Source organism: Mus caroli, unplaced genomic scaffold (genome assembly GCF_978045245.1).
Source record: "Mus caroli unplaced genomic scaffold, Mus_caroli_1 scaffold_2, whole genome shotgun sequence".
In the NCBI taxonomy this organism is placed as follows: Eukaryota; Metazoa; Chordata; class Mammalia; order Rodentia; family Muridae; genus Mus; species Mus caroli.
The window spans coordinates 154,356,821-154,422,578 of record NW_028227257.1 but is presented as its reverse complement, the minus strand read 5'-3'; the positions used below and the strand labels follow the sequence as shown (position 1 = coordinate 154,422,578).

At 52.3% G+C, this 65,758-nt stretch overlaps 2 protein-coding genes across 8 annotated transcripts; one reads left to right on the top strand and one right to left on the bottom strand.

Annotated features, from left to right (window-relative positions):
• The first annotated feature begins 39,373 nt into the window (after positions 1-39,373).
• Positions 39,374-51,027, top strand: Egfl7 (EGF like domain multiple 7). Of its 7 annotated transcripts, none has more exons than XM_021182887.3 (10): positions 39,374-39,577; positions 43,912-44,002; positions 47,379-47,503; positions 47,664-47,780; positions 48,724-48,839; positions 48,985-49,080; positions 49,227-49,391; positions 49,991-50,055; positions 50,476-50,638; positions 50,776-51,027. In XM_021182887.3, the coding sequence occupies exons 3-10, from the start codon at positions 47,412-47,414 to the stop codon at positions 50,796-50,798; spliced, it is 837 nt and encodes a 278-aa protein (XP_021038546.1). In that variant the 5' UTR covers positions 39,374-39,577; positions 43,912-44,002; positions 47,379-47,411; the 3' UTR covers positions 50,799-51,027. The 7 variants fall into 7 exon arrangements, with proteins under 7 accessions (XP_021038546.1, XP_029329074.1, XP_021038571.1 ...); XM_021182912.3 differs by lacking the exon at positions 39,374-39,577 and adding an exon at positions 42,215-42,408 and having other exon boundaries at positions 47,412-47,503; XM_021182878.3 differs by lacking the exon at positions 39,374-39,577 and adding an exon at positions 42,215-42,408.
• A 360-nt stretch (positions 51,028-51,387) lies between these two features.
• Positions 51,388-62,483, bottom strand: Agpat2 (1-acylglycerol-3-phosphate O-acyltransferase 2). The gene is made up of 6 exons (XM_021182867.2): positions 62,227-62,483; positions 55,547-55,680; positions 54,664-54,839; positions 54,453-54,548; positions 53,155-53,227; positions 51,388-52,071 (listed from the first exon to the last, which is right to left on the bottom strand). Exons 1-6 carry the CDS (start codon positions 62,406-62,408, stop codon positions 51,896-51,898), a joined length of 837 nt encoding a protein of 278 aa, XP_021038526.1. The 5' UTR covers positions 62,409-62,483; the 3' UTR covers positions 51,388-51,895.
• Between the last annotated feature and the right edge of the window lie 3,275 nt (positions 62,484-65,758).

Genomic DNA, 65,758 nt, shown 5'->3' with positions numbered 1-65,758 from the left:
TTTCAGTTTCCAGGTTCTCTAGCTCAACAGCCAAGTTGAGTCCTCGGCAGAGGGTGGGACTTGAGGGCAGGAGGGTCCTGTGTTCCTGGAGAAAGCCTAGAAAAAACAAGCCAGTGGGGACCGGCTGCAGACCTCCATCTCTAAGCCCACATCTCCACTGGAAGCTAGTACCAAATGATCCTGCCACTAAACGTGGCCACAGACCTGTCCTCGGGTAAATGTTCTGTGATGATATCGATCACATTGACAGAAAGCAAGGCATCGAATACCTGCAGTCCAAAAAGCATAGCTGTTTGTGGGGAGCTCGTCATCAGCTCCCTTGACAGCAGCCACTCACATACCCCTACGCCTGAGATGTGTGCAGTGTTCGTTGTCCACAGGCTCACGGCTAATAGCACGCTAGAGCACTCCCAGAAGCAGTCATCAATGATAGGCGTGGCTATCGTGGATGACAGATACACAGATGTGACTCAGCTCTCAGATGGATCAACCACAATAAGGAAAGATGGTCCAACAGCTGCTGGTCTAGAGGAACCTAGAAGGAACTCAGAGAGCCATGGAAGCCACATAGCAGGCCACAGTTTATGCCACTGTCTCAGAGACAAGTCCACGGGAGGGGACCCATCAAGCAATACCTCTTGAGGTGCTATGAATAGATGGATCTGTGTGGGTATGCTGGCCTGTAAATGTGCCGGGTGAATTATTTCACAATAAAGTTGAAAAAAACTAAAATGCATGCCCTGGGTCCACAACCTGAGTGGCAGGTTTATGTGGGTCTGGAGGAGGACTGTCCCTTCTCTCATGGCCTTTTCCAGTACTACAGCAAGGGTGAAGAGAGAGGGTTTCAGCTGGCTGCACTGTGTTCAGCAGGCCAGGCCCCAACTTTGACCTTGTTAGGCCTCCTTCCCTCCCACAATCTTCCCAGAAGGAAACAGAAGAGCAAGAGGCGTTTGGACGCTGGCCCAGGAAGCCTAGTGGAGACTGCCCTGCATCCCACCCCTGCTAACAAGTGGCCTGTGTCCAGCATCAAGGCAGAGACCCTCTGAGTGGTGAGATCCAAGAGTGCTACCCTCAAACTGCCCAGACCGTAGGAAGGCTGTGCCCACGGTGAGCTCCATACATAGGGCCTGTCACATACCCTGAGTATGAGGGCCTTGAAGAGACTCAAGAAGGAGACTCACTCAGTCCCCTCTCTGGGTGACATTCAGGCCTCTGACCCCTGTCCAAGAATGAAGGAATGCTGAGCCAGAGAGGTCTAGGACAGCTAGGCCACCCATTGCTTGGTGGCCCAGAGAAATGTCCTTTTTCTGGGCTCCTTCCCTTTCCCACTCAGTACTGGCCTTGGCCACAGTCACACTTCTTCCTGTAGCTGACCCCATACTGAGCCATGGGTCATCAGGATATGGGGGCAGGGGTTCCCAGAAATTGGCACCTTAGTCACCAGTAGCCAAGGTAGCTACCTACTATTCAGCCCCACTGGCCGACCGTGTGTCCTAAGGATCCCAGAGTGGGCTGCTGTTCATGCAGCCCCCTGAACTGACTGTGTGTCCCCCAGGACTGACTGTGCACCCTTAGGACTGCCCAATGAGGACTGACAACATGATCTTAGCAGTGAGTACATGTCTTCCAGGACTGACCACATAACCTCAGACATCATGTGCCTTTGAAACATCAGTATTGATCATTTACCTCACCCCTAGGACTGGCTGAATGCACCCCAAACTAACCACATGATCCTAAAACTAATCATACCCCCATTACTGCCCAAGCAGCTTATGTGACCCTGGGACTAACTTCCCACACCCAGGAATGAGCATGGACCTCCAATACTGAACACATGCTCTGGAACTGGCCTCACGCCTTCTGTCCCCAGCTTCAAATGGTGCTAGTCAGTAGCCATGACCCAAGGACTTCCACCTCTGTTTTCATTGTTCCTGCTGGGGTGTAGGACACTTAGATACCCCAAGTAAGAGTGTCTCGGGGTCAACTGAGGAGTCTCCCTGAGAGATTGTTGGACAGTGTAGGTATAGCTCCATGGGATTTGTGATGTTGGGCCTCCTACAGGGACTTCCTGTCTACTCTCAAACTTTCTGTGTCCCAGAAGCCAAGAGAAGGCTAGGAAAGGCAATTTCTGAATCCCTACAAGCCCAGTAGACTCCCAACAACTACAACTGGGGATGTGATTGTCAAAGAGACCACAGGGAAGGATGAAGCTACACAAGTTGAGGCTGACCCATGAGCCCAGACCTGGGCATTAGGGGGACATTAACCCATCCATGCCCATGTCCCTGGGGTGAGGACAAGGGACCCAGGTCAGATCTATTACTTTGCTTGGGCTATGGTAACAGAGTCACAGACTGGCAGCTTAAACAATGTGAACTTATGGTCTCAAGGTTCCTTATAGCCAGATATCTGAGGTGGAGGCTGTGATTTAGATTGCTCAAGGCCCTGGGCTCCATTGCTCATGCCACGTATATTGAAAGCAGTCTGAGATCAGAGGGTCACTGTTGTAGAAAATTTTAATCCCAATTTGGGGTTTCTATCCAGCCATTATTAGCATTAAAATACAAGCAGCATCAGGCCAACCTACAGGTCACAGGGATAGTCCTTCCAAAGATATCCTTCTAAGCTTGCAAATGCCATCTATTCCCTGGTTTCTTTTTGTTTTTGTTTTTGTTTTTGTTTTTGTTTTTTTTTTTTTTTTTTTTTTTTGGTTTTTCGAGACAGGGTTTCTCTGTGTAGCCCTTATTTTTAAAAATCCTTAGCAAGGACAAGCCATGTGGACCCATTGGAATAGGAATAAAATACAAGCCTGGTGCAGTCCCCCAAAGTGATCCTGCCAGAGTGTGTGCAGAATGCTTTCTTCCTTTCCTTCCCTAGGAAGTTTGTCTGAAAGAGAAAGTAAGCGCCTGTGAGGACATGTTGGGCTATTAGGTGAGTTGACTCAAAAGCTACTAAGATTCACATTAACAGTGTGGCACCCAGCACTCTTTGTAGACCAGGCTGGCCTTGAACTCAGAAATCTGCCTGCCTCTGCCTCCCGAGTGCTGGGATTAAAGGCGTGCGCCACCACGCCCGGCTTATTCCCTGGTTTCTTGTATGACCATCCTTCCGGGTGTGTCCTGGTCTCTTCCTATAAGGAAGACACCAGCCATTTTGGCTAGGAATTTCTCTCATGTCCCCAAAAGCCACATATTGAAGCCCTGGAGGTTGGGGCTTCAACACGAGAATTTTGGGAGAACACCACTCAACCCCTAAAACCACTGGGGATGAGGCTAATTCTGGAGGGCTTCCTCCTGAGCAGGAAGTGCTCCCTTGCAGGATCAGCCTCCTCCCAGGGTCTCAGGTCTCTCAGCTGGTGTACACAATCCAAGTCAGGAGAGAACTGGCCCTGGGTCCCTGATGGATCTCTCTCAGTCTTCATTGGCTAAGGAGACCCATGCTTCCCAAATGCCTCTTTTTCTCTGTGGTCAAGGTCCCAGCTGACCCAAACACTCATTTGGTCCCACCACAAAGCCTTTACCTGCTCCCCTTCAGGGGAGGCCACTCCCCTTGGCTAGCCATCCTGCATACCTCGCTGTGTTTGAGGTGGTATTGTTTCACTTTCCTTCTGGGATCAAAGGTGTGAACAGAGTATGGGAAGCAGCGCTGTGAAGTCAGTTACTGATCAGTATGGGGCTTGGGGTAAACTGCCTAACCTCCCTGAGCTACGAAGGCCTCATTAGGTGAATGGAACCTTCACCCCATAGGGCTGCTTTGAACATGCCCTGGGCTTGGCCAGACCTGGTAAACAAGCATCACTGTGCATCTAGGAGGTTCTCAGGAGCTGTCCCTCTGGGATATCAGAGCAGACGGACACAGAAGATCCCAGAGCAAGCACCTCGCTGGCCAAAGAGAAGGTCTGCTGGCAGCTACACCCTGTCCTCATAGTAAGGACATTTCTCTCCAACTGCCCCATGGGACTCCGTCTCCTCTTCTGACTTTGAGAGACCATCTAGATTGACCTACAGGCCTTTTAAAGCCTTTTCTGTCTCCTAAGAACCTCTCTTGAAGCCTGTCCCTGGCTCATCCCCCAGGAACTCACCATGATGGGCTTCACTGTATTTCAAGAAGGGGCTCAGCTCTATACTAGAAGAGCCCTCTGGCTGGCAGGAGTCTGGGGTACACACAGGGTGAAGGCTTCCCACGAGCTTAGCTCAGGGATAGATTCTACCTGGCCCCCCAGGACTCATCCACAAATCCCTACTCATGGTTGCTTTGGGGATGTACTTTGAGCTATGCCCTAATCACCATGGCAGGGCCAGACTGCTGCTGAGGTGCACAGCTGGCCACCAGAGGCCTGAGTGAGAGCGCCACCCTGGACGTCTAGGCGCGCTTCAGTAGCTCTTATTCGCATGCTTCCATATGCCTCACCTCTGTGCTCTCAGAAGGGGAACATGGTTTGCGGAATGCAGGGGGGCTTTGGTGCCTCTGTCCATAGGAAAACCTTTCTCACATCTTTCTGAAGCCTCTGGGAGCCACACATTCCAGAGCCATCTCCCAGAGCTTCCTCCCCCATCTTCTCAGCATCACTGTGAGGCACTTCCCTCCCTCTAAAGGCTTCCCACAGTGCTGTGCAGCTGTCCACACAGCCTGCAGAGCCACCTGGAGGCACTTTCTACTGATCTCACCCTTCCAACCTGCCTTCCCAGGCCCTGGGCTGTGGGATCCAGCTAGGGGCTGGACAGAACTTCCTGCATGGCCAGAATGCTGTCTTGTCTGGAGAACCCATAAACTCTCTGTGTCTGGGTTTTAAGAGGGGGACAGAGAGGGTAACTGAGAGCCCCTCAGGACTACAAAGGACATAGGGGAACCACGTGCCAGTGGGTTTGTGAGGAAGGACCAGTGGGGTTTGGGCTTCCTTAGGTTCTAGGTGTGAGGAACCCAGCTGGATGCCAGGTGTGGAGCTGGTGCCCAGGCTGTACTTGAGACACACATTAGTGGATGGGGTGGCAGCAGCCCAGCATTTTGGGAGATCCTGCCGTACGCCTGCTGCATGGATGTTCTGTGTCTTTGTTGCAAGGCCCATGTAGGGTCAGCACAGGCCTGGTGTGCTATAGGTTATGGGGCAGACTATGACAGAAGGCCTGGTGAAGGCAGCTATGTCTCAGTGTCCAGGGAATACTAGAGGAGGCTCAGACCACCCTGAGGGAACTTCTTACTCTCTGGGCTTCTTCTTACCTCTCTGGGGGTTTCTCAATTTTTGGCACAATTGGGAGGAGGCTGCAGGACAGAGCTGTTCTCAGATTCCTCCTAGGGACTCTGCACTCAGAGGCTGAGCCAGGGCACCTTCTGACAGGTGCAAGGAGTCAGGCCAGAGCTGTGTACAGAACCTGCGTTTCGGGGGCAATTAACTCCCCAACAGCCGAAACCTGGAGGAAGATGAAGCAGCCTCTGCCCAGGCCTGCTCAGACCCAGCCCAGCATCACCTAGGCAGCCCCACCCGCTTGCTAGAGCTCACAGGTGACTAGAAAGGGGGTGGCTTGCAGGGCTGGGTGACGCAGGGGGTTCATGAGGAAGAGGGTTGAGGCTGAGTGGGGATTCACTTTCTTGTGGAGAAGACAATCAAGAAACAAGTCCTGAAATAAAAAAACGGAGAAAAGCTGGCGGGCTCCCACCTGCAAGCAGGGCAGTTAGGTTCTGTGAGACATGTCTAGAAGGCCTGAGATTCAGGCCGCCAGGCAACAGGGATGTGCTGTCTTTATGTCTTCCCTCTGCATTTGCCAGCTTCCCCACATCAACAGCACCTGCTGCTTGTAAGCCTTTGGCTAAGCCAGCTCTGCATGCTGCAGGCAGTACCTGTCCACAGACTTGGCTTGAGTGACAAGTGTAGGTGTGCAGGCTGGCCCACACAGTGCCTTTGCCTCCTGCGCATCCTCTGAAGTATACAGGTGGCCCTGAGGCCAACTCCCTGAAAAGAACACTCAGCAGAATGGGGCCTTGTTGACAGGGCTATGGTTGACCCCTACTCAACAGAACCTGTCCCGATGGGTACCCAACCATGGACCAGTCTCCTCACTTCACCTCCTGTTTCTTCATCCTGGGAAGAAATTACCTAACAGAACAAAACAAAATAAAGTAAAACCCACAACACACACAGAGAGAGAGAGAGAGAGAGAGAGAGAGAGAGAGACAAACCAGGCTAGTACTCTGTTACATGGCCAGCATGAGGGAGACCCCACTCAAGTCCCTTTGGCATTGGGATCAGGTTCTGAGTGATGTTCCAGCCTCCATGGCAGGGCCAGGCTGCTTGCTACTGGGGTAGGCAGCTGGTCACATAGGCCCTGGACACAGGGGCCATAGCATTAGGCAAGAACAAAGGTTCTGGGCTCTGCCAGACTGTCCTAGCTCTTCTCAGCTCCGCTGTCTTAGAACAGACAGATCTGACTGTGTGGTAAAAGAGAAGCTTTCAATGCCATGACAGAAACAGCTGTCGAGGTAGAGAGCAGACACTTAGTTAAAGGAAGTGTTCATCAGACGAGGCACTCAATAAACACTTAGGGAGTGCCAAATGTATACAGCATGCAAGAAGTTAGGGGGGCAGACAGGTGTCTGTCACCTGAGGAGACAAGCACCTCTGTGGGGAGGGTTGCCATCCAGAAGGCCTTCCCGAAGGCAGAGGACTATTTCCGGGCTTTTCAGAGGCTAGGCAACCCTCTGTGTGATGGGGAACAGAGTCGGCCCTATCTGCCCTGGTGGTTTCTAATGTGGACGGGTGAACCTGTAGGCAAGGTTCCAGGCTCCTTCCTAGGCTGTGCTTCTGTCTATGTGTTTTGGGACAGGTATGAGAGACATCGTGCTTTGGTGTTCTCTGGGAAGGCAGGTGATCTGGGGGGCTGAACCCATCTCACAAAGCCTGAAGCTTCAATGATTTACTAAGCCCATGAGTTCCCTGGTAGGGCAGGATCACAGCCACTGGGCCTGTGCTCGCCCTTGGCTAAGGCCTCAGCGGAGCAAAGAGGAAGCCGGCGTGAGTTCTGGTGCAAGAGGAATGTTTGTGTAGATGACCCATGAGCTTGTGCAATGAGTGGGCCCGGAAAGCTGGCTGCCTGCGGCTGCACGCAAGGGGCAGCTGCAGGTCATCAGGAGGAACCCGATGGATGGCCAGTGTGTCTCCACCAAGCCACAGTCAGGGTTTCTATCCTGCAGGCTGAACTGGGCAGGGGATTCTATCCCACAAGCTTGCCACTCTCAACTCTGCACCTACCCTTGTTGTGGCTTCTGTGCCACCTGTGTGAGCCTGCGGAACAAGACCACACTCCTCACCACATATGTAGACTCTGTCTTCCCTGCCAAACAAGGCTGAGTCCTTGGTGTCTCTCAGAACAAAGCTGGAGGCTTGGCCCTTGGGTCAGAGCCAAACTCTGCTCTGAATGATGGTCTGTCTAAATCCTACTCTCAGAAGCCCCTGTGGGAACTGAAGCCGGGTAAACACTGGAGCACCCTGGGTAGAGCAGGCAGGAAAGGTGTCAGGCAAGCCCCTGAGCTAGGCTGTGAAGGAAGAGCCGTAGTAGCCTAGCGAGCCTGGAGCAAGAGCAATCACTGAGCTCAGCATCTTCCCTGACTAACAAGATAAGCCGGGAGGAGCTACCCCTGCCCCGTGCCTATGGGGGTGGGGGTGTCTGGATTGTGTTGACCATGGAGTAACAGCAATAATAAACAGAAGATGTTTTGTGGGATCCCTGCCCATCCTTCACAGAGAGGTTCCACAAGGGAGGTGGGTGCCCAAGTGCCCATTGCCTCCAGGAGTAACAGAGTCCTGAGGGACAACCATGAAAGTTCAGGGGAGGGAAGGGGAAGGGGCAGTTGATTATTATGGTGTCCCTGATTAAACACAGAACAGAGCCAGGGCTCCACCCTGGCCACCACTATCAGAGCCTGTGTGCATGACCTCAGCAAGCCAGGCTGGCATGGGGAGGAACGTGAGTTCCCCCTGTCCTCCGGGCAGCATTATCTGGGGCTGCCTTGCCCTGCCAGAGATAATTGTTTATAGCTGGAGCAGATGCTGGGAACTTGTCACAGGGCCAAGGAGGGAGATCTCACAGACATGGTCAGGGTCTGTGGCCCCAGGCCAGGGAATGTCAGAGGTCTATTGGGACTGATTCAGCCATAGTGGCTCTTTGAGGGAAATCGAGGCCAGGAAAAGGGAGGTGACACACCCTGGTGTTGTAGGTATATTTGTGTGGACTACACTGGGTCCTCCTCCTCTCTTCCTGTGGCCACTGCTAGTTGCTCTCTGTAAAGGGGGAAATGGGATGGAGGGACAGCCAGCCAGTTTCTAAGAGCTTGCCTGCAGTGTTTCCAGCCATGCTCCTCCACCAGGGTCCTGGCTTTGAAATCTCTTCACAGGTCAGACATGATTCATGACTGGAGACCAGGAGAGAGACACTTGCTTACCCCAACATCACCAAAGGGACACTGGCGAAGGCTTCCCAGGAGCCGACGAGGATTTGTCTCCCTATGTGGGGGGTGTCAGAGAAACTGGGGCTCTCTGGGATTCCACAGAGCCCCTCTTCCCACACCAGAGCCTTTCAGTCACCCCCACCCGCCTCGGTCCCACCCAGTGCCCGCAGCCAGCCTTCTTGCTTCTCTTGCAACATCATAAGAAGGCTGTGGCGGAAACCCTCGTCACTTTCAGGCCCCAACCTGCTGCCTGCCTCGGGCTCCCAGGCTCCTCTCCCACGGGGGAGGGGGTATCAGCCCAGAGACCCTGTGGAGACATGTCCCTGGGTTGCAGATCCCTGAGAGAGTGGTGGGCACTGCATGCCTCAGCTGCCTGGGAAAGAATGCTCTGTGCCCAGACCCCAAATAACCAGGGCCCTCACAATAACCACGGGGTCCTGCTGCCTCAGTCCTCTGCCCGAAGCCCCCATCAGATGCCTGGACATGGTACTTCTCAGCCTGAGTGTGAGCAGAAGAGCACACAGGGAGTCTCCCCTCTCCCAGGTCCCCATTTGCACCCTACACCTTTGGGTAGTAGAGTCCTATTTCTCAGCGACCCTGGGTGCCTAGGGGAGCTGTGAGTTTTGCCTAGGCATGTCTGGAAATCGAGAAGTCTCTTTGGAGTATTGACTGAGCTAGAGAGAAAGGCATTTTGGGGTAGACTCACAGGTGGGGGGCCTGGGGACTACATGTAGCCAAGACCTAAGAGCCCCTTGGTTGCTTGCTTCTCCTGGCTGCTGGCAGGTGGGTAGTGTCCTCATGGCCTAGGCTTCCTGTTCACAGCACAGGATGCTGCAGGGGGTTGTGTGTGGGGTGGGCAGTGACAGGGCTTTTCTTCCTCTGGGCAGATAAAGTAGAGGTACTAAGTTGGGGACAAACAAGGAAGGTAATCTCCCTGCAGGGGCACTGCTAGAGGTGAGAGAGAGGGTCCTTGGTGTAAGGAACTGACGTAGACAGAAGCTCCTGGAGGTAGCAATCTCCGCTCTGTGCCAAGGCAACTCTAGATGTACCTAGCAAGGCTCTCCAGTGCCATTATGCAAACTGTACACTGCTCACAGGACTTAGCACTACAGCAGCCAGGCTTACCCCAAGGCCTCTTTCAACAGTGTACACTGGAACTTAAGCCAGTGTAGTAGTAGCCTACCTACCTACAACTCTTCTGCAGCTCTTTGGTCTCCTCTCTCCTTGGTCTCTTTCTTGCCCCATCAGTGTTTGGTCATGGTGCAGACTCTGTCTGACCTCTCTGTTGCACTCACTGTTCTGGGCTTTGCCCTGGCTAGTAGGGGGCAGAATAAGGCCTCTTTGGGGCTTCTGCCTTCAGTGTCCAGGATACAGACCTACGGAAGCTTGGTGGCAGTGGGAAAAGGTTCAGAACAGAGACGGTGAACAAAGAGGGGTAACAAACAGCCTAGGGTGGGCCCTGGTCACGGCCAGGCACAGTCTTGGGTGTCAAGTGACAATCCACACCTACCTGCCCCTTCCTGCCTTTTAGGGCACCCAGCCTGGACCTTCATGGCTAAAGCTCCCTTCCTTACACTCCTCCCTAGCCTCTGCTTCTCAGGATGCGTCTTTTCAGCCACTCCAAATAGAGCCTGACTCTGTGGTCCAGGGTGTGGCTACCTCTTCCAAAAGCCTGACTCTGTGGTCCAGGGCTTGGCTACCTCTTCCAAGAGCCTTCCTAGGGCTCCCTGCTCTTGACTCAACTCCTTTATGTCCTGGGACCTGTACAGGCGCTGAACCCACATCAGGGTACAGAGGCTGGATGTCCTGGGCAAACTACTTGTTAATGGCATGGTCAGTGCCTGAAGAGCACTACTTAGCTCCTCCAGTGTTACTTACTGATGACACCTCTGCTGCACATGCCCGGGCAATACTCGCTGCAGCTAGATGGATCTCCAGAGGCCCCTAGAGCTTGCTCCCACCCCAGGGAGCCCTCTCACTGTCTCTCAGTGATCGAGTGGCTTCTAAAGGACCAGAGATCACACAATGACCCTAGAGACCAGGTATCAGTGTACCAAACCCTGAGTGTCCCCAGTGCAGTGGCTCTTCACCTCCATCCCTGAGCAGTCACAGTGGCCCCAGAGGACTCTAGACTCAGCTCTCCATCCTCACACTAGGGAATAGTAGCCTCAGGGGTACCTAGACTGCATAACTCTGATTTCTATAACCCTGGCCAGGCTCCTGTGGCCTTTACTGACCATGTGGTCAAAGTTCCCAGTTCTGTCTACCTCCTGGCAGAAGCAATTACTGAGCACCAGCTGTGTACTGTACAATGCCAATGTGGGCAGAGCTAGTGGGGTGGATACGGCTGCAGCCTGGTCAACTTGGGAATGTAGAGGAAGGGTCCCTCACCAGCTCCAGTGGTGCCCTAGACAACCATCCAGGGAGCAGCTGGGGCTGGACAACTTCTTTGTGGCTTCCTGAGGGACACTTGCTGGTGCTCACACCTGGCCACCTGCCACTCTTCCCTCCTCTGCTCAGCATGTTCTCACGCTCGAAGCTGGCACAGAGACCAGGCCACGCTGAGACTTGTTGTCCTGGTCTTGAGAAGGTAGGCGAGGCTCTCCTCTGAGCCTGGGGGCAGGAGCTGTGGCAAGTCTGGACACGGCAGGAATAGAGAAGTTGTAACACGGGCCAAACAGCTCTAGGAGGCCCCTGAGAAACACACCTTCCAGCCCCCAGGCCAGCTAGGGCATAAGCTACGGTCTGTCCTCCCCGAAGCTAGTTTAGAGGCCTGGATCAGGGTCCTGGCCCTCTCTGGATCTATTCCCACCTCTTGAAGCTGGGGTGATAAGTTGGTTGGGATATATATATATATCGAGCCTTGCTCAGTTACATACTTTATGTCTACCACAGACAGTGGCACCATCATTGCAGGCCCTAGTGAGACTCCTTAGAGAGAAACACAATCATGGAAATGGCCACCTGGACGCACAGATCTTGTCTCCATACCAGGTGGTCATCTCTTTAGGACAGAAAACCAGGAGTCTTTTTTTTTTTTTTTTGGTTTTTCGAGACAGGGTTTCTCTGTGTAGCCCTGGCTGTCCTGGCACTCACTTTGTAGACCAGGCTGGCCTCGAACTCAGAAATCCGCCTGCCTCTGCCTCCCGAGTGCTGGGATTAAAGGCGTGCGCCACCACGCCCAGCTAAACCAGGAGTCTTAAAGTCCTATCACTAGCAGACTGGGGAACGGTGGTCATGGTTTCTGTATCTCTAATCTTATCTAACATTGGACTCAGTCCCTAGATATGTCTAGCCACACTGGTGGATCTCCTTGACCCCATGGAACCAAGAACTGTCTTGCTGCCTGTCCATGGGTCTGTGCCTCCTATGTGTGTGTACCTGCCCTCTGAAAGCTAGCTGCATTCCTCTGGTAACAGACCTGAGGGGAGTGAAAATTCTGAGTCCAGGCCAGGCCAGGGCCTGTAGTTATTAGGATATCCTCCTCTCTGGGAGTCCCCAGGCTAACAGAAGTCCCTCCAGGAACAAATAACACCCCTGCACATCCCTGATCTGTCAGAGCTGCCCCAGCAGAGAGCCCTTGGATAGATTCTGTCCTAGTTGTTAGAATCCTGTCCTTACTCTGTTATCATTTTGGGAAACTGAGGTCCAAGGAAGCCCAGGCCCACACTCAACCTCAGGAACTACTACTTCCCTTGGGGCAAGTAACTTGGTCTTTTAGCTTTGGAGATCAGACCCAAATTCTCCATCTTCTGATCCTGGCTAGGGCAGGAGGAGGATGGATCCCTGAGCAGGTGTTTTCCCGCAGGAGCCTCCTGTGAGTGGCAGTGGCAGCACCTAGGAGAGTAAGACACAGGCTCCCTAGAAGATAGCCCCCCAATACTTCCCACTCGCTGGCACCTTCCCAGGCAAGCGTGGGAATGTGGCTGGCAGGAACAGGCCTCTCCCCCGGGAATCAGCACCTGGGTGCTGGCCAAGAACACTCTGATCTGAAGAGGAAGCACAGTTCAGTTGCCCAACATGACCCAAGACCACTGGAAAGTGAGGAAGCCTTGGGTAGATGCACACTGTCCAAGACCACTGGGAAATGAAGACGCCTTGGGTGGATATACACTGTCTAGGCTCAGGCCCAGACTGAGCCCCAATCCAAGCCTTGTGATGATTCTCCAATCCTGCTATAGTCAGAGCCTGGATCCCAATCATAGTGTGAGCCCTGATCCTAGCCACAGATGGAGGCTTTGCACAGGCATAGACTGCCCTAGCCATGAGTACCCCTCCCAGATACAGACTGACTAAGGTGATTCATGTACTGGGTCTTGATTCTATCTGCCTAACAATTTTTGACCCCGGCCACAGACAAATCCATTATATTGGGTACAAGTTTGTCTTTGATCCTCATCACAGCCTGAGCCCCTCAATAACAGTCCAAGGTGAGCTCTGATTCTAGCCCAAGCTGGGCCCTAATCAAAGCCATAGACCAGTCTCGGATCCTAGCTACAAACTGAGTCATGGTCCTAGCCATAAACTGAGTCCTGATCCCAGCCACACACTAACATAGCACTGACTAAACCTTGGTCCCAGCCACACACTACGCTCTAACAAAGCACAGAATGAGAGGCTGACCAGGACCTCAACCTGAGCATGGCTCCTGACTTTAAACAGACTAATCTAGACTCCAAACAGTGCTTTCTCTTTGCAAGTCTCCAGCTCTAGCTGTGCCTGTCTCAGCCCTATGACCCCTCATCTCCTAGATTGCAGCCACTGTGGGTTCGTTGCCTTAGCAGAGGTGAACAGTGGAACACAGAAGGTCACAGCTTGTCCTCACTGGGCTCTGAACCTTCCCTGAGTGTTGTGTTCATTTTCAAAGTAAATTAGGGCAGCTAGTATAGGGTTAAAGACAGAGCCTGGGCTATAGACTGCAGAAAGGCTAAGGAGGAGGAAGAGGTGGTGGAGATTGGCACTGGGCTACCAGCTCTTCTGAATACTTGCTGTATTCTGACCTTTCCAAGCTAGCTCCAAGGAGTAAAGAGTATGCACTGGGCTTTGCCCAGGCTAGTCCCCCTGTGCTTAAGTATATACAGCTCTGGATGGTATGCTGAGTTCTGACTGGGTCAGTTACATGCTCGAGACAGACCTCAGTTTAACAGGTCCAGACATGTGAGGCAGGGTGCCTGGGTGGGATGCTCTTCAAATTGTTGTGGCCAGTAGAAATAGAGACAGCAGAGGGCAGGGACATCATAGGGACTCAGCTAACAGGCAGCACCAGTCTCCTGCCCCCCCATGCCTATCCAACCCCCCACACTTGCCCAAGTCCCATGCTAGCAGTCTTGTACTTAGTGAGAAAGCTGCTGTCAGAGATGAGTTACTCCTCTAATCTCTGCACCTTATCTGCCTCCTATTTGCCCCTTATCTCCCTCCTGTTTGCCCAGTGAAAGTTTAAACACACGGCCTGGAGGTCAAGGGGAGTGGGGAGGGACAGCTGATGTTTGCCCAGCTACTCTCAGCCATGTTATAAATAGCCTGGAGCTTCTTGGCTGTGAGTGGTTGCAGGGTCCCCCACAGGCACCGCCTAGCACTTGGGCACCAGATGCCAGGTGGCAAGCCTGAGGTATTGACATTCCCCAGCTCTGTTTGGCTTCGATAGAGGCCCTGACGATGGTTAGGCTGGAAGAGCCTTTTCTCATAGAAAAGAGAAAAAGCCTGCTCCCTTAGGCTACTCCTCCAGGTTGTCCAGGACCACACCTGCACTGTAGGAAAACCCCAAGGTTGTATTTTTCCTGCTGAGAGCCTCAGGGAGTCCAGGGCTGGGCTAAGCCTCAGACATGGGCTCTGGCTCTTGCTCTACAACAACTGGTTAGACTTGGGGAGTGACAGGAAGTAGAGCCCTGCCCTGGGTCAGAGCCCTTCCATGGAATGCCAGACCCAGACGCCACCTGACAGAGAAACCTGCCACTGAATATCCAGAAGGTATCACTGCCAAGAGGATCGTGAAACTAATAAGCCTCAGTTTTCTGGCTATAAAATGAGATGCTTAAAGCTGGGCATAGTGGTGCACACCTTTAATCCTGAGGCAGAAGCAGGTAAGTTCAAGGCCAGTTCAGTCTACATAGTGGACAACCAGAGTTACATAGTGAGACTGTGTCTTGAAAACAACAACAACAACAACAAACCCCCATACAAACGAACAAACAAGCGAGGGAAATGTTCCGTGGATAGAGTGTTTGCTAAGTAAGCATGGGAACCCAAATTTGGATTGTCAGCAACAGGTAAAGAGCGGGAAATTGTGAGCCCATCAGTAATCCAAATCCAGGGACAGACAAAGACAGGCAGATCCCAGGGCTCTGCTGGCCAGTTAACCTAGCCAAAACGGTGAGTTCCAGGTTTGGTGAGAGTCTCTGTCTCAAAACAGAAGGTATAGAGCAATAGAGAAAGACACCACCTAATGTTGACCTCACATATACATACATGAGTGAGCACCACTGTGCATACATATATACACAGCATAATGTACATACACACACACACACACACACACACTGGTTTGCTCATGGTGCCTCATCCTAGCCTTGTGGAAGGAGATGAACTCACTGTCAAACTGTCAGTACCCCTCAACTATACAAAGAACTATTATACGTTTTGTGTAGAGCCCTGGGGCCACCCCACAGGCCACAAGCAAGAGAGCATGTTTGGGGAGCCAAGTGATTTTGCTCTCCTTTAGGGCCTCAGTAGGGCACTCAGACCTGTGAGTGCCCCGGCCATGTATCCCTGGCCCTATTCCCAGTCCAGCAGGATGTCCATCCTAGAGAAGGGTAGTCAGGCTGAGATGAGAGAGCCCTGGGGCTGGTGAATGTGGTACACAAGTCATCTTCCCTTTCCACCATAGAAAGTCAAACTAGTGCAGGGAATCCCAGCACTCAGGAGGCAGAGGCAGGCAGATTTTGTAAGTTCAAGGCCAGTCTGATCTACAGAATGAGTTCCACGACAGCCAACGGTTTACAGAGAAACCCTGTCTAAAAAACCAAAACCAAAACCAACTAACTAACCAAACCAAACCAAAACCAAACAAACCAACAAAGCTGTTGTCCTACCTACTGGGAAAATGAAGACCATTCCAGCATCAGACTATCAACATTCCAGACAGCGTCGGCATCACTCTGGTGATGCACAGTGACTGAAGGGCCCCAGAGGAACCCTTGGGAGGGGATTTAATCACATCAATGTAAGGTTGAGTCTCCTTAGAAAGAAAAAGAAGAGGCTCTGGATTGACAAATATCGGGATAACAGAAAAGAACTGCTACTGTCCGAACTATCTGCAGTCATGTTGAGAACATGAACAAGGGCTGGGCTCCCATTGCAAGAGGACTTCTGTGGATGCTCACTTCCCCACCGATGCCCTTAATCAAGAGAATGGGTCTTTGGCTGAAACCTGAAATTTCCTGGGTGAAAAAACACAACTGCAGGGCCTGGATGCAGGGTGCTGCTTGTTTTTTTTTCTTAAACCCAGAAGGATGAATCAATCCTTGAAGGAAATGGTATTGAACTTGTTTCAAATTCAGCAGCTTTGAATCAGCAAATCATAACAGTTAAAAAAAAAGTGTTTGCCTAGCATCTATGTCTGAAGATGGAACAGAACAGCAGGCTGACGAGTGAGGCTATGTTACCCAGCTCCAGAAGCAAGATCCTGATTATAAGTGTGATTTGGGGTGTCCTTTGGCACAATAAATGACTTGTATTAAAAGAAGGAAGGAAGGAAGGAAGGAAGGAAGGAAGGAAGAAAGAAAGAAAGAAAGAAAGAAAGAAAGAAAGAAAGAAAGAAAGAAAGAAAGAAAGAAAGAAAGAAAGAAAGAAAGGAAGGAAGGAAGAAAGAAAGGAAGAAAGGAAGAAAAAAGACAGAAAGAGAAAAGAAAGCCAAACTAGCAAAAGCAACTCTATTAATACTATAAGTAAAACATTTTCTTACCTCCAAAGGTTACTTTTCTACCTTGTTTTAAAAGAAATTAAGATAATTCATGTGATGCTATAAGAGGGAGCCCACCCCTGATACTGTTAATGATTTTTGGCTATAGTTGCAGACAGGAGCCTAGCATAACTGTCACCAGAGAGGCTTCACCCAGAAACTGATGGAAACAGATGCAGAGACCCACAGCCAAACATTAGGTAGAGCTCAGGGAATCATGTGGAAGAGGGAGAGGAAGGATTGTAGGAGCCAGAAGGGTCAAGGGCACCACAAGAAAACCCACAGAATCAACTAATGTGAGCCCATAGGGGCTCACAGAGACTGAACCAAGGAGCCTGCATGGGACTGACCTAGGCCCTCTGCAAATATGCAACAGTTGTGTATTTTGGTCTTCATGTGCTCCTAACAGTGGGAGCAGGGCTGTCTTTGAGACCCTTTCCCCCTACTGGGCTATCTCATCTGACCTCATAGGAGAGGATGCTCCTAGTCTTACTGCGACTTGAAATACCAGGGCTGTTTGATAACCATGGGAGGAGGAGGAGATGAGGGAGTGGGGAGGACTGAAAGGAGAGGACAGAGGGAAATTTCAGTAGGGATGTAAACTTAAGTAATTAATTAATACGATGATTCATGTGCTTTGCATGTTTGTTGGGTCATGTGACCTAGGTCTGGCTAGGCATGTTGAATGTCGGAGATCAGAGAGATCCATCAGGATATAAGGGCAAGAGGTTGAGGGTAAGCGGAGTAACAGAGAACAGAGAGGCCCAGGGTCCTTTGTGAGTCTAAGCCCAGGGTCTGGGCTGAACCTCAGAGCAGGTCAGACTGGATGAGGAGGGCTGGGGACAGTGAGGAACTGAGCCACCTGGGGCTGCTTGCTCAGCAATCAAGGTCAGCCTCAAGCCATCTCTCCACTTCACTTGTGAATAACAGCTCTTCCCATCCCAAGGGAGCCTGTGGCCACCAGACATCTGCTTCCTCCCTGTTCCCACAGTTCTTGCCCTCCCTCCACAGTCTGTCTTGGTACCTTATTGGGGCTTGCCATACTCCATTGGCTTCTAAAGGCTCTCGGGGACACTGAGGCATGCCACCCAGGCTGCAGTCCCAGGGCTGTGGACCTGTTTTCAGTCCTGTGGATGCCAGGTGTGCAGCTCGAAGCCTGCAGCCAGACACCCTGAAGTTAGAGCTGTATCCTGAAACCTAGACACCACAAATCTCTGGACAAAGCCTGTAGGCTGCCCTCCCCAGCCTTTGTACCTGAGTGCAGAGTACAGAGCCCTAAAGGGCCTTCAAGTGCTGTGAGGGTGGACACTGCACCGTGACTCTACTTAACAGAGCTCCGTGTGCAGGCTCAGGTGTGACCTGCTTCTTGTAGGGACCCTGGAGACTGAGGTCCTCACTGGACACTGCACCCACCCACTGCCCGTCCTGTTTTCTCTGACAACACAGTTACCTGTTGCTGGGGGTCAGACGTGTCTGTTGCCAGGGCCAGGAATGGAGCTGAGCAGAGGCAGTAAGACAGAACAGGGATGGGCCTGTAATGGGACCTTGGCAGGGTCCCAGCCCACTCTTCTGGGCACACAAAGGCCTGCTGACCATCCATATGCTGCTGCTTTGATTTGTTGGGGCGGGGGCTGGAAGTGGCCGACATGCTCCAACCTATCCACCTTGGCACAATGGAACACCCTGCAGGCAGGCTTGCCGATCCTTGTGCCCCATTACCCTCTCAGAGCCCCTTCAACTGGGCTACAAGCATCCCAGCTGCTGTAAGCCAAAGGAGTTACTACTCAGCACTCATGCTTTGCTGGCTGAGCAAGAGGTGCTCGGTGAGGGGCCAACGAGGGGATGTCAAGGAATGGAAACTGAGAGCAGCATCAGCCCCAGAGGATGAAGCGTGGCTTCCTGCTGGCCTCAGGAGCTCCAACACAAATGCCCTGTCTTCATCCATGTCTGCCTTGCCAAAGTCCTCTCCAGTCCACAGTAGCACTAGTATGGACCCACCTGTGGTCCTGTGCTGACTTCCAGTCAGGACCGTCAAGTTCCTCGTCTTTGAGAATGGGGAGCTCCCATCTGAGGGGAGGCTGCAGAGGAGGCCTGGAGTAAGAGTGGGAAACCCTCCTTGCCTCTTTCAGGAGAGCTTCCTCCTTCTCCTCCCCCCAAACTTGTCTTTACCCCTCCCTCACAAACCTTCCTAGTCTTCAAGCAGCTGGTATCCCTTGGTAGGCCATGAGGATACTGAAGGGTTTTCAGAGGCCTGGATATTGATGGCCATTGGGTCTAGGGTGGGAGAGAAGCTGAGGAAGGTACAGGGTCGAGACAAACTGTAGGTACCTGGAAGAGTGGGATCACACATACCTATGTACACAGGCCATGTCCATGACCGTTTCTAAAGCCACATTGTCCCCTTGTGGTCACCTTGTGGTTCTGCATCATCTGGGATTCCTCCCAGACCAGAAGTGAAATAAATACAAGGGGCTGAGAGCAGGCTGGCAAGAACTCTGGCCACTTGGGGTTTACAGGGACCAAGGAAGGGAAGGAGCTGGGGAGCCCCTTGCTCTAAACACTGTGGTTTGAACTCAGAGCCTGTGTTTCTGACCTGGAAACCTACACTTCCCTCATCCACCCCAAGGTTGGAAGGAGAGGACTCAGGACCTCTCCAGAGAAGCAGGGCCAGGGCCAACAGAGGTAGGTAGGGAGGGACCTGCTCCTCCCCACGATCCAGGCCGGTGGGGAAGGAATGGCAGGGCTGCCACCTCCAAGGACTGCAGACGAGGAGATTGCATACCAATAAAGCAGAAGGAAGACAAGTAGACAGAACTGAGATTAGAATGGACCAAGAGGGAGCTGGGGAGGGGAGGACCGGAGTTTACATCCCAGAACCAGCATGGCAGCTCACAGCTGTCTGTGACTCCAGTTTCAGGGACCCAGCACCTCTCATACAGACAGACATGCAGGCAAAACACCAATGCACATAGAAATAAACAAGTCTTTAAAAAATGAATAAATAAATAAATAAATAAAATGGACCAACAAGCAAGTCAATGTAACACAGTTAAATCTAGACAGACTTGTAAAAAGATAGCTCTCAAAACAGAATGAGCCAGGGAAGAGACATACTCCACCAAAGTCAGGCTCCAAAGATGGAGCGTTGGCTCACACTCAACAGGCACCGGGAAAGCAGTGTTTCAGTCAGGAGCCACTGTGGGGTCAGCACTCGGGAGGAAAGGGCAAGAGGAGAGCCCACGGTTAGCCCAGGGGCATCATAGGATGGGGAGAGAAAGTGGAACCAGGGAAAATATAATGTATCAGAGTTCTGAAATACCTGATGATCAAAAATTTGGCAACTCAGATGACATAAAAATTCCTGGAAGGACAAAAATCACTAACACAAGAAGAAAAGCAACAGAAAAATCCTGCACCTACGAAAGTTCAATTTATAATCAGACTTGGTACAGTGCCTGCCTGGCACGCATGAAGCACTAGGTTTGATACCCAGTGCCACATAACACAAAGCCAAAACCAAAACAAGCAGAGGACAGGGTGAGATGGCTCTGGCTAAAGGCGCTTGCCACCAAGATCTAGGATCTAAGTCTAACACAGTGGAAAGGATCCTGTTCCATCCCTGAGACCCACAGGATCTCAGGAAAATTAGAACTGACTCCCAGAAGTTGTCCTCTGACCTCCATATGAGCATGATCTCACACAGGAACATGTACACGCACACAGGAACACACATACACACGAACACACACACACACATTCGCACACACTCACATGCACGTACACACACATGCACACACACACTCACACGATAAATTTGATTGCAGTACTGCAGTCCCAGTGCCAGGCGAGTGGGAAGAGCAACTGTGGGACCAGCCTGGGCTACAAATGGGCCAAAAAAGGTGGTCACAGGACAGTCAGGCTGAAGAGAGGCTTCATTGGTTAAGAGTGTGCACTACTCGGGGCTGGTGAGATGGCTCAGTGGGTAAGAGCACCCGACTGCTCTTCCGAAGGTCCAGAGTTCAAATCCCAGCAACCACGTGGTGGCTCACAACCATCCGTAACGAGATCTGGCGCCCTCTTCTGGAGTGTCTGAAGACACCTACAGTGTACTTACATATAATAAATAAATAAATCTTTAAAAAAAAAAAAAAGAAGGAAGACCCAGGGGATCTGAGGTCCCCTCAAGTAACTACACTCATCGACACATACTCCCATACAGCTTAAAATAAAAGTAAACCTTACAAAGTAAACCTTACCCCTAGCCCCTCACCACCTTCCACAGTAAGGAGAACTGGCCCTGAGGTCGTGAAAGTGCCCTTCTCCCTCACCTCTGTAACAGTTGGGAGGTCAGGCAGTTGGGAGGTCAGGCCCTTCACCTCTGGGAAGCACAGCAGAACTGGCTCTGGTGGAGGGGGGTTAGGAGAGCTGGCCTGGAGGGCAAGTGTGTAGGTGACCTGGTTTCACCAAACACTGGAATGAGGTGTCTTGAGTGAGGGTGAGTGTGGGTGTCTCCCCGCCCCCCATCTCTCACCATCTGCAGTATCTGAAAGAGCTGACCCTGGGGTCCTGAGAGCAGGAGAGCTAGACCTGCTCCCTCATTGGGGGTAGCAGTTGGGAGAGCAGGCCCTGCACCTTGCTTGGGAAATATAGTGGAGCTGGCCTTGGTGGCCATGGCAAGGGTGTGGGAGCAGGAGAGCTGGTCCAGCCCCTCCCAGGCTGCAGCACTTGGGAAAGTGGACCCTGCACCTTGACTGGGCAGCACAGTGGAACTGACTCTGGAGATGTGGATGCAGGTGAACTGGCTTGAGGACACAAGATCAGAAGAGCTGATCTGACCTCCTGCATGTGGTGGCATTGGGTGACCTAGCCAGAGCAGTGCTGGAAAGCTCACTCTGGTGGTGTGGATAAGGGCGAGCTGATGAACTGAACAACTCAACTGCCACCCAAGCCCAGATCCAGAGCTCTGGATTGGCTCTCCCCCAAATCTACATCATCTGCAAACGATTGGGACTGTGAAGGACCAGTCCTGCTGCTATTCCAAAGGTGCGGATCTCCTCCGGGACACAGGGCAACGACAGGATTACTAGGAGGAGTCCCCAAGAGGATCCATTATTGATGGTGTCACAGAAGCCGGAGATGCTGAACCAGACCGAGGACTCATTGACCATTTGCTAGTGAGGATGTGTGGACAGAGGGTGTAGTACACACTGTGTGTGACACACTACAGCTTCCATGGTGAGATGTTTCTATGGTTTATTTGTTGTTGTTTACTTGCTTGTGTGTTTTATTGGGTGGGGAGGTTGTAAGGGCTAAGGGTAGATATCGGGGAATGGGGAGATGAGCAGGACTGGGATGCATGACGTGAAACTCAAAAAGAAATCAATAAAAAGTTTTTAAAAAATTTAAAGTGGTTTGGTGACACACATCTTTAATCCCAGCCCTTGGGAAACAGAGGCTGGCGGATATTTGTGAGTCTGAGGCCAGCCTGGTCTACAGAGTGAGTTCAGAGCACCCAGATCCTGTCTTAAAAAGAAAGAGAGAGAGAGAGAGAGAGAGAGAGAGAGAGAGAGAGAGAGAGAGAATGAATCAGGCAGTAGTGGTTCATGAGTTTAATAAATCCCAGCACTCAGGAGGCAGAGGCAGGAGGATCTCTATGACTTCAAGACCAGCCTGGTCTACAGAGTGAGTTCTATGACAGTCTAGCTACACAGAGAAACCTTGTCTCAAAAAGCAAAAGCAAAACAAACAAACAACTACAACAACTAAAACCCAGATGGTGAACGCCATGCAGGAAATGCTGCAGGGGGCAAGTGAGTTCTCTGGAGATGGTCTGTTAGTAAAACTGTAGAGATATAGCCAGGCACTGGTGGCGCACACCTTTAACCCCAGCACTCTGGAGGCAGAGGCAGGTGGATCTCTGTGTTGGAGGCCAGCCTGGAGCTAGTTCCAGCTTAGCCAGGGATATACAGAAAAAAACCCTTTCTTGAAAACAACCAAACCAACCAAACAAACAAAAAAAACTATGAAATTTCTATATTAACACCAATAAAGCACTGGAAATTAAACATTTATAGGGGCTAAGGAAGTGGTTTAGCAGATAAGGGCATTTGTTCTGCAGACATAAAGAGGACCCGAGTTCAAATCCCCAGCACAAACATGAAATGTGGACATGGCTACAGATAGCACATGTGGATACAGATAGTCTGAGATATGTGGATACAGATAGCCTGAGATATGTGGATACAGATAGCCTGAGATATGTGGATACAGATAGCCTGGGATATGTGGATACAGATAGCCTGAGATATGTGGATACAGATAGCCTGAGATATGTGGATACAGATAGCCTGAGATATGTGGATACAGATAGCCTGAGATATGTGGATACAGATAGCCTGAGATATGTGGATACAGATAGCCTGAGATATGTGGATACAGATAGCCTGAGATATGTGGATACAGATAGCCTGAGATATGTGAATACAGATAGCCTGAGATATGTGGATACAGATAGCCTGAGATATGTGAATACAGATAGCCTGAGATATGTGGATACAGATAGCCTGATATATTTGGATACAGATAGCCTGATATATTTGGATACAGATAACCTGAGATATGTGGATACAGATAGCCTGAGATATGTTAATACAGATAGCCTGAGATATGTGGATACAAATAGCCTGAGATATGTTAATACAGATAGCCTGAGATATTTGGATACAGATGGCCTGAGATATGTGGATACAGATAGCCTGAGATATGTGGATACAGATAGCCTGAGATATGTGGATACAGATAGCCTGAGATATGTGGATACAGATAGCCTGAGATGTATGGATACAGATAACCTGAGATATGTGGATACAGATAGCCTGAGATATGTGGATACAGATAGCCTGAGATGTATGGATACAGATAACCTGAGATATGTGGATACAGATAGCCTGAGATATGTGGATACAGATAGCCTGAGATGTATGGATACAGATAACCTGAGATATGTGGATACAGATAGCCTGAGATATGTGGATACAGATAGCCTGAGATGTATGGATACAGATAACCTGAGATATGTGGATACAGATAGCCTGAGATATGTGGATACAGATAGCCTGAGATATGTGGATACAGATAGCCTGAGATATGTGGATACAGATAGCCTGAGATATGTGGATACAGATAGCCTGAGATGTATGGATACAGATAACCTGAGATATGTGGATACAGATAGCCTGAGATATGTGGATACAGATAGCCTGAGATGTGTGGATACAGATAGCCTGAGATATGTGGATACAGATAGCCTGAGATATGTGGATACAGATAGCCTGAGATGTGTGGATACAGATAACCTGAGATATGTGGATACAGATAGCCTGAGATATGTGGACCAGTGAACTTGATGGCCAGGCAACCTAACAGAAGTGAGGAGTGTCTGATTCAGTGAGTGTCTCAAAGGCACGTGACAGAGAATGATGGCCTGCTCTGGCCTCTACATGTGAATGCATGAGTAAATACATTTGCACACTAATATGCGTGCATTCCCCCCTCCCCCCCACACACTGCTATATCAAAAATAAATTAAAATTGTTAATGAAACATTTACAATGACATCCAAACCAAAACCCAGAAATGGTTGGACGTCTGTTAACTGGCTGCAAATCAGTATCTTGGGGGTCACTACCATAATTAGTATATAGTAAAGGAGACCGTGCTGTATCCAACCCAGTGGGTGCCAGGAGTACCCGATTAATATAATATTCCTATAAGGGAGTGGTTGACCCTGGACCTAGCACTCAAGTGGACAAGGCAGTTTTGGGATGACTGTCCTCACTACCACAGAAATTAGAGACTAGCCAGAGAGAGGGGCAGGAATCCACCGCTAATGCAGCTGAGACGGGGTCAGACTCAGGTTCGGCTTCTGGCAGATGTCAACGGCAACACTTACACAGATTTAAACTTGTGCACTACACAGGCCACACCCACACCTCCACATGGGGGCAGGGACACAGTAACTTCCTTTTCTAGGGGCAGGTTGGGAGGATAGCTTACCACAGGGCAGCCTAGCAAGGCTCTGCCTTGGGCATCACAGCTGACAGTGGCGACAGTCTGCACTGGCGTGTGATAAGGGTGACCTCTGCAGGCCACCACCATAGTCACAGCAGTTGTAGGCCACCAAGGGGAGTTGAAACAGCCACCCAGTTGGCCTCTGAGCGGCCAGGACCACCAAAGCACTGAATGTCTGAGATGCTATCATAGCCAAGAGGACCCCAAGTGGGGCATGAAACATGAGGTTTTCTGGGACAGAGATGGAACGTCAGTCAGGTCAAAACAGGGAACCCTGGGTAAGTCTGGTCATGCAAGTCTGTCGATGGGACATGGGCTCAACAGAGCTGGCCAGAATGGCTGGCCAGTGAGCCCCAGGTGTTCTCCTGCATCTGCCTTTCTAGTGCTGGGCTTACGAGTGCTCATCACTTCATACTGTGCAATTATTGTGTGTGCTTTTGTGAATCATGCAAATCTGACTCAGGGCCAAAAGCCTTCACAGCAAACACTTTACCAGCAAACTCCCTGTTTTCTGGGTGTTGGTTTTTGTTTTGTTTTGTTTTAATTGGATATTTTCTTTATTTACATTTCAAATGTTGTCCCCTTTCCCAGTTCCCCCTGAAAACCCCTATCCCATCCCCCTCCTCCTGCTTCCATGAGGGTGTTCCCCTACCCACCCAACCACTCCTGCCACCCTGCCCTGGCACTCCCTTATACTGGGGCATTGAGTCTTCACAAGACCAAGGACCTCTCCCTCCATTGATGCCAGGTAAGGCCATCCTCTGCTACATATGCAGCTGGAGCCATGGGTCCCTCCATGTGTACTCCTTGGTTGGTGGTTTAGTCCCTGGGAGCTCTGGAGGGTCTGGTTAGTTGATACTGTTGTTGTTCTTCCTATGGGGTTGCAAATCCCTTCAGCTCCTTCAGTCCTTTCTCTGACTCCTCCATTGGGGACCCTGTGCTCAATCCAATGGTTGGCTGTGAGCATCCACGTCTGTATTTGTCAGGCTCTGGAGACAGCCACATCAGACTCCTGTCAGCATGCACTTTTTGGCATCCACAATAGTGTCTGCATTTGGTGACTGTATCTGGGATGATCCTCAGGTGGGGCAGTCTCTCGATGGCTCCTCCCTCAGTCTCTGCTCCTCACTTTGTCTCCATATTTGTTCCGTAGGTATTTTGTTCCCCCTTCTAAGAAGGACCAAAGCATCTACACTTTGGTCTTCCTACTTCCCAAGCTTCATGTGGTCTGTGAATTGTATCTTGGGTATTTGAAGCTTTTGGGCTAATATCCACTTATCAGTGAGTTCACACCTTGTGTGTTCTTTTGTAACCGGGTTACCTCACTCAGGATGATATTTTCTACTTCCATCCATTTGCCTAAGAATTTCATAAATCCATTGTTTTTAATAGCTGAGTAGTACTCCACTGTATAAACGTACCACATTTTCTATATCCATTTCTCTGTTGAAGGACATCTGGGTTCTTTCCAGCTTCTTTTTTTTTTTTTTTAAGATTTATTTATTTTTATTATATATAAGTACACTGCAGCTGTCTTCAGACACTCCAGAAGAGGGTGCCAGATCTCGTTACGGATGGTTGTGAGCCACCATGTGGTTGCTGGGATTTGAACCTCGGACCTTCGGAAGAGCAGTCGGGTGCTCTTACCCACTGAGCCATCTCACCAGCCCTCTTTCCAGCTTCTTATAAACAAGGCTGCTATGAACATAGTGGAGCATGTGTCCTTGTTATATGTTGGAGCATCTTCTGGGTATAGCTGGGTCCTCAGGTTGTACTATGTCCAATTTTCTGAGGAACCGCCAGACTGATTTCCAGAGTGGTTGTACCAGCTTGCAATCCCTGTTCCTGTTGGGGGTTTTGTTTACTTGTTGGTTGGTTGGTTTGATTTGGTTTGATTTTATTTTTGTTTTTCAAAACAGAGTCTCTATATGTAGTCCTGGAACTTGCTGTGTAGACCAGGCTGGCCTTGAATTCAGAGACTTACTATGTGGGAGGGGGTTAATGCAGAGGGACGGGTTGTGGTGGTCACCATGCAGCTGACTGTCACCTCCAGTCATAACTTGGGATGTGGAGTTGCTGGAGGGCAGGTGCACAGAAGTGTGTGTGCAGGGGGAGGTGGAGAGAGATTCCAACATTAAGACCTCATTTTCCGGGGCTGGCAAGATGGCTCAGAGGGTAAGAGTACTGCCTGCTCTTCTGAGTTCAAATTCCAGCAACCACATGGTGGCTCACAACCACCCATAATGAGATCTGATGCCCTCTTCTGGTGTGTCAGAAGACAGCTACAATGAAAAAAAAACAACAACAACAACAAAACAAACAAACAAACTCATTTTCCACCCTCTGGTCAGAAGCTGACTGGGACTTTCAAAGACTAATGTGATGAGCTGCATCAGTACCAGACTCTGGCCATCCAGACTCCCCCTTTCCAGCCTGTTTTCATCCCAAATCCCTGCCTAGAAGCAGGGGTCGCAGCCTCCTCTGGACAGACACTCCCCAGCGCGTGCCTCTGCTATCACCCTGTCACTTCTCTTCCCATCTTGAGAATGCCACCACAGGTCTCCTATTTTCATGATCTGGAGACTCTGCCCTGTTTTTCCCTCATGGCACTTAAAACCCACCACTGAGAGTTGTCACTACTCCAACAACACCATCGGGAAGTAGATGGTTTAGAGTCTAGACTCTAGAAGCATCTGCATCACTCGGTAGCCCCAGAAGAGTTCAAAGGAAACAAAACAAAAGGGGCTGGAGAGATGGCTAGTGATTAAGAGCACTGGTTGCTTTTCCAGAGAACCTGGGTTCAATTCCCAGCAACCACATGGTGTGGCGCACAACCACCTGCAACTCTAGTCCCAAAGAATATAATGCATATACATACATACAGATGAACCACCACACACATAAAATAAATAAATAAACTAATCAAAAAAAAAAACCTCATAAGAATCAAAGCACCCCGACCCTCCTGTCTCCTGGCCCTGCCAGGGCTTCTGTGTCTAGACAGGATGGCAGTGTCATGGAGTCAGGTCACAGAGTGAGCAGGCCAAGCATTGGAAGTACAAGAGGCAGGCTGGACTTCTAGGTTTTCCTTGGAACCCCCTTGTCTTTCTTAGGGTTTCTATTGCTGTGATGAAACACCATGACCAAAAGCAACGTGGAGAGGAAAGGGTTCATTTGGCTCACAGATCCTGAATCACAGGCCAATGAGGGAAACCAAGGCAGGACCCCAAGCCAGGCAGGAACCTAGAGGCTGGAGCTGATGCGGAGGCCATGAAGGAGTACTGTTTAGTGACTTTCTCCTCATGACTTATTCAGTCTGCTTTCTTATAAAAACCATGAGACTAAGGGTGGCACCTCCCACAGTAGCAGGGTCCTCCCATATTAATCCTAATAAGGAAATGTCCTACAGGCTTGCCGACAGCCCAATCTTTGTTTATTCAATTGGTTTTGTTTTGAGACAGGGTTTCTCTATAGTCCTGGCTGTCCTGGAACTTGCTCTGTAAACCAGATTGGCTTTGAACTCAGAAATCCACCTGCTTCTACCTCCCAAGTGCTGGGATTAAAGGCGTGCACCACCACGGCCCAGCTGCAGCCCAATCCTATGGGGACATTGTCTCAGGTGAGGTTCCTTCTCTCAGGTGACTCTATCTTGTGTCAAATTGACATAAAACTAGACCTCTACTTTGTTGTGCTAGTTCTTCCCTTAAATGCTGAAATCCAACCCAGGCCAGCTGATCCCATAGAGGAAACAGAACACTAATAGAGACCTCCTGCGGGCAGGGTCTGCCAGGTATTCAGAGAAGTGCCGTCTCTAGGTTAGCTCCCTGGGGAGGTGCCCACCTTCCAGAACAGAGACTGTCAACCAGTCAGGATATTGTGTCATAACTGAGTTAGTGAGGCCTTCCATCTTTGCTTCTCAGGGACCTTTTGAAGGAAGCTATGCAAAGTTGCCTCAAGCTATTAGCTGGCAGTGTGTTGCCGGTGCTTCCCATACTCAGTGGTCTGGAGTCCATCCACGACTGGTGCCAGCAAGTTCTGAATTAGTCCTGAGTCAGGATCTTTGCCTATATGTGGAAACACCACCGCCATGTGGTTGGTTGTTGAACTGCATGGGGAGGGGTCTGTCTCTCTGCCTTTTCCGCTGAGGCTTAAGGATTCCAGTCCCAGGAGTCCCCAGTGGTCATGAGTCCAGGACTCTGCCCAACTAGGTCTCTGGAGGGGACAGCTGTTGGTGACTTGGAGATGATGGCCCCTGGGCAGGTAGGCTTAGGCTTTGTGTCTTGGGTGGAGACTCAGAGATACCTGGGAGCTGAGCCCCAGTCTCAGTAAACCTAGTACAGAGATGAAACCCAAATATTAGCCCAGTTCCAGGGGTCCAGCAGGCAGGTCTTGCAGAGTGTAGTGTGGGGCCCGAGCAACAGTGGTCAGCAGCCAAAAGGTCAGGCCTCCACAGCACAGCCCATGCTTCCAGGGGGACCCAGATTGTAAAGTCAACAGGGGAAGTTAGAGGCCACTGGGACTTCCTCTGGTTCTGGGATCCATGGAGGCAGAGCCTTCACCAGGCCAAGCCAGGCCAGGGCTAGCATTCGCATGAGTTCTGGACATGAGAGTAGGCCTCTTCTTGGGTCACGTCCCACCCCTCCAGTCAACACAGGTCATGCACCACAGGGTCAAAGCAAGGACTCAGCAAAACCATGTTTGCTAGACAAGAAACTGGCACAGCTGAGTCCAACAGTTATGACAGACCTGGTTAGCCATCATAGGCTGTAGGCTGCAGGCTGGCCTTGCCCTGGGTGTTACAAGGGTAAAGAGGAGGAGGTCACATTCCATGGCAGAGCCAGGACTCCAAAGTCTCTCTAGGGTATGAATGAGTAAGCCTGTAGCTATACCCTGCTGGAGGAGGCTATAGTCTCAGGAGGGCTGGGCAAGAGGACTACATGTTTCAGGCCAGCCTCAGCTACCCAGTGAGACTGTATCTTAAAAAGAAAGGAAAATAAATAGAAAGGGTGAGATGGCTCAGCAGATAAAGGTCCTTGTCACCAAGCCCAAAGACCCGCGTTCCGTCCCCATAGGAGAGAAACATGTGGTCTTCTGACACAGGTACTATATAGCACATGTGTATGCATACACATGTATTTGTACAGACATACACACAACAAATAAACTGTTCATTAGTCAAAGTGAAAAGGGAAATAGAAAAAAGATGGGAGGGAGTTGTCATTTACACCAGGGAGGAAGAAATGAGCTCAGGCTGCTAACCCCATTTTACAAACCAGCAGCAGCAGCAGCAACATTAGAGAGACTCTCTGAGGCGGGCCGAGCGAAGGGCAAGGCTTCCAACCTACTGCCTAGTTTCCCAGCAGAGAGGGCAGGAGGGAGTGCGCACCCCGTACCACAACCTAGCCTACCCAGTGCTGTTCCACGTCCACTAGTGGGCGGCTGGGGCCTGGGCTCTTACATCACCTTCAAGTTGCCCAAGGGTTGGGAGCTTGCTAGTCAGTGTCCCTCACTTTCAGCAGCTTCAGCTCCCTTGGGGACTGCAGAGCTTTGGCAGTGAGTGTGGGGCTGGGAGTTTGTGTGCTGAGCTGAGCTCCCTTCCTAGTTTAGCATGGCCTTCAGAGGCCACAGCTTCTCTAGGCCTCCCTCAGCTTTCTCATCTGACAAATGTTTGTAGTTTTGGCTACCACAGTGCAGCCCAAGGCTGAACCGATGTCCATGCATAGAGGGGATCTTTCCAGAGTGCCTGCCAACTGCCCTTTCCTTTCCCTGCTGGGAGTAGGTGTTGGTCCCCTCACAGGCCTCCCTTTTCTCCTGCCCCTGGTAGCATAGGGGACAGACAGGAAGGCGGGCAAAGTAGAGCAGCATTTCCTCTTGGGCCAGGGGGAGCAAGTGCAGGGCCTGATAAGGCACACATGGCCCTCTGCACGTCCGCCTTTTGTCCCAGCCCCACCAGCCTTTCCTGCTCATGTCTGCCAGGGCGGGAGGACTGGGGCCTGCCTGTTTCTCTCTTCCCTTTGCATCTCTCAGCCTGAGGTCCTAGAGAATTTGAACCCTCAGGCACAGCAACTTCTGGGACCAGCACATAGGTGCTGCCCAGGCCCACGGAAAGCATAAGGCCCACACCAGGGCTCTGTGTCCTCCTCTTGGGTGGGGTAGGGTATGGGAGATGGACAGTCCTCCCGCTCTCACTTGCCCTGATAGCATTAGGAATCCTGGCACTCCTGTGTCTGACTCTACTCCAGGGTCCCTCTGTGGCTTTCTAGCCTGGGGACCCAAAGAGGCATTGGCCTGACAGCAGCCCCTAGGCTGCACTTTCTGTCTGTCTTCCGTGACACTCCACTCCAGCCCAATGACAGATTGAGGGATTGACATTCTTGCCCCCATGGTCCTCACAGTACTCAGTGACCAAGCAGTGACCATCTAGAACCCACCCAGTAACATCACTGACTACACTGTGATCCCTTTGTGACCATCTAGCCATCATAGTGACCACCCAATGACAATCTAGTTGCCAGTAGTGACCACTTAGTGGGTACTGAGCTGTCAGAAGGGCCTCAGAATAGCTTCACAAATAATTACTGACTGCCCATGACCACACCAACCACAGTGGCCATATTGTGGACGTCGGTGACACAGTGGCCACAAGGAACACATAGTGAACTCACAGACCCCATGCAGTGACCAGTAACTACAGTGGCCATACATGAGATGGGTTACTGTGTTCAATGGGATGTTACTAGGGGTCATTACGTAGTCATTATAGTCGTGGTCTTTGCATGATTGCTATGACTGCTGGTGATTACTATGGTCACTTGGCAGTCACTGTGTTGTTGAAATTCTGTGATCACTGTGACCATTGGATGATCATTGTGTGTCACTGCATAGTTGATCATTTCGTGATCATTGGATGGTGGTGGTCACTCTGTGGTCATTGTGTGGCTCCTGTGTTGACTTTTGTGGTTATTGTGGTCACTTGGCAGATACTGTGTGACCACTGTACAGTCAGTGTGGTCACTTGGCGGTCATTATGTGGTCTCACCTGGTCTTTGGGTGGTAATGGGATCACCAATATAGGTCATGATCACTACCCAGTCATTATGTGCTCACTACATGCTCAATGGACTGTGTGGTCACTCACTGAGTGGTCACTGTGGTGACAACATGGTCACTGTCAGTATGTGGTCACTATGGCTATTGAGATTATCATGTGATCACTACACAGTCCTTGCAGTCACTATGTAGTCACTGTATGATGTATGATTGCTGCATGGCTATCATGCGGTCACTACGTGACTGGTTGCTGAGTGACCACTTTGGCAACTGCAGCCACTGTGAGGGATCTACTCTCAGGCTCTGCGTGAGCGAGGTCACAGAACTGTCTCCCCTGCCTGGCCAACTCTGCTGGTGTGAGTGACGGGCTTTCTCTCTTCTGGGCAATGCTCCAATGCAACTGTGGGTCCTCCCCCATCTGTCGTGCATGGACCGTTGGGCTGACAGCTGCTCTGGCTGCTCTTATAGTTCTGCAGTGAACACGGGAGGGTGGATGTCCCTTCCAACTCTGACCTCATGTTCTTTCTCACACTCTTTAAGGGGGCTGCTGACCTCACAGTGCTTCTCCTATGATGCCTAGAGGAGCCCACACTCCTTCCAGGATGCTTTTACCATCTTTAAGTGTCTTTTAGTTGAATAAATGTACTCACAATGTGATCGCATAGTCACTTGTGCCAAAACGTTTTCTTCCCTCAAGCTGACATTTCCCCCCATGACTACTGTGACTAGTGAGAAGCTATTTATGTTTCCCACACTGGACACTCCAGGTACACGCGTGTGCCCTACATCACTGGCTTCCTCCCCTGGGTGTTTCCTGGGCAATTCCCCCATATTATAGCATAAACCAAAGCTCCATTCCTCTCTCTCCCTCTCTCTCTCCCTCTCTCCTTCTCTCTCTCCCTCTCTCCCTCTCTCCTTCTCTGTCTCCCTCCCTCTCCCTCCCTCCCTCCCTTCCTCCCTCTCTCTCTCTCCCTCCCCCTCCCCCCACTCTCTTGGAGTTGAAGCCAGCCCCCCCCCCCCCCCCCGTGCATGCTCTACAAGCCTTGCTCTGACCACCCACCCAGCTTGAACGAACGTTCTTTGTTCTGATTCTGCTACACACTGCTTATCGCCCATCTGTGGTGCTCTCCTCCCCGCTCTTGTAAATCCTAGTCCAGACCATGTAGATGTGAAAATTCACTTCCGATCTTTTTGGAGGCTACCTGGGAGCAGAATTGCTGGAAGGTCTGGTAATTTTTAGAAATTGGAGTTGTTTTATTCTTGTTGAGACAGGGTGTCTGTCATGAGTCCTTTGAACTTCCTCATCCTCCTGCCTCCTCCCAAGCACTGGCATTTCAAATATGTTGTTCCGCAGTACCAGAGTTGGAAGCCAGGGCCTCATGCTCACTAGGCAAGCGCTCTACCAACCACGTCACACCCTAACCACAAGACTCTTCCTTTTCACACATGTTTTTTGGAGAATAGTGGCCCCTCAACCCACAGGATCCCACTGAGGAGGAAAAGGGACCAAGCAGGGACTTTCTCATGGCATGCAACATCTTAAAGGTGATGAAGAGCCCTTCTTGTTGGACAGCTCCAGGGTCACGGAGATCCGGGGAGTAGTGGAGACTTTTCAGGGGTTTCCTTAGGACTGTGTGGGGGCATGGGGTGCTTCTGTGGAACAGAAAAATGTCTCACAATAGGTCCATGGTGGTGGATTCCCCAAGCCCAACAGGAAGTCCATGGGGTGGATTCCCCAAGCCCAACAGGCCAGGGCTGGAACCTGCTGCTTGCTGCTCTTGGGTGAGAGAACTCCATGGCAGCCAGGGCTACTAGAGAAAGCCCTGAAGTGGATATACATCATCATCACACTTGTCCAAACCCCAACAATGCTCAGCCCCTAATCAATCTACGAGCACAAGGCAAATTCCCAATTGTGATGGCTGAGGTCCTGTGGTGAGGGGCAGACACAAAGAAATCTTTCCACTTGGCTCAGTCAGTTCTGCTGAGAACCTAAAGCAGACCCAAAACAAAGCATAAGACCTCTTAAAATCCTCTGCTGATCTGCAGGCTGGCCCCTCTTACCGTGTTGGAGACTGGGAGGTGGCCTGGATGGAGCTTACTGCCTTTCAGCCTTCATTCAGGACCTCCTGTCTGTCGTCAAGCTGTGTGTGACTGGCACCACTGCCCCACAAATGCCAGGTTTGGGGGGCATCTTTTTTATGCTTGTGAGCATTGATCCAGGTGTCTCTTCTGAAGACTCCAAACTACTTCACAGTCCTCTCAACAAACAAATATTGATTCTAATTTTCATTTAAAAAGAAGACAGAAACAAGCAGTCCCTGTCCTGGAGTAGCGCTTTCCAGCCACCTTCTGGGCACAGGCTGGGGGGCTTCTCTTAGTAGGAAGCAGCTGTATCTCCCACTACACCCTCTCCAGGGACAGGGCAGGAACCAAAGGCCTTGCTGGGCTGTGACCTGGGCTCTGTCTGTCAGTGGCTTGTGAGGCTGGAGCAGTGGCCATTTCTAAGACACAGCAGCAGTGTGGGCAGAGCTCTGGAGGTGGTGTGGATGCTATTTCTCTAAAATTAGCCCCTGTCCTGATGGCTAGGGGCTTTGGCCCTTCTACTTCAGAACAGAGACTTAGAGGAATCCAGGACAAGCTGAGGGTCCTCTCTGAGCTCAGTAGCCTGCTTCTAAATACTCAGGTCTCTATACAGTGGTTTCCACATGTGGCCTGGACACACAGCAGGAAGGTCCCTTAAAGACAGCTTGGAGGGCCGGATAGCAGCCTCTACCACCCACCAGCCCCTATCATCCACCACCACACCCTTACAAGCCCCACCCACTCACCAGCCCCCACTCACCAGTCCCCCACAGCTCCTGGACCACACGTGCCTGACCCTGAAGCCTGAGCCAGGAATTTCCGGCCATTGTCCAGACTAGAGCTGGCTCAGGAAGCCGTGATCTTCAGAAAAGGGTGATATTGGGGGAGGGGCTTTGGGGACATCCTGACTGAGTCCAGAAGGGGCCATGTGGGATGGCATGGGGCTTGGGCGCGAGGGTGAGGGGGGGTGTCTTCCTCCTTGTGCACCATAACTTAAGAAGGCTGGGCATTCCACTTCTGCCTGGTAAAAACCAGAACCATCTTCATATGGTCACTCTCATGGCAAGGGAAGAGAGGAAGATCGGGGATAGGACACTGGGGAAGCCCAGGAAGCCATGATGGGGACACAGAAGAGACCTGGGCTCAGAGTTGCTGGCTTACACTAGTACTTGAATCCTAGAACTGGAGTCAGGAGCTCGGAGAAGTCAGAGGACAGCACTAGCCACACACAGGGTCTTGTGTTCTAATCTGGCTTTGAGTATACTGTTGTATGGTCGAGTAAACATTAGCCATTTCCTCAGCCATGGCTTCCTCCTGGTGATAAGGGTTGGGAGATTCCCCACCTCCACGTGGTAGAAAGACTTAGAATTCCCTAAGACAAAGAAAGAGACTACACAGGAGCTGGGGTTCCCAGCGGCCTACAGAAACCCTAAGCAAAAGCTTGACTGGGTCTGGTGTTGTCCTGACACAGGGTCTGGTCTCTCCATCTCAGATGAAGAGACCATGGTCAGCAGGGCCACAGCTGCTCTGGAGTACTGAGGCAGAACAGAAAAAAAATTTTTTCTAAAGGCAAAAATTCCAGGAATCACCCTTGTGGGTCAAGGGTTGGGTCCTAGACAAGCCAGTTTACCCACAGCAGTCCCCATGCTAAGATTTGTCCCCCTGGTGTCTGTAAAAGGGCATTCCATATCTTTGACCCTTGGAGCTATGATAGAGGCTGGTTCTAGGGCTCTGTTCCTAGCCCACCCAAGCAGGCTCTGGGCCTGGCTCCTGGACCATTATGTTTCCCCAGCCCTGGTACCCCAATCAGGTCAGAACTGTGACTCCCACCAGGATTTTGGGTGCTGGGATTCATTGCTGTATTATCCACCTCTCCTACAGTGGACTTGAGGTCACAGGCACTGCCCAGTTTGCTCTGCCTATCCCAGGCCAGGGGCCCAGGCCAGATTTTCCTCTCTAGGCCTCTGTGCCCCAGCTACAGCAAGCTGAGGGATCTGACCCAGGCTGTGGGTCAGGCCTCAAGAGCTCTACAGGGGTTGTTGGGGTTGTTGGTGGTGAATGGTTGAGATCCGTGCCTGGCCCAGAGGAGGCCACAGCAGCAATAGCTCCCACATGTTCCTCACTCTAAGGCCTGGACAGGCATTCTGACAGAATGGTGTACTGTCCCCACCAAATGCCCCCTCCTCACTTGCTCCTCTAGAGCCCCTGGAGTTGGCCAGAGGCTGTGGATAGTAGAGGGGGCAGTACTACAGAAACCAGCTGGGTCTGGCCTTCCAAGAGATTCCAACACTGACCCTAGCCTCTCTGCCCATATGCACGTCATAAAAGGTTGTTTGTGGTCTGAAAAAACCACAGCACCAGGTTCAAGCCAGCTCAAGGAGGGCATGGTCCACAGATAAACGGAAGACACTCACCATGTGTTCCAACTCTACAATGGAGTATGGTTCACCCACAATATAAGCTGTGATTTACGGTATGACTTAGAGGAAGCTCAAAACTACACTGGGAAAGAAGGCAGACACAAAAGTACTGTCCCAATGGGGCCTGATCCATAGAGACAGACAATACATTAGAGAGTCACCTGGGGGCTGGGAATGGCCTGGCCGTTGTCACAACTGATGCCCCTTTGAGGTAGTGACAGGTCTCTAGAACTGACTGTGATGATGGTCACACAAGCTCTGATTGTCTCCAGCACACTGACTGTTACACAACAACGGGTGGACTGTGTTTGTGAACATCCTCTTGGTAAGCTGTTAGACTCCATAGAGGAAGAAGATATCTGCTGAGCCCCAGCCTGGACTTTCATGGGCTTCTCTTCCCAGGCTTCCCAGGGCTCTGAGCCAGTGTTACAAGGAGCCCAGGACTCTCTGTTAGTGGTGCTCCCCCCGCCCCCCCCCGCCAGCATCCCTGTCACACAATGGCAGCCAGAGTCAGCACCCCTGAGGAACTAGGAAAGTGAGATTGGGAGGTGACAAATGCAGCTTGCAGTCATATTGCTACAGTAACAGAACCGGGCTGGGCTGGGAGCAGCAGCTCCAGGAGACTCTTGTCTGACTCTTGCTAGAGGAAAGGTGGAGAGAACCCAGGAACCTCAGCTTCTTCTCCCACCGGAGCCTCTGTTTATCCACAGCTGAAGGGGACCCCGACTTCCTGAAGCCTGGGGTCAGTCTCCCCCCCACCCCTGCCCCCCACCCCTGCCCCCATCGTGGAGCCTTTGAGCTTTTCCTCAGGAAAAGAACTCAAGCTAAATTTATTCCAGGCCCCCCTCAGGCTCACAGAAGGCGAGGTCAGGCTTCCTGCAGCCCCAGGCCCTGACGTAGTTCCCCTTCCTCTCAATGGTGCTTCCATTGTTCTCAGGGGCCTGATTCCCCATCACCCACCACACACACACTTCCTGTTTCCTGGCCCAGAGGAAACAGAGATTTCTGGCGGCCCACAGATGCCTGTTCCCCCACCCCCAAGCTTTTAAAGGATATTAAAAATAACAAGAGTAGACAGCTTAAAGCTGAACAGCATGGGTGCTTGAGGCAAGAGGAATCTTAGGGCTGCCACCCAGTCTCTGAATTTGGGGCGGTGGGTCTGTATCATGGTAATGGTACTCCCCAGTGCTCCTGATACTGTCCACATTCTGTCCTGGAATATGAGGAAACTGCCTCACAAGGTGGGCACTAACTCATCCTCTCCCAGATATCCGTGCCTCCACTGACCACTGTGGCCAACTGGCAGTCACCTGGGAGAGAGGTGCCCCCTTACTCCATCCTTGCAGAGCCTGGTGAAGCTTCAGCCCTGGCAGTCTAGACCCTATAGAGAGCTTTGTGACCTTGGACAGATGGTCCCTTGGGGCTTTGGTGGAGGTACTGAGACAGCCCCTTCCCTCTAGACATGGCCAGTAGCACAGGGCCACAATGGTCCTCTCTACCAGGGAGAGCAGAAGAGGGCAGCATGGCTCTAAATGGGGGCTGGGATGTTGACCCAACACCCTACTTCTACTGACCAGGCCTAGGACCCGAGTTCTTGGGGACTTCTCTTTGCACCCTGGAGATAGAGTATGTTTTCCTTGTTGTTAAGGGCTGGGTTGCCTGTCCATGCAGTTCAGCAAATTGGAATAGGAAGAGCCTAGATCCCAGAAAGAAGCTACCCAGAAACATCCCCCACCCCTTCACAGCCCATCCATGATACCTCTCTCCTCCCTTGGGGCCCTTATGATGCTTCTGCCAGGGGTTCCGGACTCTGGCCTGCTCCTCCTGGGTCCCTAGCATTGAGTTAGGAGCCAGGGAATCTGCTTAGGAAATGAATCTTTCCCTAGGGTGGAATTCTGTTGCTCAAGTCCTGACACTGATAAAACAGTAACAAGTAATGCGAGAGTACACTCACCAGAACAGCTAAAATGATAGCAGTCTACAGGCTGCCTGCTGAGGGTGCGAAGGAAGCCAAGCTCCCAAGTCTACAGTCACTGGCTTCCTGCCTCCCTGCAGTCAGTAAGCCCTCAAAGCTGCCTAGCTACAAAGAATGCATACATGTTCAGGTCTGGGAGAATCCTGGGTTCTGAGAGGTCCCACAGAGTGTAGCAGTGCACATGGCTAAATGTTGGGCTATGCTCCCATGGACCTGAAGTGGGGAGATGCAGCAGCCACAAAGCGGCAGCAGTACCTGTGGGTCTTTTGACATACCATGGGCCTATAGTGATCAGGATAGTGGGCAACCTGGGCTGTGTCAGTGGGGCTGTCTCCAGCCTGAATCGCTCACCAGTCACAGGACTGTGTCTGTAAGCATTCATGCCTGCAGTCTCTATATCACTAATACCCTATAGTGCCAAGTGGCCGCCAGCCAGGTGAGGCTTTTTTTTTTTTTTTTTTTTTTTCTGTACCTGTCCTGAGCTGCTTCTGTTCCCCCAAGAACTCCTGTCCTTGTCCTTCCTCTTGGAGGCTGGGGAAGGGCCCATGTATGTAACCCATGGGACTCTGTCCTGAATGTGGAGAGAAGCTTGAGAGGTAGGCACGCCCACCCCATGAACCTTTCTGAGACATGCTGGGCAGGGACTGAGGTCCAGGAGGGCCCTGGAGGCCCATGGAAGGGAGACAGTGGTGGGAGAAGGGTGGCAATTTCTGGGTCATTTTAGAGGGAAAACTTTGGGGGAGATAGTGGAGGCTGAATGAGGAGTGGTGCCAGCCACGGGACACTCTGAGGGCCGAACAGGGAGGTCGTGGAGAGTTCTTACCTTTGGCTTACACACTCAGTGGAATACCTAGCAAAGGTCAGCGAGGATTTATGGTGGTCTCCAGGAAGAGAGCTGTGGGGAAGTAGGGCCAAGTGTCCCCAGCAGCCGCCACTGCTTATGCCTGGGCTCTGTGCGGCGGGCCTTTGTTCACCTTCTCTTGGTTCACTTCTGTGAGCTTCTGAGAGAGGTTGTCTCCCTGGAAGCTGGCTGCACTAGACATCCATAACTTGTGAAGCCTACTGGAGGGATAGAACAGGAGGGGAAAGGAGGTGGAAACTCAGCTCTTGCTGCAGACCCCATTGCTCTCTATACAACCCCCCTTTTGCTGCTTAACTCAGTGGTAGACCACCTATCAGTTCAAGCAGCACCTTGCCCAGTCACTTCCTTTAGAGCCCTCAGTGAGGACTGGTCATTCAGCCAGGCGCATCCTTTGATGGGAAGTTAGGCCCAGCCTTGGCTGACAGAGCCATCCTGTCCCTAGGCCAACCACCAAGCTGGGAGACAAACAGGAAGGCCATCTCTCTGCTGTGCAGTGTGCTGGTCTTTCCTTCCTGAGGTGCAGCTGGCTCATATGCCTGGGCCTGCTGCCCGTCGGCCTTGCACTGTTCGAGATGCCCATGTAGGTCTCTGCCGGGACCTGGGTCTTCCCTCTCCTGGAGCTGCAGAGGCCAGAAGTTCAGTGGTGAGGGGTCCAAGGAGAGGCCGGGGAGACCAGGGAGGCTCTGTCCATCCCCTGTCCCTGTCCCTGTGGGAAGGTAAGGCACTGTGTTCCTTTAGTCATCAACCTCAGAGCATTGACAGGGAGGTTAGAAAGACGTTGAGATATACGGGGAAACTGAGGCACAGTGTAGGGTAAAGAACTTTTGTTTCTTACTGCAGCGGTTCCTGCCTTTAGTGCCACTTTAATCAGTGTAATCAGTGTGAGGCTCTTGGTCCAGAGCTTTAGGCCCAGAAATGGGCCGTGCCCATCTGGTCTCCAATCTGTAGGAGCTGTGGGAAATGAAGGGTATAGGGGGCATCCTAGTGGCAATGGTGATGGCTGCCCGAGTCGGAAGTGGTACAGGCTCCTTCTAAAGTGCAATGACAGTGAGCAAGTTCCACCAGTGAAGAGAGGCCTGAAGCACTAGGCACTTCAGGGGTGGAGAAGAGAGTCTCTGAGCATCTCCCTAGACCACAGCTCCTTCTGTAGCTCCAGGGACTACCAATCAGTGCCTCCTCCCCTTGGGACCCCCTCCTTCTTCTGTCCCTGATGTACCCAGTGTCAAGGTGAGACTCCAGCCTGCCCTCTCTATCTGTCTCTGGGACTGAGGTGGCACTCTGAGGCTCTGAACCAGGGATCTCTTTTCTTGGATACATCTCAGTCTGGCCAGGTTGGGGCAGGGAAGGCAGAATAGTCAGGAGATGATGAATGGATACATTCAGGCCACTGAAGAGCAAAACTATCCATGTTGGCTGTGGGCCTCCATAGGCAGACCTGTGGGGCTCTGTTAGGCAGTTTCCCTATGCACTGAGCACCACAGAAGGTTAGACCACAACTTTGCAACCCTCAGCCATTGCTGGCACAGCCGACCTCATGACTAGTCTCCTAGACTGATCTGAATTCCCCGAGGAAAAGAGGGCTCTGTTCCCGAGTTAACCTCTGCTCACCTGGTCAAGTACCTTCCCTCTCTGAGCCTCAGTGTCCCTTTTCTTGGTCTCCCCAGCCCAATGTTTGCCGATCCTTTTGTGGATGAGGGAAACGATGGCTTAGTACAGCAGCTAGGACAGAGAGGGGCAGGCCCAGGTGATATGATACAGGGCTATCTCTAGGGCCTACCTGACTCCCACCACTGGTGGGATAGTCGAGCCCTTGTGGACAAGCCCCTTGGGTGGAAGCAGAGGTCAAGCAGAACAAGCCAATGGAGGGCTGAAGGTGTGGCTAGTTTGTATGACTGAAAGCAGAACAAACCAATGGCGGGCTGAGGGTGTGGCTAGTTTGTATGACTGAAAGAGGAGGTGGGCCCCACCCACCCACCCATCAGGTATGCATTTAGAATAAGAAAACCTAAGAACTATCTTTAGACTGTCAGACCAACATTTGAATGCCATGAACCCCTTCAACCATCATGGCTCTATTGAACAGGAACTCTCTTGTCCCCCAGGACATACGGGGAAACTGAGCTCTGGAAAGAGAAGTACAGTGTCTTAATTGGCTGGAGCGCTGTTCCCAGTACAGCACACAGACTGAGCACTAGAGCAGTCTCCATCCCAGGCCATACTGGAGGGAGGGTGCCAAAGAGGTGAAGTCCACTAGGAAGCTCCCAGGCTGCCCCACCTCCATCCTAGCCCAAGTTGTCCAGCTGGGTGGGGTGGGAGAGAGGCAGGGCACAGAAAGGAGGTGCCCAAGGCATCAACAGGCAGGCTGAGCCAATGCAAGGCTGACACTGCAAGCTCGGCCTCGGTGGAAAGCTTTGCTCTAGGTGCCCTCGCTTACAGAGGTCTGGGCATGTTCTTGGCAGCAGCCCAATTCTTGGCACTTTATCCCTCCCATCCCTTTCCATGGGGTCTGCGTGCCTGGCCTGAATCCTCCACTGTTGGGATCTTGGACCCTACGGTGTTACAGCGCCTCCCCACAGCCTGTTAGGGGGTAAGGGAGGGGAGGAGAGGTTAAGAATGCTCTTTGCTTCCGGGTCTTGGGATAGTCATCCCAGAGCATCCCAGTCAACTGAGCCTGCAGGCTTTCAGCCCCATCTGCACACCTCTGGAGTGAGGGGCTCACTGGCAGCCTGGGCCGATGCCCTGGAAGAAACAGCCTGGGTTCTAGGAGAGTCTGAGCTGAGTTTGAGCTGGTGTTTTCCCCAGTCGTGGGCCTTTGTACCCACAGAATAAGCTATTCTCAGACCATCGGGCCTGTCTTACCCACCCCAAGTTCCCTTCCAACCGCATGCCACCAGCATTCCTCCCTGGTTGCACGCAGCTCCAGTAGGGCAGGCTTTGCTTTCAGGTACCTGTGTTACACACATTTAGGGAAGGCCCAAGGTCCTGTGTCCCAAAGAAGCAGAAGGCTACTTCTGTCACCCACATGGATGTCTTGTGGCCCCGCTGTCTCTGTGGAATGGGAAGGCCCTGGTCATGTTCCTTTGTTTCATACTGTTACCACTTAGGTTGCTCCAGAACATAGGTGGGGTCTCTGACTGCTTCAGGGCTAGACCCTGGAGTCCCAGGGGATCAACAACCCCCTCCTCCACAGTTTGGTCAGCCCCCCTCCCTTAATGACCTCCTCAGCCCCTTGGCCTCCTGTTTGTTCGCTGACGGATCCCTGTTATCAGCAGAGAACACACACAGGAAGTCCGGCGGGAAGGGCCCATCCCAGTCCTGATTTACCCGGGATGGAGCATAAAAAACCACCCTTCTTCGCCCGGGAGGAGCCTCTGCGCACTGGCAGGCTGCTGTGCAGGCCACGAGGAAGGCTTCGGCCGGCAGGACAGGCATGCAGACTTCAGGAGGGACCCTGGGCAGCAGACATTCCCTGGAAGGGCAGGTTGCTTTGCAGGGTTGGCTCATGGAGGCAGCAGAGGTGGCCTCGGCCAGGCCTGGGCAGCATCAGGTATGCAGGATGGTACTGCATGTAGAAAGTGGGTGGAGGGGCCTTGAGAACTCAGACAGCTGCAGCATCCATAAGCTGCTCCGCTGGAGGTGTGCTGTCCTTGCTGTCAGCCATCCCTATCTAGCAGAGGAGAGCTTAGTCTGGGTGGCTTGGTCTGGGTGACTGAGCCTGGGCTCCACACCTCACCCCTGGATGCCCAGCCCCTGAAAGAGAAGCTGAGAGCTGCTTGACACCCAACCCACCTCCTGGCCCCACTCTTTTCCTCTTTGGAGGATCTCCTGCATAGCCATCAGAGCTCAGCCCAGCAGGACCCTCTGGTCAGGGCTATGGCCTCCATTCTGCTAAGACAGGGCTGGGGTCTCCTCATTAGTAGTGAGTGAATATTTCTGAGGAATGGAGGTGCCAGCCAGGAATCAGTCCCTAGAGTGGGAACCCTGAAGTCACATTTGTAACCTGGATGAGCCATGCACATCGAGGGGCACAGAACATGGAGCTAGGGTGAGCCTGTCTCTTGTGGGCTTTAGGCTTAGGGACAACTTCATGGGGTGCAGTGGGGTCTATCTTGTCTTTGTGACGCTTCTCCCTATTCTCCCTGTTCTCTGGCCTTAAACCACAGGGGAGCTTCTTGAGCCCCCCACCCCCACCCCCAAGTCAGTAGCATCTCTGGGAAGTATATCTTCTCTAGACTAGAATCTGGTTAGGCCTCAGCCTAAGCAAAGGCAGAGGGGGACCAGTAAAAAGCTACCTGAGTTGCCAAAGGTTCAAGTGACCACAGCTCCAGGAACCAAAATGGGATAAGGGCAAGCGGCTGTGCAGGGTGTTTTCAGACACAGCTGCTTTTTGCTTTTTTTTTTCTTTGAGACAGGGTCTCTCTGTGTAGCCCTGGCTGTCCTGGAACTCACTCTGTAGACCAGGCTGGCCTCGAACTCAGAAATTCGCCTACCTCTGCCTCCCAAGTGCTGGGATTAAAGGTGTGTGCCACCACGCCCGGCTGGACACAGCTCTTTAGTGATAGATGCTCTGCCAGGAGCCCCAGTTACAACAATGGCCACAGGCCCAATTGCCAGGAGGCTCTCTAGGGCAGGGTGGTAGCCATTGCTCAGGAGCCCTTCCCTTCAGCGTCTATGTTTAAACAAGGTGGACCAGAGCCCAGAGCTGCGAGGTCTTTCCTGTTAGTGTACAGGCTCTTTACACAGTGCTCAGCTTCATGAGGGGAGGGGGCATTGGTTCTATTCTATTGGTTCCTACCTATCTTTACAGAACTCAGAGATGCAGGCAGAGGTCACATTTGACAGATGGTGGGAAGGTGGGGGAATCAAGAGTATAACTAGTTAGGGTACCCTGTAGTTTCTGTTGTCAGGGGCTGTTTCTGCAAGCAGATCCTGAAGGCTAAATCAAAGTGGGACGTGTGCGGGGGTGGGGGGTTGGGGGGGCAGAGGGTATGTATCTGGACATGAGAGAGGAAAGCAAGGCCCCAGTTCATGTTCCACGTCTGACCCACAGCCCCCGGCAGCAGCAAGACGCTGGCTATTCCACCTGCCCACGAGAACAGCCGCCACCAGTACCCAGGGGATGACTAGCGGCCGGACCACAGGTGAGTCCCCAGTAAAAATTCTGGGCAGCAGCCAGGAGTCCTGCCTTGCAGGGAGCACGCACAAGAACATGTGTAAACCAAGGCATGGCTAGGGTTGGAGAAATTAACAAGGCTTAGGCACCCAAAGAGCTGGGACAATTACAGAAGCAGCAGAGTTGCAGGACTAATTCAGAAGTGGAGACTGGGAGAGAGGAAAAGATGACCAATCCAGAAGTGGAGGGGTATCAGCTCATATGACGCCAGTGAAAGTGGCCAAGGGTGTCAGCAGAGAGCCCATGTCTGCCAAGGAGGCTTGCGCTCACACCTAGATCTCATCTGTACTCAGCCCAGTGATCTCAGTCTAGTATTGTGGCTGGGTGTGTCATGATGCCCACCTTTTGCATGGCTCGAGGACCAGTCTGACTTCGTCAGGCATCTTTTTTTTTTGGGGGGGGGGGGGTTCGAGACAGGGTTTCTCTGTAAAGCCCTAGCTATCCTGGAACTCATTTTGTAGACCAGGCTGGCCTCGAACTCAGAAATCTGCCTGCCTCTGCCTCCCGAGTGCTAGGATTAAAGACGTGCGCCACCACGCCCGGCTTCATCAGGCATCTTGTTGTAGTCTTCTAATACCATTCAGGAGCAAGTCATCAGTCAGGAGGCTCGAGAGCTAGCTAAGTCCTTGTGGGAGCCATTCATGGCTTCCTGACTCCTAGAACTTGTTTAGTCCTACATCCCCATCAGTCACGTGATCCCTCTGCAGGGCTGGGATCTGTCAGGATGCACAAAGGAGGCTCGCAAGGCGGCACTTAGAGGCTGGGTTGCAACCAGATCACCTAGGTCTGACTTACTCGCTAAAACACTAGGGAAACTGCCGCTGCACAGACTCAGTTTTGCCATCCGCGAAATGGGGACGAGCAGATCGGGGAGCCCGTGGGGCGGGGGTAGGGCTCCGACGCAGCTATCAGGTGGGGCGGGGCCGAGGGCGGGGCGGGGCGGGGCTCGGGTCCCCCACAGCGCGGCGGCAGCGGCGGTGGCGGCGCGTGCGCGCCCCGGACCGCGCGGTGAGTGCGGAGGTAGCCGGGGCACCAGGGGCGAGGGTACGGAGGCAGCCCGGGTGGGGCAGGGGTGACCCGGACTGTCGGGTGCCGAGATTGGGGGCGGCCACTCAGGCAACTCCGGGCGATCGCAGGGACCGGAGAGGTGAGCGCGCGAGGGCCATGGCTGAGCCGCGCTTGGACCCCACGCCCCAGCCCAGGTCCTGCCGCCGCCGGGAAAATGGACCCAGCGGCCCTGAGAAATAGCGACCCCTGCCGGCGGCCGGAGCGCCTCTCCCTTTACCCATCCTGGCTATACGACCTCCACCTGGTCACAGCACCCCATAGCGTAGCTCAGTCGGGTCGGTCGTCCTGGGTCGGGGGTGGGGGTTGCCACACTCTCCCCTACCGCCATGGAGCCTGGGAGGGAGCAGGGTCCGGGCCATGGAGAGGACGCCCGCACCGAATCTGATCACCGAACCTGTCTGTTCTCCACACCAATCTGTGGGCGCTGATGTCTAGACACTACTGTAGCAAAGGGACCCAGGGCCCTCTCACTATAGTGTCCAGATCCACAGCACCGCAGCACACTCCCTCCCGGTAGGGGGCTGTTGAGCCGTAGGTGGGAAGGGGAGATGGCTGCTAGGGCCCATAGTGATACTTAATGGTTCAAGATTACTTGTAAAACTGCAGGCCACATCACAGCCTAATGCGTGGCTCACCCTGTAGCTGAGCACGAAAGGAAATGAACTTCCAGTAAATGGCTGCTCTGGTCTCTTCTGTCCTTGGGCAAAACATGACTTTTCAAAAATTGTTTCTCTTGCTTTAAAACACAGTTCCCTTTCTAGGCAGCTTATCTCTGGGAAGATTTGTGGGGGCAACGATATCTGGAGGGAAACCCTCCAGGCCCCAGGTGCCAGGCACACAAGGATGGTAGACTTCTGACGCCCTCCCGCCCATGCCACATGCTAACTTATCTTTCTGGGTACTATTCCTCAGGATCACTTGGTTTTTGCTTGGCAGGGTAATTCTTACCGGCTGAAGGTGCCCTCCCCCCTCGGGGCTAACTCAGCTCAGACAGATTGCCACATATACCCCTGCCCAGGTATTTCCCTATGGTCTTCTTGCCCCCACATTAAGTCTCAATTACTCATCTCAAAGCCCCTTGCCTTCCTGCTTTGCTTCAACAAATATGAGGTTCAGCAAAGAGGCTCCCGGCCTAGGACTGCAGTGCGGGGCTGAATGGACAGAGTGAGAAGTGGGAAGGATCTTGCTTGAAAAGGGGCTTAGCCAGCAGCTAGAGCTCAGAAACTATTTAATGTCACCACTGTTTACTCTACCAGAACTACTGATGGCTACCAGCCTTGATACCCTAGTGATGTCTTTAAGTAAACTGAGTCTCAAAGTAAGGGATTAACTTGGGCTCATTTACACGTGTTCCCTGGCCCCTTCCTTTCTGATAGGGGGGTCTGTAGGGTTGTATGGGGCCTGGGGTGGGTAGGTGGAGCTGCCCCTTTAAGAAGCCCTGAGTGGAGCCCTGTCAGCCACCTGCCCCCCGACTCTGTGTAGGACAGTGAGACAGCTGTCCATCCCCTTGCACATGTCTGACCCAGCACTTCAGCACTATCACAGACTTTAAATCTGGGGACATTCCTCAACAGCCTTCCTGCCTCTTAACACAGCCAGAAGAGGGTTGGAGATGGGCTCCAAAGGCTGGGGGGAGGTTCCCCAGGGGTAAGCACATGAGGGCCACTGCCCTTGCAGGTGGGAGGTGTTTGTACACATGCTCTGGTCCATGAGTGGTGCCCTGTGAGCTGTAGATCCCCTTGCTGCTCAGATGATTCACACCCCACAAGGGCCTTGCCTGTATACACCTAGAGGTAGCTGACATTTGTGTACTGTGAAATCCCTAGTGCCCTGGGGCTTGCTAAGCCTTTGCCAAACAGTCACATAGGATGGCGAGTTTCCTGCTGCACTGGATTCGGCTCCATCCACAGCATTCCTTTTCAGACTGAGAGATTCCAGAAAGCCCTCAATCCTGCTCAGGGGGAGGACTGGCTTGGTTGCTCACTCTGCCCAGGCCCCACCCAGAGCCTCAGGGTTTGCCTCTGACCCTAGCAGGATTCAGGTTTCTCCTTCCCCAGGAGTTCTGGTCAGCAGGCCTAGCTCTCTGTGGTTGATAAGGGACCAGCTTGTCTGGTAGAGATGGGCCAGAGGCAGGAGAGAGCTGTCACTGCCTTTGGATGCTATCCCTGGGATAGGGGTGGCTTCAGAACCCAGGAAGTGGCCAAGGGTACAGACTCTGCTGGAGGCCTGGGCCGGGGGTTCCATAGGAGACTGATAGGATCCGACTTTTGCCTTAGGCCACAAAAAGAAGAAGGCTACCTCACTTACAGATGCAGACCATGTGGGGCTCCGGAGAACTGCTTGTAGCATGGTTTCTAGTGTTGGCAGCAGATGGTACTACTGAGCATGTCTACAGACCCAGGTGAGGAAGGGCTTGGGCCTTGGGGTACTGGGGTCATGACCAGAGGCTCTTAGCTGCGCCCACAGCAGACCCCAATACCTGAAGAGAATCCCCATGTCTGTATGTACCTGGGCTGGAAGAGACCTGGCTCTAGACCACTAGCTGACCCCATCCCCTGTAGCCGTAGAGTGTGTACTGTGGGGGTTTCCGGAGGTTCCATCTCGGAGACCTTTGTGCAGCGTGTATACCAGCCTTACCTCACCACTTGCGACGGACACAGAGCCTGCAGCACCTACCGGTGAGTGCTCACTCCTCATTCCACCATTCCCAACCAGTAACAAGTTCTGGGGCCCAAGAGCCTGTTCACCCTGACTGGGGAGCTGAGGCCAAAGCACTGAGGCATCCTTGACATCAGGGATCAATGTGGCCTCTCAGGTTTGGAGGCTGGTGCCCAAGAATGCTGAGAAGTCACACGCAGGATTGCCCCGACAGAATATCGCCTCAAAGGGCGTATTCCAGATAGATAGGGGCTTCTCAGCACGTCTGCACCCCTCCTCGGTGTTTACTCCTTCCCATCTGTGTTGGCTACAAAGTCCTTCATAGGGACAGTGCTTACCTCCCCCAAATCCTTGTCAACCCCTCTCTCCATAACGGCCCTAGGCAGATGCCCATGTTGACCTTCTGATGTCTCCTCAGGGTAACAGGATAGTCTGAGCAGCACATGGCCTCAGGACACAGCCAGAAGGGCAGGCTCTGATGTGGAGAGTTCAGACTCCTCCCTGCCTACAGAGTACCCCCAAAAAGGCCTAGGTGCATGAATTCTCTCCCAGGCTCAAAATGCCAGATTTCAGAGGCTCCTGAGCTTCCAAAGTTCGGGAAATGCTAGAGTCAAGAGAGCAGCTTAAGCACCGGGGGGCCCAGAGTCCAGGCAAGGAAAGCAAGCCAGGCTCCGGCCAGCTCTGAAGTGGCCACTGCAGGAAGGGGCCGGCTCTGCCGTACTCTGTGGGTCTGTGTGTCATAGGCCAAGTCATAGGAAACTTGGTGGGCCAAGTGGCACACACAGGCCTGTATGCTGACCCATACGAGCTGGGACTTGGGAAGGGAACCTCTGAGCCCAGGGAGTGATGCTGGCCAGGTAGCCACAAACAAGTGATATGGGCAGGGGTGCATCCTTTCTGAGGAAGGTTTGACTAGAGTCACTCCATGTTGGGACCCCTCTGAACTACCCTTACTCACCACAGAACCATCTACCGGACTGCCTATCGCCGTAGCCCTGGGGTGACTCCTGCAAGGCCTCGCTATGCCTGCTGCCCTGGTTGGAAGAGGACCAGCGGGCTCCCTGGGGCTTGTGGAGCAGGTGAGGGCAGTGTGCACTGTGCCTGATGTGAGGGACTCCACTGCCCAGCATTGCCCCTACTGCTTTCTATTCCTCAAGCAGGACAACCCTTCCCTGGCTGCTGCAGCGCTCTGGGGATTCTCAGACAGGTCTCTTCTACCCACAGCAATATGCCAGCCTCCATGTGGGAATGGAGGGAGTTGCATCCGCCCAGGCCACTGCCGCTGCCCTGTGGGATGGCAGGGAAATACTTGCCAGACAGGTAAGCACCCTTCTTGAGGGGTCTTCTTGGTGCCTAGGTTACTGCTGGCTGAAGTGGGTTTTCACCGATAGATGGATCTTAATAGGGCTCTGGGCCCAGGACCTTGCCTCCTGTAGACACTAGATTGACACCTTCATTTCTTACAGATGTTGATGAATGCAGTACAGGAGAGGCCAGTTGTCCCCAGCGCTGTGTCAATACTGTGGGAAGTTACTGGTGCCAGGGATGGGAGGGACAAAGCCCATCTGCAGATGGGACGCACTGCCTGTCTAAGGAGGGGCCCTCCCCGGTGGCCCCAAACCCCACAGCAGGTAAACTTGTTTTTCCCACCTGCTATGACTGACCTGGGTAGTCATTGGGTTGTGAGCACTGTTGTGTGGCTGAGCGGAACATGGAAGACACAGGGGCAGCTAGCCCTGGGTGGAGGCCAGCACTATGCTGTAAGGGCTGGCTCCTTGCCTGGTGGAAGGGGCCACTTTACCCTGAAGAGGTTTCTGGAAGGTATTGTGGGGTGTAAGGCATACCTGGGAGCCCCATCTCAGCCAGTTGAGTGAAAGAGCCCCACACTGGCTCTGGCAGCCTGGAGACGCCGCATCTTTGCCGGTGACAGCACATTATTACTTTTGGTACGCGCTGTGACACTTCAAACTCGTACCGTGAGTAATAATGCGCGGTCAGCAGCCCAGCGCCAGGAATGCATCGGACCTGGGTAAGGACCACGCTGGCACTCGGGGTGACCTGAGGCTGCTCTTAGTTAGCTGTGTGCTTTGGCAGTGCCTGAGACTTACAGCCAGAGACTTTGCATCTCCAGGCTCTGCTCCCACAGCTATGGCAGTGGACACAGGCCTTCCTCAGGCCTGTGTGGGACAGGAAGCTCCCCTCCTTGACTAGCGCCTGGATCTGCCCCCAGGAGTGGACAGCATGGCGAGAGAGGAGGTGTACAGGCTGCAGGCTCGGGTTGATGTGCTAGAACAGGTGAGGCTTGGTTGGGAGTGGGTCTTGCTGGTGTCCCCAGACCAGTCTCTAGGGCTGTGGTTCCAAATCATGGGACGGTTGAGAGTTTTATGGGGAAGGGTTGTAAGGATGCTGGCTTTCTTACTATGACAAGTAGCATTGTATGGGATTCCTCAGGGTGGGAAGAACTTAGTCTGTTATACAAGTACAAGGATTCTGGCAAATCTCAAGCCTCTCCTAGCTTCTGTCTCTCGGGTCCCAGGACCTTATAGCTAGATTGTGGGTCTGTTACACACCTGTGTCTGCTAGACCTTGGGGTCCCTCTCCTGCAAGCAGGGCCCTGCTGCTATAGATCAGCAGAAGCCTTATCATGCACTTACATTCCCATGGAATAGAAGTCCAAGAGATCACTTGGCTTTTTGCAACCTTCCTTCCAAACAGAAACTGCAGTTGGTGCTGGCCCCACTGCACAGCCTGGCCTCTCGGTCCACAGAGCATGGGCTACAAGATCCTGGCAGCCTGTTGGCCCATTCCTTCCAGCAGCTGGACCGAATTGATTCACTGAGTGAGCAGGTGTCCTTCTTGGAGGAACATCTGGGGTCCTGTGAGTTCCACAACACACCACTCCACCTACAGAGAGCCTAGGGAACCCATTGGGTGGACACCAGGGCTAGGTGGATGGAACTACTTCTGGAATGGGCAGATTTGCAAGTTTACACCCTTTTTCCTCTCCTGCTCTAGGCTCCTGCAAAAAAGATCTGTGATAACCTCTCACCACCCAGGCTGGATCGAGCAGTCATCCTAGATCCCTTGTAGCCAGAGTTCAGGCACTGTCTGTCTGGTGGTGCCTATGCCTCATTGTCCCTTTCTTAGGAGGTTCCTAGGACTTGGGCATGGGGAGTGGGGTCTTGTGTGACTCTTCAGTGGGGCTCCCTGTCTAAGTGGCAAGGTGGGGATTGTCTCCATCTTTGTCATAATAAAGCTGAGACTTGAGCTGTTGTCAATGGGGTAATGGGGACTGCGCCGACACTGTAGGACACTCCTGCCTTGTAGGCTTCTGATAAAGTGAAGGGCCTTTCTGTAAAAGGGAGCTGCAGCAAGCAGTCCTGAGGCCCCAGTTTCCCATTGGTGATTTGCTGGCCTGCACGCCCTTCAGTTCCGTGGACCCCATGGTTACCGAGGAAAGCATTGCTGGCTGATCTCAGCTCACCTGCAGGCAATCTAGGGGGAGGAGGGGACTTACACACTGAAGCCCCAGAAATAGGCAGTCATATGCCATCATTACCACCCTTTATCCCTGGATGGGAGCCTGGAGAAAGAACTCTACCCACTCTCTGAAAGAGACCTCTGGTCTCCAGGCACTTCTGAGAGTTCATTTATAGAAAAAGAACCAAACACAGCAGTGATTTGTGACTGAGGCCGTCGGACGGTGCGGGTGGCAGGCTCTGCCCTCTGGTGCTGTGTGAGCCAGGCTTCCTTGAGACTGGGAGACCAAGCTCCTCTTCTTCATGATGGCCTGATACAGGCCACTGCTTGGTTTCAGAGCATTTGTTCTGCATGATGGGGTGGGCCTTAGGTAATGTGTTGTGCACTCCTAGGTGCCTTGTGGTCTTGTGGGCCAGCCCACCTGCTGGATGGCCACACCTGGATTCTGGAGGCACAGGCTTGAGGTGGGAAGTTACATAGGGTCCTGGATCTAAGGCCTGTGCTAGAAAGGGCTTCCTGTTTCCAGGCCCCAACGAGAGAGCCAGGCCAGCAGGGGAGCAGGATAAGGTGATGTTTGGTAAGTGGGAGGGCGTGGCCTTCTGTCCATCCTTCAGCCTCTGCTCTTTCCCCAGCTCCCCTGCCCCTGTAGCCTGGGCTACTGGGCTGGCAAGACCCCAGGCTCCTTAATGGCAGAGTTCTCTTGGGGAATCTCAGAAATCTGTAGAAAGGTGGCCCTCATGGACTGGTAGCAAGTGTCCACCAGCTTGGTGACATCAGCATCTGTAAGACCATGGGTAGGGACAGCATCCAGCACTTGTACCTTGATTGTTCCTGGGGAGGAAGCAGTAGTGGATGTCAGTCACCTCTACTCACCAGGCTTCCTGTTGCCCAGCCTCTTCTAACCAGAGCCTGGCCATCCTCAACTCCTGGGCAGCACACACGTTGGAAATTGGGGCAACATGTGTGCCCAGTAAGCTTTAGCGATGCTACCCTCTCCCGAAGCCACTCCCTATGACTCAGGGCATGTCTGCCGCAGCCGCTGGCACTGCACTCAGCGACACTTAATCATCCCCTATTACACTTGTTCCTTCCGTCCTCCTTGGAGCTGGGTACTTGCTGGAGACAGAGCCTAGCTCGTCCCACAGCCCTTTAACCTCTGACTCTACCCTGACTACCACATGCATCACCCACATGCACACTGAGGGTACCTGCGTGGAAGCGGCAGAGGCTGCACTTGTGAGCTGCCCCACGTAGGGGAGCCCACACAGCTAGAATTCTTACCCTCACCAGCAGAGGTCACTGTAGGTCCCTATTTCTGTTGTACAGCCTGGATCAACAGTGCTCTCAAGAACGCTACCCTGTTTAGAACCTGTTTTTCAACCTGAAAAACTGAAAAACCCCATTTAGAAAGAGCAATGAGGGGCTGGTGAGATGGCTCAGTGGGTAAGAGCACCTGACCACTCTTCCGAAGGTCCGGAGTTCAAATCCCAGCAACCACATGGTGGCTCACAACCATCCGTAATGAGATCTGACTCCCTCTTCTGGAGTGTCTGAAGAGAGCTACAGTGTACTTACATATTAAAAAAAAAAAAAAAAAAAAAAAAAAAAAAAGAAAGAGCAATGAGATGATGCAATGTTTGTTCCAGATTCATTCATTCATTCATTCATTCACCACTCAGAAGTGGGAACTCTGCCCAAGTACTGCTACATTAGAAGGGAGGGTACTGAAACCCAGCACCACATAACCTTGGCACAGCAGTACAAACCTATCAACCAAGCACAGGGAGGGTCAAGGTCATCCTCTGCTACGTAAGGAGCTGTAGGCCAGCCTGGGGTACATACAACCCTGATTCAAGCATCAGTAACAGAGAGAGCACGGCAGGCTTGTGAGCTCCTGTGTGCTTGATGGCTCACCTGAGGTGAAGAGCTTCGTCTTGACATTGTAGAAGGAAGAGAAAGACGAGTACACCACGGGGATGATGGGCACCTGCAGACGGGGATGCATGCTGAGGGACAGACAGCACTACAAGGGAGCTTTGCTACTGCCAGGTAGCCTTGTGCCTCACCTCCATCCAAGTGGCCTGGAGGTTCCCAGACCACCTCCAGGAAGTCCCCTGGGCTAGTAATTATTTGTCATGCCCCGCCCCCCTGACTGGGTCATAAAATAGCCTAGAAGTCAAGGGTGCGACTTCAATCAGCACTGGGGAGGTGGAGGACCCTTCTCTGCCCTCCCACCCCATTCCCAGGAAACTAGGGGACAGGGGCTGGAGCCTGTTGGTATTTCCGGAAGGCCCCAGGGTCAACTCCAATGGTGGCAGATAGCACTGGGTAATAATTAACCCTGGGAGCCTGGGCAAGAAGGTAGGCAGGCTGCACCCCAGTGAGGCCCTGGGCGATGGGCAGGAAATGATTGATAGGTCTAGATTCTTCTGCCCCTAGTTTCTCTCTTTCCCTAGGATTTACCAATACCTCAAAGCCAAGGAAGACCATGACTTCAGTCCCAGGACCAAGGACCACCTGGTCACTAGACAGATCAGAGGTCACAGTGCAGTTTCCTGTTCCAGCTTGAGTTTCCCAACCCCCTGGAACCTCAGGGAAATGGTACCTGCCACCTTGTAGGCCTGGGTACCAGGAGCCCAGGAGACTTCCTGCCGCAGGGGTTGATAGGGCTGAGGCTTGTCAGCCAACAATTAGTAAAGCAGGGTAAAATTCCTTCTCCTGTCCGCCCAGTGGTGGCTTTCCCCCACACAGCAGGGACAAGGGGCATGGGAGACACTTAGGGACACTTCTGATACATACTGCCTTCCCCTACCACAGGCTAAGGGGCACAGGAAGTCCAAGATCCAGGACAGAGGTCATGTGTGCTACTCAGAACTGGGTTTGCTGCTAGCTTGTGCTAGCTCCTCAGCCTCACTATGGTCAAACCCCAGGGCTGTCCACTTCCATATTTCATGAACTCCTAGATGAAGGGGGCTACCTACCTGGGCAGCTAGGGTGTGGGGAGGCTGGTGTTGAAGCTCTTAGAGCTGCCAATGGTCACTAACCTGTCCAAGTGGTAGGGACTGAGCTGGTGGGGAGACCCTTTCCTAATGGGGTGGAGGAGATCCCTGAAGGCCAGCATTCCTCAGTCTAGCTAGGATATCATCTTCAACGTTAAACCACCCTGACCCATATCCCAGCCTCCCACCCCAGGAGGGCAGAGCCTGGCCTACCTGGGCCTGGATGGCCAAGTAGAAGGCTCCTTTTTTAAAGGGCAACAGGTCCCCATTGTCGTTGCGTGTACCCTCTGGGTAGATCCACACTTTGAGCTGCCAGTAGAAAGGAAAAAAACTGCCTAGGCTGCCCACATCCTGTGTAACCACCCCAAGAAAGCTGTGCGGCTCCTTGCAGTAGGCTTTCCTGCTGTACTGTGCCTATACTCACATTCTCCTTGACCATGAGGTTGCCCAGGTCGGCCATCACAGACATGGCGGTTCTGGCTTGCTGGCGGTTGATGAAGTAGACACCCCCAAGGTACATGATGAGGCCCACAGGCCCTGTGAACATTAGCTCACGCTTGGCGATCTGTACACAGCGCTTAGGGAGTATTTCCATGAGACCTATATGGAAGAGAGAGGGATTGAGGAAGAGAGGGTGGGAGATGGAGACAGGAGGGAGAGAGAGAGACATAGGAGACAAGAGATGTGACAACAGACAATGAAAGAGGATTAGAGCATAGGAGAAATAGAGAGGGAGACAGAGATAATGAGAGACAGACACAGATGGAGAAGCAGGCAAGGGAGAGACAGAGGAAGCAAAGATCAGAGAGAGAGAAGAGAGGAAAACCCAGGAATGGATACAGGGGAGAGGAAGGTGGGAGGGAGAGGGAGAGGGAGAGGTGGAGAGGCAGAGACCAGAGATGGAGATTGAGAGACACAGGGCGGGGGGGTGGGAGGGGGAGGGACAGAGACACAGAGACAGAGGGAAGGATGGAAGAAAGAGATAGGAGGAGAGTCATAGAGAAAATGGAGAGAGTGGCAAGGTTTGGGGAGAGGGAGGTTGGGTGGGGAACAAGAGAGAAGATCTTCAGAGCCCAGTTTGGCACTACCTGGGGGAGAAGGGGCTGGTGGCCCACCTGTCAAGGCCCCTGCCTCTGGCCTATCTTGTCTCTTGGGAAATAGCCAAAGTGGTGCAGTCCTGGGCCTCTTATTGCCCAGCTTGAGGGAGGTCTTGTCCTGCACCAGTCCCAGCCAGAGACCCCAGCCCACCAGGGCCCAGGCCGAGAAAGATTGCCCTCTCTGTGGCCAAGCCTTGAATGGCAGCCTACCCATCATGTCCAGGATGCTCTGGTGATTAGAGATGATGACACAGGGACCATCCACCTCCAGTTTCTTCTGTCCGTTGACCTCAAAGCGAAGGCCATACATGTACTTGAAGGACCGAACGAACCAGCTGATGATGCTGAGGGCAGAGATATCAGTAACCAAAATGAGCTCCCTAGAGAAGGGAGAGCAAGCTGGGGAGAAGGAACAGCAGGCAGCACAGGACAGGACACTTGGGCACACAGAGTCCTGGGGGCAAATCAGCAAATTAGTCCTGCTCCCTACTCATTGAGGGTACCCGACCTGTTCTCTACTCAGCCTGTCACTGTAAAGAGACTGTCATGGGCGTTGGCTATAAGGCAGAGGAGGCCTATCTCCTCTTTTACTGTAACAGAGCAAGGAAGGTGGACTCCAACACACTCCATTCTACATGTACATTGGTATACCCCACCCCTGGGGCCCTGGCAGTCCTAAGGGAAAGGTCCCTAACAGGTTATAGCTATCTCTACACAATGCAGCATATTCACACTGCTTCTTCAGAGCTACTTTAAAAAAAAAATTATGGTGAAATCCACATGCCATTAAAAAAAAGTCCATTGTAACCATTTGTCTGCACTCGGGATGTGAAGGCACCAGTGTTAAGAGTGCTACAGCCACTGTCTGTCCACAGAACTTTCTCTTTCCAAACTAATACGATGTCTCTATAAACCCCTGACTCCGACTGTCCCAGTCCCAGGAAACTCTTGCTGCTCTGTGTCCCCATACAAGTGGCTTCCTGCAATGCTTGCCCCATCAAGAACCCAGCAGTGGAAGAGCAATTCTCACTGATGAGGAAACTGAAACCTTGGAGAGGAAGACTGCTAGTCAGATGATGACACTAGCCATTGCTTCCCTAGGCCTGAAACCTGGGATCTCTCCTCAGGCCTGCCAGCCTCAGCTAGCTCCAGCCATCTTGTCTTTGGAGCAGATTTCCCCATTATGCAAGGACAGGTAGACAGATCCCAGACCCTCATGAAAGAGTGGTCACTGCTTGAGATACGCCCCCACCCGAGTTCCTCATCTTTAAGTCACAGCTGCTCAGATCTCTGGGAAGCTCCAAAGGGACAGGGAAGATAACTTAGAGAAAACAATGTGTCAACACATTGTCAATGTGACAATGTGTCAAAAAGAGTTCTCACCAGTTGACATAGGCATAGAAAGAGCAGGAAAGGACCCTGGCCCTTTACTCAGATGCACACTAGAAAACCCTAGCAGGACACAGTCCCTTGCTCCATCTCTCCTTCTGGTTTAGAGCCAGATGTTTCTGGAGGGCAGAGGTAGGTAGCTAGCTAGATTCCCAGGAATTCTCTAAGGCCGCAAAGATGTGGATAATCAAGATTTCAATCAAGGAATTTGGAAACGCCTATACCCTGAGGCAGAGGAAATGCACGTGGATTATAATTGACTCATTGAAAAGAAGGTGGAGAGTGTGTGTATGTTGGGGGTGGAACCTAAAGCTTCAGGCAGCCACACCCCCTAAAGTCAGGTTGAAAGCTGAGCATCCCCACAAGGCTGTATCTGAAGGGCTCCAAGATCCCAAACTTTCTAGAAATGGTGTCACAAGTCTAAAGTTCCACATCTGAACTCAGTCACCACAGTCCAGGGCAGGCACACTACAAATGCTCTAGGGAGTTACCTCTGGGTGTATGTACTCAGCACGTCTGACACATTAAAAGGAAAAAAAAGTCAAGTCCAGGATACCTCGTTAGAAATGTATAAATCGGGCTGGAGAGATGGCTCAGTGGTTAAGAGCACTGACTGCTCTTCCAAAGGTCCTGAGTTCAAATCCCAGCAACCACATGGTGGCTCAAAACCACCTGTTAACAAAAATCTGATGCCCTCTTCTGGAGTGTCTGAAGACAGCTACAGTGTACACACATATAATAAATAAATAAATAAATCTTAAAAAAGAAAAGAAAAAAGAAATGTATAAACCCTCTTCTAAACCTCAAATCATCCAAAAATGTAAACAATTTTATTTCCATGCTTTCTCTGCACCGCCCGGCCAAAACCACATTTAAACATTTAAGACAGGGTCTCACATAACCTGGTTTTCCTGAGTAGCCAAGGATGGCCTTGAACTTTTGGCCCCTTGCCTCTACAGTGCTAGTGCTGGGCTTACAGGAATGCACACTACACCTTGGCTCTATGCAATGGTGACTTCATGTGCGGTAGGCAAGTAATCTACCAGCTGAGCTATCTTCCCCAGGGGGGGGGTGCGGGGGGGATCTTGGATAAGGAAGTCAGTCAACCTGTAGTGGTCACTGTGAACTCACATTCCCATGTCTTGCTGCAAAGGAAAGAGTTTCTGGCCACATCCAGACTGTACCCACTGCTAGTGGCATGTACATATGCCCTCTTTCTGTCTGTCTGTCTCTCCAGTACTGGGGGTGGGTTAGGGCAGGGCTTCATGCAATACTAAGCAAGCACTCTACCACTGAGCTACATCCCTCAACATCTCCATTTTCAGAGACAAAACACACACGACATTTATTATCACAGGCTGGGAGAGTGGCTCAGTGGTAGAAAACTGGATCAGACTGCATAAGGCTCTGGAGTCTATCCATCAATTAATCAATAAATGAGTTTTCCCCAAAGGTGCCAGCTAAGCTCTACAGAGGTTACGTAGCTGACAGACACCAGAAGTCTAAGTAGGAATCCTCATTCTAACGGGAGAGACACCATCAGGTACCATGCCTAGCACTTCAGGCCCATAATAGAGCGCTGCTCGGACATAGATGCTAGATAGGTCCTTACACCCACTCTACAAAGGCTGCACAAATTCAGGTCAGCAAGGTTAGTGACCTGTCCCCAGGAATGAGGAAGCCACATGGACCCAAGTCCACCTCCTAACACTGCTTCCAGCAGTGAGATGAGGTGTGTGGTCAGAGGGCACCCTGGGGCGGGACCATGGTTTCCTATACTGCCAACTGAATTTGTTGGGTTCCAGTAGTCCATCCTGTCCTGTTTGCCTGCTTTGTTAGCTTGGCAGCCTGGCCCCACCCAGCAAGTGACTCCCCTGAAGGGATGTGTCATTCCTAGTATGACAGCCTGAGCTGCCAACCTAGTCTAGTCCTGAACACCCTATCCTTTCCCCGCAAGAAGCTAAGTCCCAAACCCTGCACCTAGGATGAGATGTCATGTGCTTTAGTCCCCGCTCCATGTCGGGACTTGCTGCCTCTTTAGTGTATCTCAGTAGAGGCAGAGTCAAAACCATCGGAACCCCAAGAGCCTGGGGATGATGAGTGCCCAGCCTGTTGCTCTGGAAGCATGGCTGCCAGCTGTCAGGCAGTGCTTCCCGCACTCCCACCCCCCAGCCCCCTGGACGCCTCCTGAGCTCCTGCTTTGGATCAGACAGTCTGTTATTTAGTCTGGATCAATGCATTCCATCTGTGACCTGACCTCTATGTTTCTGTTACCACTTGTGCAAGGGGAAGGAGGCAAAGAGCTACCTTGCATGAGGCTGGCTGATGTAGTAACTCCACTCTGCGGGCCTGTACTAACAGTAGTCTATTGATTGGGACACAGACAGAACTAGAACAAGAGTAACTTCAGGAGAGGGGCCCTCTGACCTGCTCAGGCCCCTCCCATACCTGCCCAAGGCTGTTGAGAAGCAGTTCAAGGTCAGGGCCTACACCCACAGACGCATTGTCCTCATGGAAGGTCAATGCCCTGACTAGACCCTTGCCCTGACTTCTGGCCTTGAGTTTGATGGGTGGAGACCTGCTAGATGAAAATGGGAGCTTCAAGGGCCAACCAGGGCTACCTTGCTGGAGAATGGCAGGTAGGGGAGCCACTGATGGGCCTGGCTTAGGGGGATGGGAGATCCTACTAGGGCCACTTGGCAGAGCAGTTTTCTGATAAGTGTCCAGGAGTGAAGAATAACATAGGGGCAGGAGATTGGGGCTAGGATAGGACTTGTAGCCTGGGCAAACACGGAAGAGAATGAAGGTAGTAGGTGCCAGGGGTAGGGGTAGGGGTAGGGAGGGAGAGAGAGAGAGAGAGAGAGAGAGAGGGTAGAGGAAGGAGGAGTGGGGACTAACCCATTACCGAAAGTCAGCCAGAGCTAGGCTTCACTGTTCTCCACAGGTCAAGATCGCATCATTGAATCAGGAGAGGAACATGCTAGCAATGTTCTACAAAATTCTGTTTCTGCTACCCTACAAACAGCCAGGACTTTCCAGGATGATAGCCTAGGCAGCAAGAAGGGGCTTAGCCAGGGCTCAAAGCTAAAGTTCAGCCTAAAAACTAAGTCTAGTTCCTGCAGGTGCTAGGTATCCATCGCCCCACCCCTCACCCTGCACAGGTGCTTGGATGGGATACAGTGTAGCCACAGGCTGCAACACTGGAGCGCAACACTGGAGCTCTGGGGTGGGAAGAGAGGCGTGTTCTTATTTTACTGGGCTCATGGTCTCACTCACTCACTCACTCACTCACTCACTCTGTGTGTATGTGTGTGTGAGTGTGTGTGTGTGTTCTTGTTAAGGTGACCCAACTTTGCAGCAAAATTCTATCCAGCCTCCCTGGGCTTTACTATCCCCTTGCTGAATGCTATAACCAAGTCCCCTGCCTCCTGTCACCCAACTCTGGTCTGTACACAGGGAAAGGCTCCACATGTATAGCCCTTCCTTGGTCTTAGCCCCTAAGCCATGTCTGAATAGTCAAATTTGGTCTCTATGTTTCTAATGCTGTTCCTTGCATCTCAGAACTCTAAACCAAACGACAAAGGCTTCCTTTAGAAACCAGGTGCAGACCAGGGCTGTCCTTCCAGGAGCTCAGGATCTGGCTTACAGCCCTTTAGTGCCTTAACTTAATAACAGCACTCGAGAGACAGAGGCAAGTGGATCTCTGAGTTTGAGGCCAGCCTGATCTACAGAGTGAGTTCTAGGACAGCCAGGGCTATACAGGGTTTTTCTAAACCCTCTCTAGAAAAACAAACAAAAAACAGAATAATAAGATTAGCCCTTAGTATAGCAATTATCAACCTATGGGTCTCAGCTCCTTTGGGGGTCAAACGCCCTATCACAGGGGTAGAAGATCAGATAACTTGCATATCAGATAGTTATGATTTACAAAAGTAGCAAAATTACAGTTATAAAATAATGATGAAAATAATTTTATGTTTGGGAGGGTCACCACAATATGAGGAATTGTTTAAAGGGTCATACAGAATTAGGTTGAAAATCTCTGCCTTAGAGTGACTGTATGCAGCACCCTTGGGAAGCATCACCATAGCTGAGCTGGCACCAAGGGAATTTATTATAGAATTTATTATAGACTTGCCCTCTGGGGTTCGATTCCCAGAGCACCCTGTCCTGGCTGGGGGACCTTGAGCCCTTGCCTCCAGCCTGAAAACCTTTCTGTCAAATTGCTTTTCTGAACCTCAGTCCCATCTGTTGCCCAGGCAGAGTAGCATCTGCAACCCAAGCTTGGCTGGCCTAGGCCAGGGAGGCACGAGATGGGGATGGGTCCATATGTGGACTGAGCAAGCCTCCCTTTCTCTTCCACTCACCCCTCTCTATGGTCATCCCTGGAGGATGTCATGCTTGCAATACTCCAAGGGCCCTGCTGTTCATATCTCAACTCATCGCCTTATGAGGATTTAAGACAGGAACCCTAAGGCAGGGTGGGGAGGTGGGAGCAGGCCTCCCCACCCTGTTCTGTGCACCGTGAAAAGTGCATAGCCAGGGCACCCTTGTCTTCTGTGCAGGGGTCTGTCTCCTCTGTATGTCTGCTCCTGGAGTCTGCTCCCTGGGACACTGGATAGAGTCACTATAAGCACCTGAGAAATGAGGACTGGGACCCACAAAATATGGCTGGTCAGGACAGCATCCTAACCCCAAAGATGACCAGATACAACAGAGGAGTCAGGAAACCATCATTCACAGTCGCTGCAACTACCGCGGGGGAGGAGGGGCTTCAGGGGCACAAGGTCCGAAACACCCAGGCAAGGCCAAGGCCAGGACATTGCAAAACCCACCCTCTCAGCAGTCCAAATGGGGCAGAGAGAAATGTAGCAACAGTCTCCTGGGAGTATGGACAGGGAGAAAGGACTAGAGGCATTTTCACGCGGGCAGCTCCCATTGCAGGACAACCTAGCCTGATCTCCATACCTGTACCTTTTGCTTGTCCACTAAGCTTCCCTGCTCTGGGAGATGGACAGAGGAGGATTCTGGCCACAGCCTCCTTCCTTTATTGCTAGCAAGCCAGGTCCAAAGACAGCTCGGCCCCCACCCCCCAGAAGAGGAAGTTAATGACAAGGAGAACCTGTGGCTACATCTGGGCACAGGTGTCTTCTAACCGGCAGAGAGGTGGAAGCACGGACCGGAAGCCTGGCTAGGCCTCGGTTTCCCTGCTGGTGAAAGTGGGATTGGGCCTGTCCCACCTTCGCTCGGCCCCCTCCCTCTCCCAAAGCTAGCGGCGCGCGCAAACCCGACACTCCACGCTGCGCGCAGGGGGGCGCCGCAGGGCCGAGCCCTACAGCCGCGCACATCGTGACACGCGCTCCTGGGACGGGAAGCCGCGTCGTCGGAGGCTCTGGACCGTGGGGACGGCGGAGCGGGCGGGGCAGGAAGGAAAGAACGCGAGGAGCTCAGAAGTTAGGAAAGCGGAAGCGCGCGCCCATCCCGGCGTCCGGCCCCCTTGCCTCATGTTATCCACGGTGCGGCCGCCGTGGCGCAGCAGGCAGACGATCGAGGCCGCGGCGGAGAAGGACAGGCAGAGCACGCAGTAGAGACCGACCTTGGCGTAGAACCTGGCTGTGCGGCTCAGCTGCACAAGCAGCAACAGCAGCAGCAGCGCCGCCGTCAGCCATGGCCACGGGTCCATGGCGGCCGCACCCCAGCCCCGACGGCGCCGCCGCCCGCCACCCGCGCCCCTTTTGAGGAGCGCCGAGGGTAGAGGGCGGGCCAGGCTGGAAGCCCAGAGCTAGGTGCGGCCGTCCCGCCCCGTTCCCGCCCCTCCGGGCCTGGCCCTGCCGGGGGGCATCGCGCCCCGCTCCGCCCCACCGCGTCCTGGACGCGGACCCCGCCTCCCTCGGCCCTTCGGGTGTCACCCTCTCCGCCCCGCCCCTCCCTGCCACCCTGCCCCTTGCGGCAGGACATTGAGGTTCCCTCACTCGTCCAGCGGCTCCCATCTCTGAGCTGCCGGGTGGCCTGGGCTCTGGCGTTGCCTCCCACGCCCCTGCACCGGGGCTCGCGGCCACAAGTCCCCAGCCTGGCACCGCAGCTCCCTAAGGGTGTGCAACCGACCTAAGACGTGCCCATTATGCCAGTCTTGTCACCACACAAAGGACCATTGACCGGCTACTGAGTGACCAATGGTTACCTGACTAGGCCACCTGGCTGGTGGCCTGGGCCCTTTAGGTTCCCTTGAGCAGGGAGACTGAAGCCCTATTCCCATGATGCAACGAGCTGGGGGAGGCAGAAGGAGTAGTAAGAGTTTTAGAGCGGGAGTGGGGGTGTCTCTGGGGTAATGTGGCACCGGGGACTTTCTGATGCCCGGCCAGCAGTGTGGATCAGGCGATTGTGTTCCCATGCGCTCTGTGTTCTACCGCCAGCCTGTAGTTGGTGCTCACTGGGACACTTGTAGTAAGAAAGAAGCCTTGGGCTTGCAGGCCAGCCATATACATCCTTCCTGACCATGTTCTCAGAGCAGATGTCAGTGACAAAATGCATCTAGCTTCTTTTTTGGTGTGGAACTCAGCGATGGCTGTAGATATTAATGTGCCCACGGGCTCCCTTATATCCAGGCATTCTGAGAGAATCTCTGGTTTTCTCAGATACCGAGATGATAATTTTAATATCTACCTACATAACTGTGCTTAGCTTTTTTTTTTAAGACTTATTTATTTTATGTATGCGAGTACACTGTAGCTATAGGTTGTGAGCCTTCATGTGGTTGTTAGGAATTGAGTTTTTAGGTCCCCTGCTCACTCCGTCAACGCTGGTCTACTCCACTCCTTCAGTCCCTGCTTGTACACCAGAAGACGGTGGTCGTGAGCCACCATGTGGTTACTGGGGTTTGAACTCAGGACCTTCAGAAAAGCAGTCAATGCTCTTACCTGCTGAGCCATTTCGCCAGCCCTGTGCTTAGCTTTTAAAGCAGGGCCAAAGCTGTGCCAGGGTGGATAAGGAACTACCAGGAGTCACTCCAGCTTCAGGCTTCTGTGCTCATGAGGTTGCAGGCAGGGTGAGCTGCAGGTTTTTCAGCTTCTTTGGCAGAAGACCCAGATATGCTTGGAGAGAAGGGGGTGTGTGTGCTACAGGGCTGCTAGGATCCCAGCTGATATCCCCAAGGTGAGATCCCCAAGGCATCAGGTCCTCACAGCCCTGCTGCCCCCTCAGGAATGTATGCTGAGTCCTTCCTGCCTTTTAATTTTAACCAACCTGGTGTCCTTTTTATTTATCCATTTACCGTATTGGTTTATGTCTTTAAGGTTTTGTTTGTTTGTTTGGTTTGGTTTGGTTTTTTTGGGGGGGAGGGGTGGTTTCTGTTTTTTTGAGATAGGGTTTCTCTGTGTAGCCCTGGCTGTCTGGGAACCCACTCTGTAGACCAGGCTGGCCTCGAACTCAGAAATCCACCTGCCTCTGCCTCTGCCTCCCAAGTGCTGGGATTAAAGCTGTGCACCACTACGCCCGGCCGTCTTTAAGTTTTAATGGTTTATTTTATGTGTGTGAAGTGTTTTATGTACATGTATGTATGCATACCATGTGCATGCCTGGTGCCTGAGGAAGTCAGGAGACAGTGCTGGCAACTGAAACTGGGTCCTCTACAAGAGCAGCAAGTGCTCTTACCCACTGAGCCATCTCTCCAGCTCCTGTTGGGTTTTTGAACCCGCCTTCAAACTGCTTACCTAGCCAAGGATGACCTTGGGCTTCTAAATCTCCTGCTCCCACCTCTCAAAGGAGGTTGCCACCATGGCAGGTTGATGGTGGTGGGGGTCACACCCAGGCCTTTGAGCAGTCATGCACTCTAGGCAAGCAGGTTATCGATTGGACTGCATGTGATCCCGACACATACCACTACTTACTACTTTAAGGCAAGGTCTCACTAGGTTTGCAGCTGGTCTTCTCCTTGCCTCTGCACCTTGATGTGGGCTCCACGTTCTTCTTGGTATTTCATTCTTCCCTTGGGAGGGTCTCCGTTGGGATTTGTTACCCCCTCTTTCCTCCCCCTGTACTGTTCTGCCCTCTCAAATGTAACAGTTCTCAGTAGATTCCTCACAAGAGCTAAGGTAACCCTGTTTTACTGATGTGTAGATGAGGTAAGATACCAGCCAGGGAGTGATGGAGGAGGTGGCTGGCTCCACAGACCAGCCAGGGTTTGGAGACTAGACTACCCTCCCCTTCTGGGCTCAAGGGAAGTGGTGGCAGCTTGAAGAAGGGCTTTGGTTAAGTCTGTGGCCTCCCCAGAGGCAGGACAGTTTGTTTGCCTCTAAGAGAGGCAGTCTCTTGACTTCTCTACAGCCTCTTCCCCCTTTTAGCCCACTAAGTGTTGAAAGATGTATCCAGTTTTCATCCTATGCAAGGGGGAGGGTTGCTGCAAGGAAACTTTCAATAGAATCACATTCTGAGGCTGTGGAAACTTTCTGCTTTGAGAAGTGAAACCTAGAGGATCCGGAGGAACTGTTGGAATAATACTGAGAGATTTCCCTAAGGCAGGCGCTTCTTCTCAGCCACGCAGGGACTGCTGGAGCTTCTACTCTGTTTATCCAAGAGAGGGGAAAACAGGAGGTGGCCCCCACTGCCCTGGAGGTGCTGGGAATGTGTCAAGCAGCCAGTGCCAGACAACTCTGTGTCCCAGCCTGAGGACAGCTGAGAGCCCTCATGGGTATTTGCTGGGAGGCAGCCAGCCAGCATGTGACACCAGGTGGCATTGTCAGAGCTGAGCTGCCTTCCTTCCTAAAGTTCTGGGCCCAGAAAGGGGGGCCTTTGCTGGCAAGGGGATGCCTGGGAGCCGGGTGCGGGGAATGCTTGCACAGGGAGTAGTCAGGGAACCAGAGGTTGAGCCCAGCCCATCTGTCCCCTTTCCCTACAGAATCCTCCCCAGGACCTGGTGCGGCACTTTCTTCTTTGCATTTCTTCTGGGGAATAGGGGGAGGAAAGTGATATAAGGATGAAGAGCTCTGTACTTCCTGGAAGCTGAGGTAAAACCCTGGGTGACTCTTGACTGTGGCA

What these genes read in the sequence shown, in the direction of transcription:
- Egfl7 (XM_021182887.3), top strand. Translation starts at nt 47,412, where the DNA reads ATGCAGACCATGTGGGGCTCCGGAGAACTGCTTGTAGCATGGTTTCTA. An exon ending in GGCCCCAAACCCCACAGCAG is followed by an intron (nt 49,392 to 49,990) that starts GTAAACTTGTTT and finishes ATCTGCCCCCAG; the next exon opens with GAGTGGACAGCATGGCGAGA. An exon ending in GGAGGAACATCTGGGGTCCT is followed by an intron (nt 50,639 to 50,775) that starts GTGAGTTCCACA and finishes CTCCTGCTCTAG; the next exon opens with GCTCCTGCAAAAAAGATCTG.
- Agpat2 (XM_021182867.2), bottom strand. Translation starts at nt 62,408, where the DNA reads ATGGACCCGTGGCCATGGCTGACGGCGGCGCTGCTGCTGCTGTTGCTG. An exon ending in ACCTCATGGTCAAGGAGAAT is followed by an intron (nt 54,549 to 54,663) that starts GTGAGTATAGGC and finishes TTCTACTGGCAG; the next exon opens with CTCAAAGTGTGGATCTACCC. An exon ending in ACTTGGCCATCCAGGCCCAG is followed by an intron (nt 53,228 to 54,452) that starts GTAGGCCAGGCT and finishes CCCCGTCTGCAG; the next exon opens with GTGCCCATCATCCCCGTGGT.